This window comes from Solanum dulcamara, chromosome 8, assembly GCF_947179165.1.
Source record: "Solanum dulcamara chromosome 8, daSolDulc1.2, whole genome shotgun sequence".
NCBI lineage: Eukaryota > Viridiplantae > Streptophyta > Magnoliopsida > Solanales > Solanaceae > Solanum > Solanum dulcamara.
This window is the reverse complement of record NC_077244.1, coordinates 59,810,463-59,882,551: the sequence shown is the minus strand read 5'-3', so window position 1 is coordinate 59,882,551 and position 72,089 is coordinate 59,810,463. Positions and strand designations below refer to the sequence as shown.

The window sequence follows — 72,089 nt, the reverse complement described above, 5'->3', positions numbered from 1 at the left end:
TGGTTGGAGTTTCTTCAAAAATCCTAATCGTCGTGTCACATCCAGGCCCTAGTTTGGGTCTTGACACAATTGTACCTCATATGACACTTTTTTTACACCTCCTAATATGCAACTTTATTTGTGCTTCAGATATCATCCATTCTAACTAAGTTTTACATTACATATCACCTCATATGCAATCAGTTGAGTATTTATGGTCATCAAAGTCCATTATTTTATTTTTGCGTCTCAAAATTAAAGCTATGGTTAAAGATAGTAAATTAAATCATAGTAAATGCGAGCAAAGGCACCAAGTTGGGTTCATGCCATAATATGTCATATCTATACTCATTTTGTTGAGTTATTGGCTTTGATACCAGTGTTTGGGCTAAAATAACTGAGAAATACTTTTAACATGGTGTGATATATTCGCTTTGGCTCAAGCCCCCATATTTTTTAATTACACTTTATATGTAACTTTTATTTTTTCAACTACCAATATGAGACTTTGTTTGTACTCTCAATAAGCTCCCTTTCAAACTAAATTCCACATTACCTATCACCTCATGAGCTTACAGGATATTAACATGTTGCCCACATCAATCGAGTATTTATGGTTACCAAGTCTACTGCTTTGTTTTTGTGCATGCATCTTCAAAGCCATGAATTGTTACATCTCGCACTTTTGCGTATTCGGAAAGAAAAAAAATTTGATTTGCAAGGAATGAGGATTGTGATTTATTTTATTTATTTTATTTAATACCGGTGTAATATTCATGGGGAAAAAATTGATGAGGAAATATTCGAAAAGTGTAAGGGTAAAATTGGAATTTCAAAGTGGAAATACTAGAAAAGGTTAAGGGCAATATTGGAATTTTAACTTGGAAATATTAGAAAAGGTTAGGGGTAAAATTGGAATTTCTCATGAAGGCCTTTAAATCATCAACTCTTAGAACTTTCAAGACAATTCAAGAAAGAAGAGAAAAAATACCAAAGAAAAAATAAGAGAGAAAATCGGCCAAGAGGAGTAAATTTTTACTCCTTGAAATTTCATCCCAAAAATTATTTGCTCCTAGTATTCCCACTAATTCAAGGGTCCTTTATAACATGGTGGAGTTATTTTGGAAGATTGGATGTTTGTTTGGTTGATTTAGGACCTTGATTAAGTGAAGAAGTTAGAAGAAAAAAGCAAGAATTAATCCCTTTTTATTATGTTATGAAGGTTTGCTTATGTGTAGTATGTAGTAATGGGTAGAATTTATGGAAATATGAAAGTTTGCATGGTAGTATAGTGCCATGTATACATGTTCTTATATGGGCAAGATTTATTAATTTTTTTTTTCTTGTAGTATTCTAGTAGTAGTTATTGTGGAATTTATATTGGAAAAGGAAAGTTGAATGAATTTAGTTGAAGTTGCTATTGAAAATGGATTGTAGGAAATTATGTCATTCTAGTATGATTTTATAATATTATGGAAATAAAGTGGTTAAAGTGTAGATTGTTGTTATTGATTATGAATTTGAAAGAAGAAAGTGCATTATAATAGCTTTATTGCATATATGAAGATTTTGGGTGAAATATGGAATTAGTAAGTATTATATAGATTAAGTTGGAATGTTCTTGGCCTATGCTTGAATGAGCTTAAATTAATACATGAACATGAAAATATTTATATTTATTTGAAAATGCAAAGTTGGGTTGGAAGTTGTTGCACTATTTGGAAAAAAAATCAATTTATGTTATGGTGCGTTGTAAATTGATTGTTGATGTTATTGGTGTTGTTGTTGGCATGGTTGTTGACATTGTGGCTGAGTTGAAATCTCGGGGATGATGTATATATAGGGGAAATGCTGCCTAAATTTCGGTAGACAAGTATTGGGTAAGATTGAATTCTTACAACCTTATAATTAATATTTGGTAAATATGACTAATTGTAGATTTTGGAGGAATCGGAAATTGAATTTGGACAAGCGTAAAAGGCTAATAAGGTTTGTAAAGATCTTCCTTTTCTTCTTTTGTCATATCCTAAGTGTAGTAAGTTGTAATTTGAGTCTCAGAAAAAATTCTGCTCATGGGAATCCGAGCTTAAATTTCCTATAAATCCATTGAGTGAAATGGAATTAAAAACTCATGTATGTTGGAAAGAATCGTGTAAATATCCTTAGCTTCTACTTATGAGATCGAATCATTCTACAACCTCGATAGATGACTCCGTAAAGCCAAATATTTGAAATTCACGTACGCCACCTTGGCTTGGCCGAAGGTGGGGCCCACTATCTCTGAAACTCGTCTAGTTTGTCCTATTTAGTTTATTCTTGTATAACATAAAGAGATAACTTTTGCCTATGATTTTCCCTACTAAAGAATAATGTTGTAATCGTCCCCTTATGTTCTAATACCCATTTTGGGACTGCAAATATAATTTCAGAAATGCTTGATATATGTGTTGCATTAGTTTTTCACTACTCCGCTCGTGCATACTACTATGACTTCATTCGCAGGAACTCGGACCGGCTTTGTAATCGTGCGCCCTTAATGTATTCGGCAATATGATGTGTTACGGGTCTCGAGACCTTGCCATAGGGTGGGGTACCATTTATGGTGTCATGATGTGATATGGCATATGATATGTTCTGATGATATGACATGTTGTGATGATATGATGTGTTCGGGGTTTGTACGGAGACTTGAAACCTTCTGGAGCATGATGTGTGGTGGTACCAGCGTCGGGGTTGGTGACCACGTTCCTGAGCCTTATGCATGTTTTTTTTTGTTTGCATTTTGTATATATAGTTCAGTACAGATTTTGGATGTCCTGGGTTGGTAAGTGCTCCTTGTACCTTTCCTCTTAGTTACGGTTGGATACTATATACTTCATGCTTTACATACTTAGTACACATGTCGTACTAACCCCCTTTCTTCGGGGGCTGCATTTTATGCCCGCAGGTACAGACGTTCAGGATCCGTCAGCGTAGGCTTCACACCTTCTGCTACTATAGAGTGCTCCTTTGACTCGGAGCCCGCATTTTGGTATATGTCTTTCTGATGTACATACCCTTGTATATTTGACCATTTGGGTACGGCAGGGCCCTTTTCCATCATATGTTTCCATTATGTTTTGGTAGAGGCCTGTAGACATCAGTGTGGGTTATGGGTCGTATATGTTCGTTTGTTAATGACTTCTGTTTTAATACGGTCCCTTCCATTATAATGGCCAAAATAGCCCATATGTTTGTATATATGCCTATATCCGGCGATGCGCATTCTATCGCCCCTTTTGGATTGATATATTATTTTCTACACGCGCGACTATTGAAATTAAGGATCGCCTGCTATTCTGATTGAAACAAATATTAAATTCGAATTATTTTATAATATGACGATTTGGTATGTAAGTTCGTTTGAGTGTCCAAATAGGGCACTAGTCGCGGCCCATGGGGCTGGATCGTGATAAAAGTGGTATCAGAGCAGTTTTTTGTCGGATTGTCTGTAGGCCATGTCTCGTAGAGTTTTGTTTATCGGTGTGTTGTGCACCATATCTATAAATAAGAGGCTGCAGAACATTTAGGGTGTTACCTTTCCTTAAATCTTAGATCGTGCGATAGAGCTGTGCTATTAGGATGACTCTTTTCTGATCGATTGTTGTATTTTTCAGTGATGCCTCTGAAGAAGGCGATGGAGGTCTAAAGGGCAAAGCAGTGGTAGGAGAGACTAGTCGAATGCCGAGAGTTACCCAAGCTCTTGCTTAAAGTATGCCCGATATTATGCCTCAGTCATAGGGTTCTGCTACACCACCATCAGAGAAGCCTGGAGCAACTTCCCCATTAGCTCCAAAGGCTCCAGCGCCCGAGCTTCCAACTCCTCAGCCTGGGGAAGAGGATAGGGTGCTGAAGAAGGCTGTGCAGTTGCTGACGATGATAGTAGCAGGTCAGGCACGCGGACGCAGGCCGAGCGGTGATGATGGTGACAGACGTGACAGTTTAAGGGTCCATGATTTCCTGACATATAATCCCCCAGTGTTTTTTGGGTCTAAGCCTGAGGAGGACCCCCAAGATTTTATTCAGCAGATGCAACGCTCATGGAGACTGGTCAGGGCTTCTGAGACCGAATCTGTTGAGTTAGCTTCACACAGATTACGACATGTTGCAATTAATTGGTACGAGTCTTAGGAGCTGTCTAGGGGTGAAGGTTCTCCCCCAACTGTATGGGATGAGTTTGTAGCTGCCTTCTTCAGCCACTTCTTGCCCCTGGAGCTACGGCGGGCGAGAGTTGATAGATTTTTACAGTTGAGGCAGCGAGGTAGGAGTGTTTAGAGTACAACTTAGAGTTTGATTCTCTGGCCCGATATGCACCTACTATTGTAGCAGATATGGAGGACAGGATGCATAGGTACGTGATAGGGTTGGATCGTTATTTAGTTGACAACTGTATGGCAATGACATCTCAGGTCGGTATGGACATCGCCCGATTATAGGCCTACGCACAGGGAATAGAGGACCGGCACAGGGGGGATCATTCTGGTAGAGATCATGATAGGAGGCTGCCCAAGAGGTCCAGATTAGCAGGGTATTCTGGAGATTTCCTAGGCGGGCAGTTTCAACAATAGTCTAGTAGGTATGTTCCTCCGTTAAGTCGGGGTATGCAGTCTATCGGCAGACAATTTGATGGTACAGGGCCGTCTAGGACCGACTAGAATTCTAGAGCATCGGGTTCGCAGACGAGCAGAGGTTCTAGTCAGTCTAGGACCCCTATGCCTCAGTGTTCTTATTGTGGAAGATCACATCTCGGAAAGTGCTACCGAGCTACAAGAGCCTGCTTTTCTTGTGGCCGTCAAGGCCATATCATGCGAGATTGTCCGGTGGCGAGCGGTTCAGGTGGTGCAGTTCAGCCGATAGGATCAACTATTTGGTTCATCGTCTACCCCTCCAGCTGAATGTCCTGCGGGACGAGGTGTGCCAGCACCAGCAGGCCGCGGTTGAGGCCGTGGTAGAGTTTCTGATTCTAGCGATCTGTCGAACTGCATGTATGCATTGGCTAGCCGCCAGGATTAGAAGGCATCGCCAAATATTATCAAAGGTACACTATTGGTTTTCTCTCGATCTGTATGTGCATTAATTGATCCAGGATCTACTTTATCATATATATCTCCGCTTGTTGCTGGTAAAATTAGAATAATTCCCAAACCTATAGAGCCATTTGATGTAGCTACACCAGTTGGGGATTTTATTATAGCTAGGCAGGTATATAAGGATTGTTCTGTGATTATATGTGATCATTGCACTAAAGCTGACTTGGTGGAATTAAATATGATAGAATTTGATATTATTATGGGTATGGACTGGTTGGCTTCCTGTTATGCTAATGTTGACTGCCGAAAAAAGGTAGTTCGATTTTAGTTTCCAGAGGAACCAGTAGTAGAGTGGATAGGGAGTACAGCATCGCCGAGAGGTAAGTTTATTTCATACCTCAAGGCTAAAAAGATGATTCAAAAAGGTTATATCTATCATCTGATTCGTGTACACGATACTAAAGTCGAGACACCTGCTCTCCCATTAGTTGCAGTAGTCAATGAATTCCTAGATGTATTTCCGAATGAGCTTTCAGGTCTTCCCCCTAAACAAGAGGTATAGTTCAAGATAGATTTGTTGCCGGATACTCAACCTATATCCATCCCTCCGGATACTTCCCCTAATGAAGACCACAATTCAAATGGTTAAATTTTTGCATTCCAATCTTGTGTATCATCTTTTCAAGAGTTGAGGGTGGTAAAGATTTGGTGAATAAATTTGTTGGATTATCACTTGAGCGGATTTTTTATACATCAATATCACCATTCTTCTGGAAATCATTCGTGAAAAATAATTTTGATGAAATGTGTTTTGTTCTATCTCATTTTATGAAGCCTCATTTTAATTGAGTTATGCAAACAGTATTGTCTTCGAACATGACCGTGGGTACATTGAAATCATACATTAGGCCACATGTTTCTTTGATAAACTGTGTCATTGATCTCAACCACACACATTTTGTACTTGCTTCATGAATTACTATTATCTCAGTATGATTTGAAGAAGTAGCAACAATGGACTGCTTTGTAGATCACTATGATATATTAGTTCCTTCGTATGTGAATAAATAACCTGTTTAAGATCAAGCTTTATTTGGGTACGATAAATAACATGCATCTGCATAACCAACAAGGTCTACACAACCTTTGTTAGCATAAAACAGATCCATATCAACAGTCCCATTTAGATATCTCAGAATATGTTTGACACCTTTTCAATGTCTTCGCATCGGGGAAGAACTATTCCATGCTAGCAAATTAATAGGAAATGCAATATCAGGTCTGGTTGTGTTAGTAAGATATATAAGTACACCAATAGCACTGAGATATGGTACTTTAGGACCAAAAAATTCTTCATTCTCTTCTGGAGTCGAAACGAATCTTTATTTACTTCAAGTGATCGAATAACCATAGGATTACTTAAGGGATGTGATTTGTCCATGTAAAATCATTTTGAAATTTTCTCAATGTAGGCAAATTGGTGAATAAAGACACCGTCTTCTAAATATTCAATTTGCTGACCGAGACAAAGTTTTGTCTTTCCAAGATCTTTCATCTCAAATTCTTTCTTTAGCTATTCAATTGCCTTTTTGACCTCTTCAGGGATTCTAATGAGATTAATGTCATTAATATAAATTGTGAGTATAACAAACTCTGATTTTGTTTTCTTAATAAAAATACAAGGACAAATAACATCATTTATATAACCTTCATTTATTAAGTACTCACTAAGGCGTTATACCATATATGCCCTGATTGTTTTAGACCATACAATGATCTTTGTAGTCTGATTGAGAACATCTCCCGAGACTTAGAATTATATGCTTCAGGTAAATTTAATCCTTCCAGGATTTTCATATAAATTTCATTATCAGGTGAACCATAAAGATAAGTTGTAACCACATCCATTAGATGCATTTCAAGATTTTCATATACAACTAAACCAATGAGATATAGAAAAGTTATCGCATCCATAACAGGTGAATTTGTTTCTTCATAGTCGATACCGGGTCTTTGAGAGAATCTTTGTGCCATGAGGCATGCTTTGCATCTTACAATTTCATTTATCTCATTTTATTTTCGAACAAAAACCCATTTATATCCAATTGGTTTTATATCATCAAGGGTTTGGACTGTAGGTCCAAAAACCTCACGTTAAGCAAGTGAGTCTAATTTTGATTGAATTACCTCTTGCCACTTTGTCTAATCACATCTTTGTCGACATTCTTCGACAAATTTAGGCTTCAGATTCTCACTGTCTTGTATAAGATTAATTGCCATATAATATGTAAAAATATTATCCACAATAATATTTGATCGATCTAAATTTATTCCATCACTAGTAGAACTCATTGAAAGTTCTTCATTCACTTGAGTCTCAGATTCATTAATTTCTTCAGAAATATCAGGATGAATCATATCTTGAACGTCTTCATAAAATTCTTTTATAGTGCCATCTTTATCATTTGTCGCGCTTCTTTTTCTTAGATTCTTATCATTTGAACCAATTGGTATACCACGCTTCAGGCGTGTTTGGGATTTAGTAGTTATGACACTAGTAGATAGTTCTTTTGAAATGTCAATCCGGATACACATATTTGCTGCAGAGATATGTGACTTAGTTATCCATTTCAAATCAGTAAATGCATCTGACATTTGATTTGCTATTTTCTGTAAGTGGATGATTTTGTGGACCTCCTGCTCACATATAGGGGCACGTGGATCAAAATGAGATAGCGATGAAACTTTCCTTTCAATTTTGGGTTCCTTTTATTCTCCCCCTAATTCTAGTAAATTCATTTCATCAAATCGACAATCAGCAAATCGAGCAATGAATAAATCTTCGATCAATGGTTCAAGGTAGCAAATCATGGAGGGTGAGTCAAACCCAATATATATGTCTAAACTTCATTGAGTGACCATCTTAGTGCGTTGTGATGGTGCTACAGGCACATAAACCGCACAACTAAAAAATCATAGATGAGCTATATTTGGCTCATGACCAAATACTAATTATGACGGATAGTATTTATTATAATTATTTGGTCTAAGATGAACGAGTGTTGTTGTATGTAAGCTAGCATGACCCCAAACAGTAGTGGGCAATTTCTTTTTCATAAGTAGTGGTCTTTCTATCAATTGTAGGCGCTTAATAAATGACTTTGCGAGGCCATTTTGAGTATGAACATGTCCAACAAGATGTACAATTCTTATCCCAATTAATAAGCAATAATCATTACAAGCTTGGGATGTATGTTCTCCAGAATTATCAAGGCAGATATCCTTAATAGGATAATCTGGAAATTGTGCCCATAATCTTATCATTTGTGTCAATAACTTCGCAAACGCCACGTTGCGAGATAATAAAAGACGCACATGAGACCATCTTGAAGATGCATCTATTCAGACCATAAAATATCTAAACAACCCACTAGGTGGATGAATAGGTCTACATGAGATCATCTTGAAGATGCATCTATTCGGACCATAAAATATCTAAACAACCCACTACGTAGATGAATAGGTCTACATATATCCCTATGTATATGTTCTAAAAAGACAGGGGATTCGATGCCAACCTTCAGTGATGATGGTCTGGAAATTATTTTGCCTTGATAACAAGCAGCACATGAAGATTCACCATTTGTACGAATCTTCGGGTTCTTTAATGGATATCCAATTGAATTTTCAAGAATTCATCTCATCATTATTGATCTAGAATGACTTATTAGGTCATGACATAGCACAAAAGCATTTAAATCAGTAAAGTTCTGATTTACGATCGAATGTGCTTCAATTTTACTAATTTCTGCTTAATATAGGCAAGAAAACAAGGTTGGTAATTTCTCCAAAATATATTTCTGGCATTAAACACTCTTGGTTATACTGACGTATTCAATATTCATTTTATTTACTGTCTCAACATGATATCCATTTTGGCGGATATCTTTGAAACTTAACAAGTCTTTTATAGATTTAGAAGAGAACAACGCATTTTCTCTAACAAGTTTTTCCCCTTAGGCAGAAATATAGTAGTTCTTCCGGAGCTTTCCATCAATTTCGAATTATCAAAAATTATTGTAACATTTGCCTTCCTTTTAAGCAAGTAAGAAAATTATTTCTTATCTTTAAATATGACATGTGTTGTTTCACTATCAATAACACAAAAATCTTCATGATTAATTATTGCTCCAAACAAAATTTGAGGCATATCCATATTTTTTTCAAAAAGAAAATATAAACAAAGTAAATATTATTATTAAACAGGGCTATTATACAAACTTTATTTATTTACAGGATTAGAAAAAACATAAAAATACCAACTAGCATAAATAAATGGAAAAGAAAATTGTCTAGATTATTGCGGGCTCATCAGTGATCATTTTTTCTTCAGGAATTTCAAAGAAATCAGCTACATCTAGATGCATAGGCTCAATATTATCTACAAAGATAAAATTTATTTCTGGATTATTATCATCCTTTTTCAATGATGCTTGATAGAGCCTAATCAGACGCTTTGATGATCGACATATGCGTTAATAGTGCCACATTCCTTCACATCTATGACATACACTTTCTAAAATTTTCTTTTGCATAGTTTTATATTTTTTATCCTTCTTTTTATATTGCTGGTCATTCTTTGGTGCAAGATGACCATCATGATTATAATTTCTTTTACGACCACGATCACAATTGGGGCCACAACCTCTTTTTCATTGGTGATAATTTATCTGATTCACTTCACGAAGTGACATTAAACCAACGGGTCGACTTTCATGATTTTTCGTTAATAGGTTGTTATGTTGTTTAGCAATAAGAATGTGTGAAAATAATTCAAAATATTTTTTAAAATTCATTTTGCGATATTGCTGTTGTAGGAGCATATTCGCGGGAGGGAATGTGGAGTATGTTTTTTCAAGCTTGTCATGTTCAGTGACCTCTTCTCCGCACAAATTTAACTGTGATATAATTCTATATGTGGAAGAATTATATTCAGTTATACTTTTAAAGTGTAATAACCTCAAATTGAACCAATCATGACGTGCCTGTGGAAGAATGACCAACTTCGGGTGGTCATATCTTTCTTTAAAAATTTTCCACAATTTAAGGGGGTCTTTAAATGTGAGGTATTGCATAACTCTTCGTAAAGATGGTGGCGGGGAAATATCATAACTTTGACACGGTTTTGGTTAGATGCCTGGTTATTATCTTTGATGGTGTCTGTTAGACTCATCGAATTCAGGTGGATTTCAGCATCTAGAGCCCATTAATAGTAGCATTTTCCCGATATATCCAAGACAACAAATTCAAATTTAGAAATATTAGACATTTTAGAAAAATAAAATTCTTAGCCTCTTTACTTGTTTTAAAATAGTTTAAGATAATGGAGTCTCGTATTGATAACGTGTTATAAAATAAATTAAATTAGCAAAATAAGAAGGAAGGAAGACAGAAAGAGAAAGAGAGAATTGTTTTCTCTGTTCTAATTACACAATACACAAGGCTATTTATAGCCTAAGATATAATAAGATAAGAGGGAGCTAAAGCAACTTGTCTATTAAGTGGGTCCCATTTTTAAATGGAGCATCCACTTCCCTTTATTTTATAATATTATATATAATTTAGCAAATATTATGAAAGATAGAAGTGGAATTGTGGGTTGTGGGGATGAGAGTTACAAGATTGGGTGAAGATGGTGTGTTTTGGAAAATGAGGAGAACACATTACACACCCATACTTCTATATATGATGTTGTTTTCTCCATGAGATAAAGTTCAATCTTTTTTGCTTTTGATCTTTCAATTTGGTTCTTATCTTTTTTATTTTTATTTATCAAGATATCAACTACACCAAATCTAGAATGATCAGATTTTATAAATAACTACTTTCTCCATTAAGAATATTTTTTCTCGCGTAATTATAATTAGTTTACCCTATTTTAAAAAGTTACTTATGATATAAAGAATTTGACTATTATTTATTCATATGGTTTAGCATCCAATTTTATGCATCTCACTCGTCCTTAATTAAAAATTAATTTCCAACTTTTAAGTTCTATACTAATTATTAGTTAGTTGGATAAATTTTTACAGGTCCCGAGCCCATTTTGATATTTTGAAGGTCTAAGTTGGTTTAGTTGTGACTTTTTGAGTTTCGGATCAAGGAGACCTCTAATTCGAATTCTGATGATTCCATCAGCTCCAGAATGACCAAATTAGGTTATTAGCATTGTTGGCATATTTGGTTTATTTTTAGCATGTTCCGAATTAATTTCGAGGGTCCGTTCGGAGACTTTAAATAATGTAAAAATCAGAAAAATCTGGTGGAAAAGTGCAGATTTTTTTGATTTTTCTCTCAACATTGAACCCTCATTTCTTGATCTTTTCAAGTCCAAATTTGGCGATTCAAAAGGCTATTTTAAAGAGAATTTCACGGGGAGTCCATTTGTGAGCTCAGAATCTTAATTAGAAGCGTTGTTGGGGGTAAGATTTGATGTTTTAGATGCTGCCTCAATCATTTTCGGATTCAGATTTTTATAAACTTTTGAAGATGATTTCTTGGCTATATTTTATCCGAATTCAGTGATTCAAAGCTCTAAATTGTGTAGTTTTATCATAGGAATTCATTGGTGAGCTCAAAAACTTGATTAGGAGTTTTGTGTAAGGTAAATTCGTTAATCTAGCCGTTGCCTTTATTATTTTCAAGATGGAATTTTAATGAATTTGGAGGATTGTTTCTTGGTCATCTTAGCTCCATTTTTAATGATTCTTGGGTCTAAATTGTGAATTTTTCTGCAAAAAACATCATTGTGATATTATCCTTTACCAATTTCTGTAGTTATTATCTTTCAAAATATATTTAAATTAAGATTTTAAAGGTGGGTTATGAGATTTTCTTCCAAGTTAGAAAATTGTATTTTCATAATTTGGAACTCGACTCTTACTCTATTTTAATGAATTTTTCAGCCACAGACTCTACTCAACATGTAGAACATAATTTTCAAATGAAATTTTAGATTTGATCCTTTTCGAAAATAATTAATTTTTGGACTATTTTACCTCCAATTTTGAAATCTATCAATATGGGTGTCATTGGACTCCTTGTGATGTGTATGTTTCATTGTTGATAATGAGTTGTCATTTCAGACGTTGAATTCAAGAGTTTCTTATTCGATGGAGGTATTCGGGTTCAATTTCGACAATTAAGGTAGGTTTGACTATTCTTCCTTGAGACTGAGATGAGGTAATTAGTCATTCATATGTTATAGACTTTAGTATGAGATTGTAGTATGAATTGAGAATGATATATATATATATATATATATATATTGATGACTGTGTGAGGCTTATTTATTAATGTGTTGTCATGTGAGGGCTTATTAGTATTACATAGCCCGTGTGGGGGCCTTATTTGTTATCTTAATTGCTTTGATAGCATGTGATTCATGATTTTCCTGTGAGAGAGGCTTGAGGATATTATTTGACTTGTCATGTCTGCCTGAAGGGTTGAGTTGGGGTGTTTTGAGCATGCTTGTATATTAAAATATTGTTAAGAAAGAGCTGAATATTTAAATTGAAGTATTTCCTTCCATTGCTATTTATTGAGGGTAAATATCATGTATAGGTTAAGTTTTGAAAACTTTGAACCTTGTACTACATGTTGAGTTGAATATTGCTTCTATGCCACATTTGTTTTGATATATTCATCCTCATTCATCATATCATAAAACATGAGAAGTTGAGAAATATGAAAAAAAATTTGAGAAAGAAAATGAAATACCTTTAAACCATTGTATCTTGAATTCCTGACCGAGATAGTTTTACGGTCGGGTAGTGGATATATTGTGATCCCTTGACCACGAGGAGGTAATAAGAATGATGAAATATTGTGATTGAGGTATATGGTCTGAGAGACCCCATAGGTCCTGCTTGGTAGCACAGCTCAGCAGGTGTATACGGCAGGCTGTGCGACAGTCTTGATTCCACCGTACCACTACATCATTATATCATCATATTGCATTGCATTGATATATGTACTGCTTGAATTATCTGGTTAATTATGATTATGAGCTGTGGTTATGAGATTAATTTATTTGCTTCATTTTATATAAATTGGCGGCACTGATGCCGGAGTGAGACTTTTCTGTATGCAGGTAGAAGCATTGCTTACTTTATTTCATAAGTGTGATTAAATCCTTATACTTAGTCGACTAAAACTTACTGAGTACATATGGATTGTACGCACCCCTACTTCTGTGTCTCTTTTTGATGCAAATACTAGTTAGTGTACCTCACGTGACAACTGATATTCTAGCGGATTGTGTATTCTTAGATTAATGGTGAGATCTCGGGTTTTAGATTGCCACTAGTCTATTTGTATTTCTCAGTCGAGATTTATGTTGTATCTACAGACTCAAACCTTGTATTAGATGTTGTTTATACTTATGACACCAAATTTTGGGATAATTTCATTGTTGACCGTTTATTGTGCATAATTGTGGCCTGACTTCCCTTTAAGAGTCTCTTATGGTTTTATTTTTTTGGGCTTAGGCATTGGAATGAGATTTAGGATGTGTGCCATTATGATCTCGAATTTTGGATAGTGACAGTTTCTTATGATCATGAAAGTGTACATGATCGAATAGGTTTGGGTCTTTTAAAATACCAAATCAAATTATTTGTGCGGGATTTTTAAATCTATACATCAAATCAAACTAATTAAACTTGCATATTTCAACCTCAGATTTTTTGGGTTTTTTTGGGTTTTTGGGTTTTTCAGGTTGTTCCAAGATTTTTTAGGAATCACATAGTGTAGAGGGATAATTATCATTTTTTCCTACACTTTTTCAATTTACAGAAATCTCTTTGAAACATGGTAATATGAATACATTAATTCAGTAATTTGGATATATTAATTTAGTAATCCAGATACAATAATTAGGATTTTATGTATCAACAGGTAATATTTAAAACATGATATATTGAACATAGAGATAATTTATGAATCAAAATTAACGTATTCGACAAAAATTTTAAAAATTATCAAGAAAAGGTGTTTACATGACTTGTAACATCTGTCATGGAAAAAATCACAACAAAAGGAGTTGTGCTTTAAAGGTATGTAATTTTACATGTTATTCCGTATTTATGGTTTAAATTTGAGTTGTGTGACTTATTATCTATTTGATGTTGTAGGATTCTAATTCTACTGGATAAAGTAATGAAGCAGGTACTTTAGTGGTACCTCCTAGACCTAAGAGAAGGCCAAAGAAGACACTGCTACTAGTGAAGCACCTGCTACTATTGGAGCACCTCTTAGACCTAGGGGAAGGCCAAGAAAAACAAATTTTAATCCTGATGCAACTCTTAGACCTAGGGGAAGGCCAACAAAAACAATAAATAATGATGTTGATGCTGAGGCACCTTCACGAGATAGTGGAGGGACTATAGGCAAAGATATGACTTTTGAATCTAATGTAGCATTAACTATAAGCAGAGGTTTAACTTTTGAACCTGTTACAGCACCAGGAAGAGGTATAAGAAGAGTTGCTACTACACCTGAAAAAGGAATAGGCATGGAAAGAGCTGTTGAAATTGGAAGGGCTACTGCCTAAACCACTTCTTCACTTAAAAGAGGAAGAGGCATGGGAAGAGCTGCTGGAATTGAAAAGGTTGCTGCTACAACTACTTCCTCAACTATAATAGGAAGAGGCATTGGAAGAGCAGTTGGAATTAAAAGGATTGCTTCTACCTCCACTTTCTCAACTGTAAGAGGAAAATACATTGGAAGGCCTAGGAAAACACCTCTAAGTGGCATAGAAATGCCAATGAGGGCATCTTTATATGAGTGGTTTGAAAATCCAACAAGTTACACTACAAATGCTCCACCAAATTCACCTGTTTCACCTATTCATTCTCAATGCAATGCAGTACCTAGTAAAAGGTCTAGAACAGTTGGAATGAAAGTTTTCATTACTGAAAATGATTTTACAACATATAATGTAAGTCCTAAAAAGTTCTGTTAACTTTGTATTAATTTTTTTAATATTTATGTCTTAAATTTATTCCTACATATTATAGCATGGACTCCCAAGTAAGGCTGTTCAAAATCGTTCGCTACCGATAGCCCAACCGCAAAATTAGCTTATTGGTATTGGGTTATCGGATTAGCAGGTGGGGAATAAATTTAAATTTTATAATTAATGGCTTATCGTTGTAGGGACGAATTACTCAATTTTGTAATTGGATAAACCGTTAATCCGTTAAAAATTTATTATATTTTAATATATTTTATCCCTAAACATATAAAATATGTATAATATTGATAATTTTTATTTGTAAACCTAAAATAAGGGTCAAGCCCATTTAACTAAACAGGCCTAACCAATTTAATTAAATAGGCAGGCCCATTTATACTTTTAAAGTGGAAACTAGAAGGCAGAAGCCCTAAGCCCCTAAACTCTTCTACTGAGTTCTACAAACTTGTCTACTTCCATCTTCTGCCTCTTTAGTTTAGGTTTAGCTACTTGTCCTCAACTCTTCTTCAACTCTTCTACAGAGCTTTAGGCCGCCGAATTTGCAGTAAGGCTTCTTCAACTCTTATACATCTGTAACTGTAAGGCTGCTTTCAAAATTGTAGTGCTTTCTTCTTGTTCTTTGTGTACTCTCGACTACTTATAATGCATGAAATAAGCAACTTTTTCTCAAAGCAATCTTAAAACTCTCATCTGTTAATAGCAAAATGAAGTCAAAGGGTAGAGCTACCATTGATGTTGGAGTTGATGATATCTTTATGTAGTTGTAAAGATTGTTTAATTTTCCCCTATTTCTCCATGATGTGAGATGATTTTACTCATCAAAAATATGAACTTTCTCATCATGGTTTGTAGGTGTTTGGACATGAATGGTTTATATTTGAAAAAAAAATGGTATTTGAAGTTAAGTTGAGAAAACGTCTACAAGTTAAAGTTGTGTTTGAACATGAAAATAGTACATTTGAAGTTTTGTTAGTGAAAACTACTAAAACTATTACTTATCTGAAATGACCTTCAAACATTATTGTATAATTTTGAAACTAAAAACTATGGAGATCACATTAAGTAAGTAAATAATTTTATTTTTCTCGCAGTAAAAAGATTGATGTTATATATTTTGTGTTTGTTAAAGCTTCATCTTTCTCTTCAATTCATTTTGGAAAAACATTTTTCTGTTGTGCTTTAATATCTTGAGCCCTCGACTATCTATGAATACAGAGACGCAAAGTCTTAAACTCTTAATTTTCTAGCATGGCTGAACAAAGTGATAAGGTGATAGGTGAAAGTGAAGCTTCAAATGCAGCAAGTCATGCTGAGATAACTCTGTCAGCTAGTGCTAAAAGAAGTAGAAAAAGGTCTGCTGCTTGGGATTATTGTACAGAAGTTGAAACTTTCGAAGGTACGAAAGCAAAATATAGCCATTGCTATACTTTGTACTATTTTAAGTCAAGAGATGGTACGTCGACTCTTATTGATCATTTGTTGACATGTCCTAAACTTCCTACTCCTCTTGTTGATAAAAAACAATCAACCATAGGCTTTAAATCTATTCTGGGGGGTAGTCAAGATGATGTAGTTGTTGTCTCTTGGAAATTTGACCAAGAAGAGTGTAGGAAGGCTTTATGTCGTATGGTAGTAGTTGATGAACTTCCTTTTAGCTTTGTCAAAAAAGAAGGTTTTAAAGAATTTATAAAAATGGTTCAACCTCATTTTTGGATCCCTTCCTGTAGTACTGTAACTAGGGACTGTTTTAATCTATTTAATGAAGAAAAACAAAAGTTGAGGAGGATTTTATAGAAACAAAACAGAGAATTTGTATTACCACTGATACATGGACTTCTATATAAAGGATTAATTACATGTGTATCACTGCCCATTGGATCGATAGTGATTGGAACATGCACAAGAAAATACTTAATTTTTATCCTATTATTAGCCATAAAGGTGAAGATATGGCAAATGGTATTAGTAGGTGCTTACGTGAGTGGGAGATAAATAAGATCTTTACTGTCACAGTTGATAATGCAAGCTCAAATGATGTGACAGTGAAAGAATTGTCTAAGCAATTAACAAAAATGGGAACTAATTTGATGAACGGTAATCACCTTCACGTGAGGTGTATGGCTCATATCATGAATCTTGTTGTTCAGGATGGTTTAAAAGAATGCTCTTTGTCTATAGAACGTGTTAGACATGCAGTTAGATATGTTAGGCAGTTCCCTGCGAGGTTGAAAAGATTTCAAGAAAGTTTTGACGATGAACAACTCAATTGCAAAAAATCTTTATGCTTAGACGTTCCAACTAGGTGGAATTCCACCCATCTGATGTTGAGTAGGGCTGTTGAATTTGAGAATGCATTTTCAAATTATGCTTCCCGTGAAATTGGTCTGAAACATTATCTTAAAAATTCTTATGTTGAAATTGGAATCATTGCTGGTGATCTTTTGAGTAGTGATTGGGTCCATGTGAAAAGAATTACGAGATTTCTTGAGATATTTTATCTTCTTACTTTGAAAATATCTAGATCACGTTATGTTATATCAAATATTTATTTTCTTGAAATTTGTGTTGTTGCTGTTTATTTGAATCAATTGATGGCAAGCGAAGACACTAGTTTAAGTGATATGGCAAAAAAGATGAAAGAAAAATTTAATAAGTATTAGGGAGATCCAGCAAAAATGAACAAGATAATTTTCATTTCGTGTATTTTAGATCCTCGTTACAAGCTTGAATCAGTTAGCTATGCACTTGTAAAGATGTTTGGGGAAAAAAGGCCATCTATACAAGCAGAAATAAAGAAGTACATGACTTCATTATTTAGCGAGTATGTAAAATCAAACTCAAAAGGTAGCGTGCTTGCTCAATCTTTACCTTGCTCTTCATTGGACACTTCTACTTTCGGGCTTTCTAACAGTCAAGTAAGTACCCAAAGTACAGGACTTTTAGAATCATTCATGAAAGATCTAAAGAACTATAAAACAGCGAATGGAGGTGTGGATGCTAGAACGGAGTTAGATAAATATTTGGGTGAAGAAATTGAGGATGATAGTAAAGAATTTAACATCCTAAACTGGTGGAAAATGAACTCAGCTAGATTTTCTATTCTTGCTGAAATGGCTCGTGATGTATTAGTTGTACCAATTTCAAGTGTAGCATCTCAATCTGCATTTAGTATGGGAGGACGTCTTCTTGATTCATTTAGGAGTTCATTGACTCCTAATTTAGTGCAAGCTCTAGTGTGTCTTCAAAATTGGCTTCAAAGTGAAAAATTACAACAATCTGTTAGCGTTGAGGAAGATCTTGATAATCTCGAACAGCTTGAACAAGGTAATGATACTTTTTATTATATTTATTGTATATTATTGTTGTACATGGTTTATACTTATTACATGACTCATTATGATAATTTTCTTTTCAGATTTAGCCAGCGCTGGAAAATACCCTACACCTACTGTAGTTGACATATAAATATATATGTTCTCGTCGTTTTGGTCGAGTTCAGATTTGCTGCCCAAAACCAGGTAATTTTCTCTTTATTTCAGCATTTTTGTTTGCTTTTAGTTATTGTTTTGTTCATTTGACAAGTGTTTGACATTATCTGTTTCAATATAAATAATTAAACAGATACTTTTGTGAAGTTTTCTTCTTATTTTTAGCGTTCTTTTATTTGCAGTTTTATACGTTGTTCTTTCTAGAATTTTTTTTAGCTCTAGTTGAATGGTATTTAATAGATGATAGATTATGGTGGGACTTTCAGATACTGCTAATCTGCTATGTTTGGGATCCTACTACTTATATCGTTGCTATTCGTCAATAGTTGTGTCTTCTAGGATGAACTCGAGGCTGAATAATTGTCACATTTAGGCAGCTTACATGTACATTTTCGCCAAAATTTACTTTATTTGAGTCTTTGATGTTTATTGCATTTCTGGGCTTATCATTTTGAGCATGCTGCAATTATTTGTTTGAATGATCATGGTAATTTAGATTAGTTTATTTTCAATGTATCTTTCTCTTAAGTTCCATTTGAGCCAGATTTAAACTCTAAATCATTTGGTATAAATGTCCAGATTATTGTCGATCATTTGGTTTCTATTTAAACTACTTCAAAGATTATTGTCCAGATTTAAACTACTTCAAAGATGTTTTCGTTTAGCTGATATATCACATAATTATTAATTCCATTCCTCCATATTTGGTTGCAGTTGAATGAGTTACAGGAGCTGAAGCCTGAAGGTATAATGCAAGCCGGAATAAATATATAGTAAAGTAGATTTAAATATCGAGTTTCTCTATCTCTCTCTCACTCCCTATGTGTGCGCATACATGCTTGTCTCTTTAATATGATTTGTATTCATTTATTGAATGCAGGAGAACTAAAGAAGAATGTGTTTCCACAAGAAAAGAAAGACGAGCAGAAAGCTGTTTGAGTTGATTTTGATCAGTAATGGAGTTACAGTTGCTTTTATATGTTAGTGGTTTTATGACTTAGGTTGTCTTCAATGCATTTCTGATGAAAATTTCCAATAGATAATGATCTTTTGCACCACTTCAGGAGCAAGAGACTGTCAAGTTGTGTAGTGTCAACTGTGAACTCTTCTTTAATCTTGACTGACATGGACTGGTGGCTGATCTGTAGGCCTTTATATTGTGAATATATTGTGAAGGTGTGAATTTTAAGTGGCTGTAGCCTGTAAGCCTATATATTATTGTTAATCTGTTTACAATTTCACATATGACATTGATTATCTGCTTACCTAAATTACATTGTGCATGCCTGTTGTGAAGGAAAATTGAAGTAAGTAGCAGAAATTTTACATGTTATCATACCACCGATACACCGCCCGATAACCGTCTAATAATTGCTAATCAGATACCAATCCAACCGATATCTTATAGGTTGGCTAGCGGATTAGTACTTTTAAAAGCCGATAACCGTTAAGTCAAATCGTTAAGCATAATAATCCGTCCAATCCGCCCGATAAGCACCCCTACTCCCAAGTAGTAGGATAATACATACTAGTTCTGGACAGTCAATAAGGTGTACTGATGTTACTTGGACCTTAGTTTCAAACCAAGAACTGGAGTAAGGTGGAAGGGGAAAAAAGCAATGACAACAAACCAACTTAAAGTGATGAGGGAAGAGATGAGATTGAACAAAAGACAGAAAATGGCTTCTTCAATTTCCAAGGAACAATGGAAGTAGGGAAAAGATCAAAGGTGATGTTTATTTAAACAATCTAATTTAGTTTAATTGTTTTTGTCATACAATCTAATTTAGTTTAACAAGGTTGTATTTTTGGAAGTTGTGATGGTTCCACTTATACATCTATGTTGACTTGATGCACTGATTTTGTATGAACCAACTTATGTTACATTTGTTATTATTAATGGATGTTTACCGTTTGTGCTTACAGTTTGTGTTAACACTTTTGTTAAATTTGCTATTATTAATGGATGTTTACCATTTGTCCTTACAATTTGTGTTAACCGTTTGTGCTAACAATTTGTGTTAACACTTTGTGTTTGCACTTTGTGTTCATCTATTAAATCAAATATTCAGTTAAAACATAGAAACAAGGATTCAACACAAAATCAAGTTCATTGACTTCAAGAATATTACATTCAACACAAAATCAAGTTTATTGAGTTCAACCTTACAAACTAGCTAACATAAACACTCTAGAACTTACATCAACACAAGAAAATGCTTCAACTAGCTATTTTGATCCAAACAACAACATACAAGATCAAGAGACACAATATGAAAATTCTATTGAAGCTACAGTAGTTACTCCCTTTCTTCTTCACTTCAATCAATTTCTCTGTTGCATTTTCCATCACCTCATTCGCACTATATTATTCTTCTAACTAGATAAATACAGATTGATCTTCCATCTCCATAATTTCTCTATCATTGTAATCAATCATTTCTTCCATCTCCTTCATTTTCTTCGCATTTGTAATTAATAGTTCATTCATGTCATTCATTTTCTTCACCAACTTTGGAATGATGAACTTAGATTGTTCATTAACCACACCATCCCTCCAACGAAAAAATTTACTCTTTTCTAATTCATAGTATAGGTAAAATTAGAATCTTCTGCCTGGATTATTATCGGACCAAGAAGTTTTTAAAGGGAGTAACAAACCATGAAAGCATCTCACTTCCTCATTCAATTTTGGATCATCCTTCTCAAAACAAATGTTATTCAAATTCAATTTTACCTCTTCCATGGCTAACCCTAATAAAAAAAATCAAAAATTAGAGAGAAGAAATTAGAAGACCTAATTAAAAATCGAGCAAACAAGACAAACAAAGCAATCAGAAATTAAAGAAAATAATTCGTTAAAGCTTACCTCTTTGAGCTATGGTAATTTGTGTATAAGTGAAGACTAGAGGAAGAAGAAATAGGTAAAAATATTATTACAAAATAGGTAAAAAGAGTTAATGAATATTATTACAAAATAAATTTTAAATTTATTGATACGTGACAGTTAATGATAGGCTCATAAAGTATTTTTTTCATGCTCTACGCATCCGTCGTGCGTGTATATACGCAGTGGTCCAGCTGGGCACATATATACATATAAATTGCAATATTAAATAGTATAGGGGGAGAATAGGACCCGTCCAAAGTTTAGTATTGTAATAGCAATTTTCGTCAAAGTTTTTTCAGACTATTATCCCCCAAAAATAATAATGAAATCACATAAAATAAATATTACAAATTAATATGTCATAATGAAAATGATCAAAATTTAAAAGTATTAAATCATGCTAAAATAAGTCTAATAAGTATTAATTACATTACTAACATTGAAGAAAAACTTTTTTATTTATGACAAGGGAAACCCACAACTGCTACCTTTTTTGGTGCGCACAGGGTAAAACCTCCATTTTTATACAATAGTTCGCAAACCACACAGAAGAGGTAACCCGCACTAGACAAGGCTGGAGCGACGAGCTCAACCCACAAGGCAAACCCCTTGTTTTCGCTGGCAAAGGATTTCGATCTTGAGACCTCCAAGATGAAAAAAAAAACATTAAAGAAAAACTAAAATTAGGTTATATATTTTAATTGTGTAAAGCAATGTAAACTAGAGAACAAATATTCAACATTATTGTCATCTTAGTATTGAATAATTTTTTCTTTGTTAGCATTGGTATTGATTTGATTTTGATTTGAGTTTTATTAAAGTTAGTAATATATATGGACTATAATCTTCATTGGACCACTCAAAATTCTAATTTTCAAACTTAAAATAATATGTTAAAAGATAATAACTATGAAAAAATATAAGAAATATTTATAAATTATATCAAAGTAAATATTTTTATGTACAAAATAAATCTTAAAAATTATATATATAATGTCGGGTTAGTTTGATGTCGGATTGACCTTTTCTAATTTAAACGAAACCAACCCAACTCAAGTATCAAGCTTTTTCTTCTAATATCAAACCAAGTCAAACCAAATGACTAATCATTTTTTTTTTTCGAAACCAAATCAAACCAAATGATTAATCATTTTTTCTTTTCGATTTGAGTCAATTTACGATTTAATTCGATTTTATACCCCAAATCATAATATTATGTCAGAAGCATGCCGGACGTCCTTAATTATTTCAAGAGTGCAACAATATCTCTTTTCACTGTAATCTTTTTTGTTTTACTAATAAATTATAAATTAAACAATTTTTTTAATGTAGTTTCTAAAACTAATTATTTACCTAGAAAAATATTATATAGTCAACAAATTATTTTATTACTATTATATAGATGCGGTCAGAATCAGGCAATTGTCTGTCGACATATGCTTCTGATCGAGGGCATTTTAAATTTTTTATACTTTTTTTATTTTAATTTTTTTATTTTATTTTTCTTTGAATTCATTATATATTTAAAAGTTACGTAAAAAATATTATATATCACAATAATTAATAATTTAAAATTTTTAAAAATATATAAAAAATTTAATTAACTCTCGAAATTCTGATCAAAGTTATATAAATTAGAACAGAGAAAATAACATATATTATTTGAAAATTACTTAAAAATATTATAAATTATCATAATTAAAAACTTAAAATATCGACTGTATCATGTAAATTGAGCAAAAAATAAAATAAAATATTGAGCCATATTAGCAGGGTTCGTGTATCTAGTCCACCTAAGCAAATGAGCCCATGCTTTGCTTTATACGATAAGAATAAATTAATAAAAACTCTTGTCATTTAGTATGAGTATTTCCTTTCTTCTCCTCCTGTTTGAGATTTGATTTGATCTCTAGCAGAAAAAAGAAGAAGAAAATGGTCGTCACAGATGAACATAGCGATGACAGAACAAGTGAATTAATAGCTTTTGATAACACACAAGCTGGTGTTAAAGGACTAGTTGATGCTGGAATTACAAAAGTCCCAAGAATTTTCTACACACCACAAGATGCATATTCAAAGGATCCTGAAAAAAACCAATTCAGTATTCCTGTTATAGACTTGGATGGCATCGGTAAAGATCCAATTCAACGTAGGGAGATCGTCGAAAAAATACGGGATGCATCGGAAGTGTGGGGTTTCTTCCAAGTGGTAAATCATGGAATTCCTCAAAGTGTTTTGGAGGAAATGTTGAATGGTGTTAGGAGATTTTATGAGCAAGATACTAAGGTGAAGAAACGATGGTATACGAGGGATTCATCGAAAAGAGTGGTACATAATAGCAATTTTGATCTGTTTAAGTCTGCATCAGCTAACTGGAGGGATACTACTTATTGCAGTATGGCTCCACAGCCTCCTTCTGCTGATGAATTGCCAGAGGCTTGCAGGTATCTACTCCTTCGTCTGAAAATTACACTATATATAGAGAGAGAGTAGATGTTGAATTTCTTTAATGAAAATCCTGACGAATTTCAACCATATTTTGAAACTTATCTTGTCTAGTAATTAAGCCTTAAAGCTAAGTAGATAAGTATATGTAGCATTTTCAGGGTGTTCAAACAAAGTTCTTGAAGCTTTTTCCAATATATAATTTGTAGTGTTTCTGTTGTAATGCTTTTGCCAGGAAAATTGGAACTTCTCTTGAGGTTTTTTTTTATTTTTTAAGTGGGGGTAGAGGAAGGGGAAATGGGAGAGGAGATTACAATGTGGGCAATCGAATCCTCACCAACAAGGTGAAAGATTCAAGTAGTCAGCCAATTGAGCTGCTAAGATTCCCAACTTCTCTTGAGATATAGCAAGGCATAATAGTCTAAATGTCATTTGTAAAAGTAATCAGTAGCAGAGCCAAAGTTTTCACTAAAGAGAGTAAAAATATAAAGAAGGAAATACACGAAGAAGCCAAGAAAATTCAATAGTGCTACATAATTTCCAGCAAAGGGGGTGTCACTGGACAAAAGTAGCTCCGCCAGTAAACGTAATTGGATGGTGATTAAAATTACTTGTAAAGGAGATTGTCAATTTAGAATTTCGGATATCTAAGTATAGTTTTATGAACTGTTACATTATATGTTTTTTCCTGCAGGGATATTCTGATTGAGTACGCGGAGCAAGTGAAGAAGTTGGGTCGTTCTTTATTTGAATTAGTGTCTGAAGCTCTTGGCCTCAACCCAAGCTATCTGAATGATATCGGTTGTTCAGAGGGGCTTGCTGTTTTGTACCATTATTATCCAGCATGCCCTGAGCCAGAGCTAACTCTTGGAACTGGCAAGCATTCAGACAGTGACTTCCTCACAGTGCTGCTACAAGATCATATAGGAGGCCTTCAGGTTCTTCATAATAATTACTGGGTTCATATTCCTCCTGTGTCTGGTGCACTAGTAGTAAATGTTGGTGAACTTTTACAGGTAATTGTCTCTTATATATGAGTTTGTCATTATTTTTATTAAGGAGGTTCAAAATATGAAGAAGTGAACACACAAACTAACCGAAAGGGGTTCAACATTTACTCTATATATATACATAAAAAATAATTTTAACTGTGTATAAATAGTATAATTTTTCAGAGTTCGGATGAACCGCCTAGACCTAAGCTGGCTCTGTCCCTGAGTTAATGCTCTTGTGGCATAAACTCATATATCAAAGCATGTCATGCTTTTGATTGAGCTGGGGGTTTATCGGAAACAACTTCTCCACCTCCCAAGATAGGGGTAAGGCCTTCGTAAACTCTATCCTCTCCAGATCCCATTTTTGGGATTACATTGGGTTCTGAGGAATGATTCATGAATTGGCATATTTTTAGATTTGAATTTGAAATGTGCTAACTAACTCAGTTTTGTGTAAACTTTCCAGCTCATATCAAATGACAAATTCAAGAGCATTGCACACAGAGTACTGGCAAGCCATGTTGGTCCAAGAGTATCGGTGGCCTGTTTCTTTACCACGGGTCACTCGTTATCATCAAGAGTTTATGGACCAATTAAGGAGTTGTTATCAGAAGATAATCCGGCGAGGTATAGAGAAACTAGTGTGAAGGACTTTTCAGTTCATTATGATGCAACAGGGATAGGAGGGAAATCTGCTTTGTCAGATTTTAGGATATGAAACATTTGTCTGTCTGGAACTATTAGATCCTACAATCAGTTATATATGTAACTGTTGTGCCTGGAATTAAGACATATATAGAAGGGTGTCTACTGTAACTTTGATTTGTATTCTACATATTTTATACATGAGAGTACTTTAATAGAGAAGTGAGTACTTAACTAAAATTCCTTTACATACAGTGCTCATGTACTCAAGGAAAGACACTATACAATTAGCTTTTACTGTTAATTAACTTAGAGATTTCCATCAGTAAAACAGACCTTATGATTATCCTGTTTGATGTTCGGAAAAAGACAATTGGATAATTTTAGAGACCTGTTGTTGGATGGATTTCAATGAAACTCTTGAATTTTGTTACCATTTGGTGAGTGTTGTTAATCTTGGAGCTGGCAATTCTTAGTGGTGGACGTTGAATTTGGCCATACATTCATCCAGTTCGATCCATTTTGGACTAATTTGGGTATGAGTTTTAGACTCCAATCAAATTTTATTGCAAAAATGAGAAAATATAAAGAAGAAAACTAAATTTTTAAGTAGGCGATTATACCCTTTCAATTCAAACATAATGTACTTAAATCATGATAACTAACAAATTATAACTTATCACGAGTTTTCTCTCTCTATATATAAAAAAGGCAAAGCAATTTTTTAAGGAATCTCATCAACTTAAAGTAAAGACTTTAAGACAATATTTTCATTATAAAAATTCACAAATTATATTTACAAACATTAATAAAAGAAATTAATTTGCGAACAAAAATAAAAATTTCTTAATTACAAAGTACAAGAAGAAGTTAATAACTAGCACACTATGACCCTTGCTTCTATTCCTTAAAAGATTAAGAAACGAAGAATAAAACTCAATAGATAAAATGTACTTTAAAAGGGATAAAAGAGGGAAAAATTAAAATCACATTCAATCAAATATTTGGAGATTTTTTTAATAAAAAAGAAGAAGAAGAAATAATTTAGATAAAATAAATTAACAGATGAATTGCAAAGGAGAGAGTGAAAATACAAAACTAAAAACAAAAAGGAAATAAATAGATAAATAAAGAAGAAAAAAAGTAAAGGTAAAGGCAAAAAAGAAAAGAAAACTACTAGACAGATTATCCTTAAGTGGATTCGAACCATGGCATAATTGGGTGTGGCACCCTGTCAGTTAACTAACTGATCAGCAGTTACTATGCCTTTGTGAGTGCCAACTTTTAATTATATATCATACTCACTAAAATTTCTATATATATATATGAAAATTTTAGTCGAGAGCTTTTTGATCCTGTTTCAAGATCGTTTCGCGAAAGAATCGTATGGCGCGAGTGAAAATATAAATGATAAAAGGGATTATTTTTTATTTTTTTGCAAAAAGGATTCAAATGGGAGAAACTATGTAAAGCGTTATTATGAGTAACGTATTTTTAACTGACGTTGTATTCAAAATCCAAAGGCATTCTGACTTTCTTTTTTTGGTGATATAATAATAATAATGTTTATATGATTTTACAGGCCATGGCTTTGGGACTGCAACTTGTTAGTGCATTTTGTATCATGCACAGAGCAAATCAAATTCTTGTGTTCGTATCAAACATTCATAGACTTTGAGGAGAAATTATTTATTTAAAAGGTCCATTATATTACAGCCTCAGGAATTTGTAGATAAGCTAAAGACGAGGAAAGATTTTGCAAATTGTACTCAAGGGTGCTTAAATTATCTGACTCAAGGGCCATGGCTCTCGGATTTGCAACTACCTAGTGGAATAGTAAAGGTAGATGCAACTAACTTGAATACAATTACCATAAGCGAATTCAGGATTTTAAGTTTGTGGTGGATTCCTGGTAAGGGTGCTTGTATGATGGTTTGGTTGAATATTGTATTTGTGCTTGATGGTTAAACTTATCGGTTATCATTTTTTTCATTATACTAATAAACCACTAACCGAACTAAAAAGATATCTATTGATTCGATAGGGATATACTAACAGTTATTGATTAGTTATCGATTATGTCAAATTGAAAGATAAAATTACATACAGGCTTGAAGGGAGTTGAGGTTTGGAAGTTGCGCATATGAAGGAGCGACTGTTGGTATTTCGTAAAAGGAAGCTGAGAAGTTGAAAAAGACTCCAAGCGAATCTACCCCCATCAGGCAGGAAAGAACCTCGACAGGGTTAATTTTATGCATTGAACCAACTACTCTTTTTAGTTATGGGGTTTGAGTAAAAGTTATTGGGTTTCCGAAAACCTTCACATGATACCCTGAATTTACTTCATTCACTCTACCTACAACAACAACAAAATTCAAAGAAAAAAAGAACTTTCAAATACGAGCCATTTTTGATTCGGTAAATTGGATGGATAATCTAGTAAGATTGCAAAAATTTGCATGTTAGTTAGAGCGTAATAACTCCTCTTTACTTCAACAGTGTTGACTACCAAATTGTTGTTACAAATCATTACTTGCCGATCAAAAAGTACTCTCATCGTTCCTTTTTTACTTGTTAAATTTTAATTTGACACACTTATTAAGAAAAGAATGGTTGATATAATGAGTTTATCATTTAATTGATAGAGTTTTAAACATATTTTCTCACTACATTTTTCAAAGACATTAATTCAATTTTAATAAACTGACGGTAATATGAAGAAAAAATTTATCCTTTCTTGATTTGTCAAAATTGACAAGTAAAAATATAAATCATATTAGGAAATATTTGACAAGTAAATAGGGACGTAGGGACTAATTCCTAATTTGTCCAAACTTCTTCATTATCACCGATTTTTCCCAAGTCTTACCTTTGTAATATTGCCACGTGGATAGAAGAACAATAAGTTGGGCAATAATTTTCTAATAACTTGTGTAGTTATTAAATACATTTATTATTATAAAAATATATTACGAAGTTTCGTCATGGGTTAATTTAGCCTAGATGTAGTGACTTGTACTGTTTTATCCAAATTAACCCGTTATGAAAAAGTTTGACCAACTTAAAGTGAAAGATGAGTACAGATTTAAGGATGCACTTCAAACGTAAACAAAAAACAAAATTATTTAAAAACATAAAAATTCGCCCAGCTCTGATCCTTTCAAACTCGACGAAACTCTTTCATGGGAAGGCATTGGGCCGGACACCATTTTTTACCCCCCAACTAGCCCTCGAACATGCTCAAATTAAGTAGGGGTTCACTTTTGGGAGGCAATCAGATTGGCTATCCAACCCCTTTACAAGTTTTAATTTGAGTTGTAAGACCTCGATAGTTGAAAAGTCGAAAAGTGGAATTAAAAAAGGATTTTTTAAGTTGCATCTTTTTGGGGTCCTTCACAAAGTCCTTCACGAGTCTTGAAAAGGACCACGAGTCATGAAAGGCTACCGTGGTGGAGCCCTAGAAATTTGAGAAAAAAAGGAAAGGTCCACGACTGAATTTACGGGGCATGGTGGACTCAATGGATTATGGACCCGTCCGTGAAGTTGATTCCCCAAGACCCCAGACTCAAAGTGCGACTACGATTGGCTCCTACGACCCGTGGAGCTCTACACGGGCCGTGGTGGCCTCCGTGAAAGTCGATCTCTGAAGTCTGACTTTTTTATCCAGGTCACGACCATCACCATGGACCGTGGTGACTTTGACGGTCCTGGTGACCTTCGGTGCAAGTAACCCGTTTAGTTAATTTAAAAGGGTGTTTTGATTTTCCCCCCTATTAATTCATTAATGTATTTGGACGGTGTTTGGGGATTAATCTTATTCTATTAACTGTCCTAAGTCCGCCTAATTCCCTCATTCACTCCCTAACATCCTAAACACAAATCTTCTCTCTAAAATTCTCTCCCAAAGTTCATCTTCTTCCTCAAGCAAGATTTCAAGGGTTTCAAGCTCAACCCTCCAATTCAAGTGCATCTAGGGTTCAAATTATCTAAGGTATGTGAGAATTCATCCATAGATCCTTCTATCCACGGAGTCTCAAGGTTCTTCTTTAATTTCCTTTGTGAATTCTTCTTCTAAGTCCTAATTTTCATGAAATTGCATTGGGTCATCTCAATTATGGTCTATTTCATTATTATTGATCTAATTATGCATAATTCAAGTTACATTGCGTGATTTCAAGTTGATTTTTATGGACTCATGTCATATGTTATTTTCAAGTATGATTTTAAGGATTTATGATCATGATTTAGAAAGGATTTCTATGAATGATTCATGAATGATTATCAAGGCTTATGAGTGACTCATGCAAGGTAATGAATGATGATGAATTATGTTTTCAATGATGTATAAAGATTGTGATGGGTTTTCCTCACATCCTCATGTTAAAGATGGTGAAAGATTTCGACTCATGAATTCATAAGAATTGAAAGGTTTTCTCATTCTTGTATAAATCAATTCGTGTTAATGAGTTATTCTTATGACTATTTTATGATGTTGGGTTGGTATCTATTATTACCATTCCTAATGATGTTATTGACTATGATTTATGAATTCTGTTGGGATAATGTCTAAGCACCGAAAAAACTTTAAGGTGGGGTTCGGTTCAAAAGCTCAAGTAGCGACCCAAGAGAATCTTAGTAGCAAACTTTAGTCCCTAACTATATTGCCCGCATAGGTTTTCCAATATGGCCTAGCTAGCAGATACACATATAACTTAATGCTAAAGAAGGTTCTCACGGAGTCTACCTTGGCAAAGTAGCCTCTCTCTTCTCGATGTGGAGTTATATCAGATTCCATATTATAGCTCGCATGGTCTTATATGTCGGTTAAAGTTCTATCCCATACAAAGGTATATGAAATGATATAAGTTCTTATGATGTTTATGATGCATTGACCACATGATTATGATATGATATTCAAATGTTTTCAAGTTTTACTCATGTTTTAAGATATTGGTCATGCATCACATGTTCATATTGACTATGTTTGATTATTATTATTCATCCATGCTTCTCACATACTTAGTGCATTCCATGTACTAAAGCATATTTTTTGCTTACATTGAATCATAATGTAGGGTCCGACGACCATCACGCACATCCTACTCGTGGCTAGAGATTGAGCTTACTTTCTCATATTGTTGGTGAGTCCTCATGTTTCGAGGTCAAGACATTTATTTTACATTGTTCCTTATGAATTTTCTCTTTTGCATGTTGGGTGAGCTAGGAGCTTGTCTTATGCCCATCTAGACTAGTAGAGACATGGTAGATGTTCATAGAGTCTATGTTGTCGTTCCATTTAAGTTGAGAATTATTTCTCTTTTATCGAGATATTCATGTTGAGACTTTACTTCTGCATCTATGTTTTAGCCTTATAGATTATTTACCTTATGCATGCTCATGTATGATATGCTAAGAGGCTTGATTGGAGTCCTTCAAAATTTTAATAGTCGTGTCACACTTAGTGTCTAGCTTGGATCATGACATGAGCGTACACAGAATAACCTATTCTTTGAACCTAATCATAAATTGTTTGGCCAGAACACCAAACTTGAAAAAGTTCACTAACAATAACCCGCAAGCTTGAGTAATTAGTACAAAATGAGATGCATTGACACTCGTTTATTTTTTATTTTATCTTTTATTTATTTAACACTCTATTATTATTATTATATAACAATATATCAATGATAATGAAATATTTAAACAATATATCTAGTTATGACATAATAAAGGTTATCACACCTTCAAAGAATTATGAAAATTCTTTAAATAGCTACATAATTTAAGCATTTTCTTGTATTTTTTTACTAAACTTTGGCCTTCACGAACTTCTTCTTTTTTCTTATTCCTTATGTGCCAATAAATTTTTTCAAAATATTTTAACTTGTATTTCAAAAAGTTAATTTCTTAGTATTTTCCTTTTTTCCTAATTCTTTAATTCTCTCTTCTCCAAAATAAAATCTTTTTGAGCTGGGTGTTTGTGAAAATCAAGTTTACTTTATTATTTGTATATCCAAAATAAATTGTGCATATGGTAGGAAATAATGAATATAGGATGATAACAATGAAATCAAATAGTGACCATATATTCTAATCCTTTATTTGGGGTGAGTGGTGTCTAAACTGGGAATCCTTTCAAAATGTATTTTTGGATTTCATTTTGTTTTTTATAATGAAATCTGTTCCTAAAACAACAAACACTTCTACGACATGTCACCCTAAAATGGATGTTTTGGGAGTGAACACTACACCTATTGCTGCTGCCGTCCAACCCACATATAACGAGAATTCTGCTGCTAGAGTACCTTCGACTTTCAGTTCCTAGGAATTAAATTCCGTATATATTGGGGTTGATAATTGGACATTTTTAAGTTATGAGAACACAATATTATTTATTGGTTAAACCTGCTTCCGCATCTTCAAATTTCTTATATCTCGTGAATGTTGTGAGCTTTGGGTTATGCTAGTGGTTCTCCCACCAGAGGATTAGAGTGATTGTCAGTCACGACGGGTTGGGATCTTGACACATGTTAATGCTCTAGGTTTGCGTAGGATATGATTTGTATAGTAAAACAACTTTGTTGTTATAATATTCTCATCAATATAAGACTATTGAATTTATATCTCATATGCATGTGATAATGTGTTGGAAACAAAATGTGTCGAACAAGTCGCGAGATTGGCTCTCTCACACGAGCAATCAACTCTTACGTCAGAGAACATAAAGAGATAATTTTCACTGTCATATTATGACTTGTTTTAAAACTAGACAAGAGTATCTCTAAGAAAATGATTTTGAGAATTACTGAAGAGAGAAACTTGGGTTAGACATCAAGAGGTGTCTAGACCAAGGTTTGTACAATGAAGGATAATGAGACATATGTGCCAAGATAAGGTAAGAACATCGTAGCACATGTTTCATACCATGTGTGTTAAGCGACCAATGGGTTAATGAAAGAATAATCCCTGCTTCTTCATTGTGTGAGACCCTGAAAAGTTAAAGTTAAACGTTTCATTAGAATACCATTTGACCTTTCACTATTTTTTGAAATTTCAATCAATGTTTCTACTTTAGCATGTCACTAATAGTTATGAATGATTCATCAATGCAGTACATGTCTACGAAAGCAGTTGATTTGAGACTGATAGATTCGAGTAGAAAGGGAAGATAATTAAATTGAAATAATATGGCTTATGTACACAAGCCGCTGTCACACTGAGTATGTAGATGTCGAGTGTAATTATGTATATAAAGTTAAAACTAAACTCGAGTTCACCTCTTAAAGAGGATGAGGGATCAAATAAGAAACTACTGATGCAGTAAAGTTTGGGGGTATTGTGAGTACTGATATTCTCATATTAATAGTGAATTATTTCCATATGTGATTGAATTTCTATATAGGGCTTATAAGACCTTGAAGGCAAGCCTTGATGCTCACAGGTCGCACGAACTATTTGTCATATGAATTGTGTGTCTAGTTGATGTGATACTGGCTCGAGTCTTGTCCATTATGTGTGAAGTGGGAGATGTAAGATTGTTTTGGGATCATGTGTCGCCCATATGCACCGACCCGATCTGTAAATAAAGGATATATCTGGTTTAAATTAAAGGCAGAATAGTTAAATTAAAATTGTTTGAACCTAACATTTAGGAGGAGGGAACGGTTATTGTTCATTCCTTTTTGAAAAAAGAGAGGGAACAATTTAACAACCGCTCAACCTCTCATACTTAAAAAGGAGAAAGGAATCTTCTGTTAATAGGAATGGATGAGAGAAAAAGTTAATTGAAAAGAAAAAGAAGAAAAACAGAAAGACAAAAATCAGAAAGAGGCTAATTCTCTTGATAGCAACAACAACAATTCGCTGCGAATCTAAAAATACACAATCCATTGTTCTTGCTCCGTATTTTCTAACAACACCAATCTGCAAAAGGTTATAGTAAAATCTAAAGTTAGTCATAGAAAAGTGCAAACAACAACATACCCAATGGGCAAAAAGAGTAGCACAAACTTTAAATATTTGAATAAAACACTTTAAAACTCATTTACTATAGCAATGACAAAAGAAAAAGAAAACATATCACAGCTTGTTTTGTGATTAATGCTCTTCTAGTGTTTTTTATTTGGTCTCTCATATGGTGTCTAGTATCGGTATTAGAGTCCGATTAATCAAGATAAATTAACGAAACTTAGTATATGCATATGGTTGCTGATAAACTTCTCTATGTTGATATTATAAGCTCACTGAACTCAACTTATTAATACAAAGCAGAGGAAATAGCAAATAAACTACAATACTTCAACCTGCTAAGATTTGGCCCTAAAAAATATATACAGGGGAGAAAGTACGTACCTTGAACCTACTAGCATTTTCATCTTCCTCATCCATTTTTTCCTTGTTCTCACTCTTTCCTATCCAAGATTGAGCTTTTTAAAACAATAGAACTCCAATTAATTATATTGCAAGTTACAACATGAGCAAATATCAAAAGATGAACTGGGATTAGGCAAATAAAAAAGATCCATGAAGACGTCAAATATAATGCAGTTAAGATACAAATAACAAATCAAAAGCATGAAATTTGAATTTATTGAGTGATATAAATTAAGTAAAAAATTTAAGACTTACATAATTTAAGGAGCTAATTACTATTTGTCCCTACCCCTTTTTAATATTACATAAATCTCTTAAAAAATAGTCCATCCAGATACATCATGTGGTATCCGGATACATAATTCGGATACATTAATTAACAAATCAGTTGAGCTAAAAAAGAAATTATGTATCCGAATACATCCTATGGTATCCGGATACATTAATTAATAAATCAATTGAGCTAAAAAGAAAAAGAGGGTAGCAATTATCCGGATACATTAATTCGAAAAAATAGTCCATTCGGATACATCTTGTGGTACCCGGATACATTAATTTGGATACATTAATGAACAAGTAATTATGTATCCAGAAAATGAATTTTGACTGTAAAAAGAAGGGGGGTTTGAAATATTTTTAAATGGTAAAGAATATTTGAAGATTTGATAAATAAAGTTGTGTATATAGGTAATTTTTCCGTAAATTAATGTGTGCTTGAGTGTAGGCTGAGCATCGGTCAGTTGCAAAGGAGAGTGGGCACTCGAGTAAATATTTTATTCGTATGGGTATTTTAATAATTAATTAGTTTATCAAATTGGGATACACTTTCTCCGTCTCATTTTAGTTGTCATGATAAGATTTTGCACAATTCTTAAGAAAATATTAATTAGAAGCGTTATTTAACTAATATACCCCTTATTAATTCTGTGATTTTTATCTATGTATGTGCCTCTTAATTCTAGAATAATTAATGCTAAGAGTAAAGTTGGAAAAATATAATTAATTCTCTCTTGATTGTTTAAATTAACAACTATTTTGGGACAACTATTTTTAGTATACACGACAAATAATATAGGACGGAGGGAGTATAGAATTAATTTATTTTTGATGAACACTTTGCGTACTTTCCCTAAAAACATTTGGGCAAAGGCATATGCATGTAAATTGTAATGTATATGACTATATGTAGAACTAGTGCTTAAGATTTCAGTGAAGGCTGATCCAGGTAATGGATGGGGATTTTAATTAGTTAAAGTTAATTATAGAGTGATCAATAAATAAGCGATATGTCATAAATGAAGTTGTTGCTTGAGATTAAAATTTGAGGTGTTAAAAATAAAGGCATAGTAAAGCCAAAAGGTTGGCATTTGGGGGTGAAAAAGCAAATGGAGGATAGATTAATTCAAATAGTTCAAAATATTTTAAGTGATTTTTCGAACAATATTCAGACCAAAAGATATAAAGGAAAGGTCTGTGGTTGTTAAAAGCAATGATGGTTATAATCATAGAAGTCATATTGCATTAGTGGTTCTGCCCTCTGGGCTTTAATCTCATAATACAATATGAAGCCAAGAATGTCTTCTAAATTTTCTGATGATTTTCCAAGCATCGTATAGATAAACAGACATTTAAATTTGGTCTTAGCTAACAAATAAACACTTTAACTTTGAATATGCATATCTAGACATTTCAACTCGTCTTCACTGTGTAAGTTGAACACTCCAACTTACAAAACGATCATATAAATACCTCCAAAATTTATGTCATGACAGGGCGTCCACGAGACACAGTGAAACAAGTTAGAGTGTTTTGTTGACGGTTGAAACCAAATTAAGATATCTAAATATGCATTTTTTAAGTTAAAGTGATTATCTGCTAATGTCGAATTTGAATGGCTTTTTCATAATACCTAATACACTCTAGGTAAGTGCTAAGAAACCTTAATTAGCTTCCACTTTATCACTTTCCCTTTTTCTGTGTCTACAACTATCTATCTATAATCTCTACAAAAGATCCATTTAACTCAATATACTATACCAACGGAATATTTAATTAAGATACTACTAAAGTAAAAAAAAAAAAAACTTAAGAAACTAAATGAAAGGGAGTTATAACACTGTTGTATGCTTGTAACCAAGAGGGCACGACGGATTAAGCTATGAAAATAGTTTTTTTTTCCAAAAATACAAGGTAGGATCATATAAAACAGACCAAATGTGTATAACCCTTCCATCGACCTCGCGCACAGTGGGAATTTAGTGTATCGAGTTGCCCTTCTGTTCGCCACTATGGCTCCCAATGAAGTGGTAGAACTGCATTTCTTGAACCCCTTCCATGCCCAAAAGAGAAAAATGATCTTTTGATGACTCTGGCACTGTTACCTTCACAAGGACTACCATCAGGAACTTGCCTCTGCTGCTGTACAATCTCTTGAACTGTCAAATAAAGTTGTCTGTCAGCAGCTGAATCCATAGAGAATGATCTCCTAATGTGTTGGAATGCAAAATCTTCATCTTTTTTTCTTATGTCAAGGCACTCATCCCCCATGCTTGAAATCAAATTTCTTGAAAAATTTGAACCATTTGTTCTTGAGGAATGCCCTGATAATGTTGGATTGTTTTCTGCTATTTCTATGACAACATAATCTTCATCTCTTCCTGTGAAATTATCATTTGGATAATCTTGAGGAAATTTAATTGATGAGATGTTGGTTCTGCAAAGTGGACAATTTGCATTGTTTTGAAGCCAAACATCAATACAATCAATGTGGAAAATATGAGCACAACTTGGAATTATTCTAAGCTTCTCATTTTCTTGAAAATCATTCAAACAAACAGCACATTCACATGAACTTCTTGTTTTCTCCTCAAAGCTTGCATCTTTTTCTTCCCTTTTCTTGTACTGGAAAACTGGGATTGATCGAATTACAGATTCGTCGAGTCCCCGATTTTCCACTGCAGGGGAGTAAACTGTTGAGGGGTCTAGGACACTCTGCCTTGTAGAGAAAGAAAATCGCCTCAAAATATCAATTCTGTGCCAATTCAAACAACATTTGATTACAAAAATGTAGTGACTAACTAGCAATAAACAAGTAGCCACGATACCGATGATGGCAATGACAATTATTGGGAAGCCAGCATGGGAAGAAGAACCTGGAGGACTTCTCATAGGAGAAACAGATTCCATTTGATGAATTTTGTAAAATAAAAAGGAGGTGAAAAAATGGTTTTAAGTTAAGATCTTGAATGCACATGAATCATGGAAGATGAAGAAAAGTGACAAAGAATTAGTAGGTGAGAAAACAGAGGTTGTAGAAGTTGAAGGATCAGCGGCCTATGACATGGACTGCTTTACCGATTTCTCGACACAAATTCAAATAATTAATCGAACTCCAATACAGATATCGAATATGAGAAAAGGTCAAATTTCAATGACAGAAGCAGTACTGTCAAAGGAGACATCAAATGAGACATTTGATGAACCAACCAACATAGGTAAAGAATTAAGGAAAGTCTGAACATAGAGGACATAGTTGGTGAACTCTGTCTCAGCCTCCAATAAGAGAAAAAGTGGTCTCATATGTAATCTAAAAGATATTGTAATTTAATGATTTCAACAAGTTAGTGACTATTTCTTTTCTTTTTCTCAGATTACTAACTCATCACATAATAAAGATATGAGTTACTAATAATTGATTTCTAGCTGATTTTTTTTTTAATAAAAATTATATATCATTAAGGCCAAATCCATCAAGTTGACACTAATTTTCATTTTTATACACCAAAATTGACCCTTATACCTATATTATTAAACACTTCCAACACTCATTATCAAAATGTACCTATAATATCTATTTCCACCTTCTCATTTTGTTAGGTTCAACTCTTTAGATTCCACTTACCTACACTGAGAAACTTGTTACTTTATTATTTGAATTATCATAAGCTTAATTCCTCTCCGAATATTCGTTGTATTCTATTCATGTAGTTTTTTATTTTTGGTATCTATAATCCTCTGTTGTTTACTATGTTTAAGTGATCGCACATTATTGTTGATGTTACGGTCCCTTGCATATATGCTCTGCACTACTTTCCTATTAGTTATCATATTTTTCTTCACTGTTATTTTTTTAGGGTATTTCGAAAATAACTTTTCTACCTCTAAGAGGTAGAAGTAAGGTTTGCATACACTTTGTCTTTCTCAGACCCACTATGTGAAATTGTTTTTTTCCAATTACCCTCCTTGACGTGACAAAGAGTGTGGTTGCGATGTAAATTAATCATATAAAAACACTTGACACTGTCTTTAATTTAACATAAACTCTTTCAATGGATCGGAGTTGTCCCAATTCAGTCACTAAGTTGTTATTTTTTCAAGTTGTTCAACTGTAATTTTTACATACCCTATAATAAATAAGTATTGATCAGTCTATTGAAGGTGATTACTCTTGTAAAGGGGACAGTTGAAAAGTTAATCCCTCCCAAATCATCAAGGAGAAACCAAAAAAGTTTTCCATTGCACATGCAACCCACAAAATGAAAAGTAACCTACCACCCATACAATTCACATATAATGGCCACCGGCTACCAAATTTGAAATCTTGAAGAAGTAGTCAAAAAAGTAGCACACGCTTAAGTTGATAAAATACAATTGGGACCCAATCCATAACCCTCAGAAACCTTTTGTCAAGAAAAAGCAGATATCAACCATGTTGAAGTCAAATATGTAATAAGAAAAATTGAATCCTAGAAAAGTGAAACTGATAAAAAGGACCGACACATTTTCACAATTATATTGGACTTCAATTTGAATGTAGAGTGTTGACAAATATTTGCCACACCGTCAAAGTTTGAGCTCTGACTGGCACAACAATAATAATTCTACTTGTTTCTTCATAATTATAAACAGTTGGAAATTTATAACAGGACTAACGTTAACTTGATTATTATATGCCGCTTATATATTGAATTTCTTGTTGGATCTGAATCACTTCATGTACTGATTGACAGTGGTAGTGAGCCCCATTGGAGATCTAATAAAACATATTATGGAGAGGCCCATCAAGTCAAAACTTGAGGTCTATAAACATATGGTCATTGAAGACTTAGCCAAATGTTCCACACTTTTGGAACGCTTTCACTTTGATAGTAACTAGTAAGAACGGCTTTATAGACTATGAGTCTTATTTTACTATTATGGTGTTCTTGATTTATACAATATTCTTTGGTCTAGTTATAATTGGTCAAGACATATAAGGAAATAGTCAAAATGCACATAAATTGGCCCAACATCTTTATTATTTTAAAAAGGAACTAAAAAGATTTTGTTTGCAAGGGAATGTACATGTAAGTTAACCACTTGTTGATTCCAACACCTTCTCTTGTCACCATTGCTAAAAGAAAGAAAATGTGATTATGATGTTTTGTTTTGTTTTGTTTATTGGTAATTTGATATGTGATTATGACGTGTGTTTTTTGTGGTGGTGGGGAGTTAAAATTCCCTATATATTGACAAAATATAATGTTATCATTCCATGCTTAGTTTTTGAGTTATTTGAACCTTACTCGAGTAAAAACTAGGCACCATCTGAGAGGCATTTTACTCTAGCTGTGCTAGGCAATAGAGATCAAAAACGATCATAATTGATCGTAGTCCCCAATACTCCACCAGCTGAACATCCACTGAGATTGTTGCCATCACAAAATTCATTTACAACCTGTGTGTATATAAATCTTTACACTATTAATATAATTTAAGCTGATATCAAATCGTGTTTATTTAAGTTACAAGTAATTAATCTACTCATAGTATATATTGTCAATGTGCAACACTTATACATACTCGTTTCTTTATTGAATTGAAATGAAATATTCCACTAATTGGGCATATATTTTTCGCCTTCTTCATTCCTTTTGCTAGTAGTTCCTCCATAATTGCTTGAAAAATCCGTGCACCTCTATAATGTTGATTGGTAGGCTAAAATATAATATCGATTTGTGAATAAATAGGACATATATAACTAAAGTGTACATTTGATAACAGAAGTGGTACTAATTCATGAGATTGATCGATATCGATTGTCAATGACTTATTTTATGGACTGCTCCCCATCCCATCCCATAATGTTTCCTAGATTACATATAAAAAAAATTGATATAACTTTTTTTTGGTCAAGATACACCCCATAAGAGTAGGATGTACACATACATTACCCCTACCTTCATAAGGTAGCTAGAGAGACTGTTTACGATAGATCCTCAGCTCAAAAGGAAACTATCCGACATAGAATTGATAGCATAAAATGCATTCCTCGAATGCGATTATAAACAAAACTTGAAATTTTCAAAGATGAACAATCCAGCATAAAATATTACATCGCATATTTCAATATATAATATTATATTTGAAAATTTTTATATCGTTTTGACAGATTAAATATAAATTCTCTGGACTTTTTTTTTGCTTCATACCAAACACACTCTTTATGTATACTATGTGTGTATTTATATATAAAAAAATGTATAATATCTATACATCGATTAGAAAAAGTAAATAATAAATTTAACAGATTTTTTTATGTAAAAATTTCTTTTATACTACACAACAACCCATAAAAACTTACAACAAAAAAATAATCCTACATTGGTTTTTTCATAAATTTTGTTTAGTATAATCAACACCAATTATATATTTATTATATACTCTGTAAGCTATGCGACTGAGATGGTTTGGGCATGTGAAAAGGAGAGACACAGATGCCCCAGTGCGGAGGTGTGAGAGGTTGGCCATGGATGGTTTCAGGAGAGGTAGGGGTAGGCCAAAGAAATATTGGGGAGAGGTGATTAAACAGGACATGGCGCAATTACAGCTTACCGAGGACATGACCCTAGATAGGAGGGTGTGGAGGACCCACATTAGGGTTGAAGGCTAGTACATAGTCTCGTTATTCCTTCTTATTAGTAGGCGCATTAGCGTATTATAATTTTTTGTGCTCTGACTTCTGTTATTATCTATTACTTCCTGTACTTTGATTACTTTATTTTATCCCTATCGTTCTCGTTATTTACTTTCTCATATATGCCTTATCTAACCTCTTTTATGCTTTTATGCTTTTCTTGAGCCGAGAGTCTTTCGGAAACAGTCGTCCTACTTTGGTAGGAGTTAAGTCTGCGTACACTTTATCCTTTCCAGATCCCACGTTGTGGGATTTCAGTGGGTTATTGTTGTTGTTGTATACTCTGTAAGCTATATATTTTTAGTTTTTATGACTTTTTCATGAAGGTGGAAGCTTTTGAGTAGCCCATTGAAAACAATTATGTATTTTTCATTACCCTTTGTTTGGAATTGAAAAAAATCAAGAAAAAAAAAGGAAAATGAATGAGAAAGTTAAAAGAAAAAAGACTTTCTTTCCCCTATTTCTATCAATAACATTTTTTATCTGAAAATCCTACCGTGTCAACTGTCAAGTGGCATAAAGAGTCGTCTCACTCTCTTTGTAAGTGTGTGAGCTAGAAAATACTCTAGAAAAAAATTCATGTGACATTTTACATTATTTTTATTTGTTAATTTCTATTTCTACTTTTCTTCTTTATCGTAAACTCAATTAAATAAGATAACTCTAAAAAATCTTCTTAGTTATAATTTTAATTTATTTTTAGTAACTATATTTTACTTTACTCTTAAGTAATATACTTACACATATTGGAATCATTTGGACATTAAAAAAAAATCTTTCTTCTTGAAAAAAAGAATTTACAACATTGTTTGGTTATAGAATTGACCGATTTCTTAGTGTAATTTTTCCCCCTTAACTTTATCAAGCGTTATTGCTCAGTTCAGTATGTTAGATTGTATAATTTTGGGCCACTAATATATGTTGGAGTTACAGCTAGTTAATGGGTATCTTAGTAGATACAGATTTGGGTAGTCTCTTTATAGCCCAAAAAAGGGGCCCATACTTTTGGACTTTGCTTATGGTCTTTTGCTTTCTTTGGATCCCTTGCTTAAATTTAAGGGTATTTTACTTAAATTCCATAGTGAAAAGACTCAATTACAATTTATTCTGATTTTTTTGGTAATTATTCGAATTCTCTTTTTTTTTCATATTTCTGATACATACTAATAACGCTGATACATCGCGATTTGATACATAAGTCTTTTTCATGATATATCGCTAGTTGATACAAACCAAATATTTTATTCTTATCGATTTGGGAAGACTAAACTTTAGGAGTGATTAGACTAAACTTTAGAAATTTAAGAAATTTCAGAAAATAAATAATTATATTTTTAGGTGATATGATAATTAACCCCTCAGCCAATAGATTTTGTGTACAAGTTTGGTATATAACTTGAATTTCAATGTTATAATAATCTCATGGTTAGTGATTTAGTATTGTATATGTTATGTTAATGGGTTTCAATAGCACACTAACCAAAAAATCAGAACCCAAATACGTTGGTATGCAATTGTTATCCAATTAGAAATCTGAAGTATAACAATGTGTATTTTGTGTATACGGTTTTACAATTATATGCAATTGGTGTTCAATTAGGATTTCAAATGTATACTTACTAATATATTTTGTATGTAAAATATTTTTATTGAATTAGTATATAAATTGGCATCCAATTAATAATTAATATGGATTAGGACATGCAAATTTCATACTAAATTCATTCAAAACATACACTATGTATAAAATCAGTATCTAACTTGGATGTGAATATTGCAAGATTTGAATGATTGTATAGGTGTATACAATTGGTATCCAGTTAGAATTTTATATGTATATTAATGTGTCTTAAAAAACGCAACATGCATACTAAATCAGTAGGGAATTTGATATATATGTGATTTTATATAAAAACTAAAAGCAAAAATATATATTCTAAACCATAAAAGGGAAGGAATATATGAGCAGATCCTCAATCTAGCACCTGATTTTCTGGGTCTTATCGTAGGATAATTAGTAGTGCTAGGAGCATGCTCTTTAGGTATGCGTGGTCCACCAAATTTGCTAGCAATGATCCGGTTACATCTTTCATCACTGTTCTTGTATGTTCTATACTACTAGAAAATAACACATAAATATATCAAATTTATACAAGTTCCATGCCAGAATCTAGATATATACACATTATAACAATTTCATACCAAATTTAATACAAATTGTAAACAATCTATATATAAACACATTATACCAATTTTATGCCACCTATACACAAAGTTCACTTTGCATCAACTAAAAACACACTATATATTATATACATTAAGAAGGTTGGGTCATATATCATTATTCCGATGAGTATAAATATAGATATTTAGTTTAAACTTGTGTGGTTCACAATATATATCCGAATTCATACCAATTTAATGTCAACTAAAAACATGAAGTTTATACCAAATTCATACCACTTTCATCCAAACTACAAACACAAAGTATATCAAAATAATACCAACTTCATGCTAACATAGATTTTCCCAATCAATACAATGACAACTATACCACCGACAAACACACTCTATATATACATTAAGAAATTTAAATGACATCTCATTATACATTTATTGAATATTCGTACCAAATTCATGCCAATAGTAAACACAGATATATTTAAACAATTGTAAAAAGTCTATACATACACAAAGTATACCAATTGCTTATCAATTTCATGCCAATTTCATATCATTAACATTCAAAATAATTAATATCGAGAAACTATAATTTCAATGAGTATAACTTGTATTAAACAGAAGTAATTTCGTTTTTCAGAATTCACATACAAAAAATAGGGATTCAAAAATTACAATATACATAAAAAAATAATTAAAACATTTCATTCACATGGTATGCATAAAAAATTAAAAGAAATATATTTTTTTAAAATAATTTATTAAAAATACATTCACAACAGGTTTGACCTTTTTTGACTTGGAAATTTTTGAAACCTCTTTCAATGTTGCACTAGATTTTTTTTTGTGACTTTTGAAGACTCTCCCCTAATAACTCTCTTTAATTTTTTATAGCTTTTGATGAACAAAATCATAATCAAATTCTGAATACTTAGACGAAAGAGATACCACTATCTTGACCTTCCTTTTTGCTTGTTCTGGTTAGAAGAAGTTGAGCTTTTCTTCACCATAACTTCTTTTTTCTTCCTTAGGATTTGATCCCTTCTCACTGGAGTGTGACATTCATCTTCGATAAATCTAGGGCTCTTTTATGTAAGAAGAACTTTTTAATTTTTATGCATAATATGAAGAATTTTTTATGCACCGAGAAAGATGGGCTACTAAAATTTGAAGATGAATATGGGTGAGGTGTGTTTTCTTTGAAAGATGATGAAGAACAATGGAGAAAGAGAAAAAGAAAATTTATAGTTATAAGAGAAAAGTGTGAGTTGGGAAACATATGTAAGTTAATAATATCCCGTAATTTAGTAATTGATAATTATAAAAAGAAGACACACCTATTTTCTTCTCTTATAGATAATGATGAGATTTAATAATTAATTAATAAATTAAAATTAAATATTTTATAAATTAATACAAATCTGTTTAAGACCCGTAATTAAAACTTTACTAGTTCAGTGTACGTGTTTTGCACGTATTTATTGCGCTAATTAATAATAAATATTTATCGAAAGAATAAATTATTGTGTATACATTATATTAGTAAGTACAAAGCATAAAAAAATGTAAAGTGAGATTTTTAAGATAGAAAGTATACTTGAAGATGAGCAAGGAACAAAATTAAATGTATATTATTATGTTCATATATAATATAGTTTATTTATTCTCTACGTTATTGTTTAGAGTGTGTTTCGTATATCAAGACCAATATAATTTTGACTATTGATATCCATAAAATTTATGTTGGTACACAAAATTAGCACAATCTAAATAATAAGACAAATAAAAAATGAACTACATTATATATGGGCATAAAATTAGCACAATCTAAATAATAAGATAAAGAAAAAACAAACTACATTATATATGAGCATAATATTATATAAAACTACTTGTAACAAATTAAAATATACATTATGTATGGACATAATAATATAAAAAAATTACTTGTAATTAACAATAACAGAAAGGTTAATTTAGTTTTTTAATATACAAAATTTAGTTATTAATATTAAATATTTTTTTATATGTATATAAATTATTTATCAGTATTAAAATAATATAGATTTTAAATAAATTAAATTCATATGAATAATTGTACTAATAAATTTCCTACTTATCCTCCCAATGAATTTTTTCTGTTGTTGTATAGTTAAATAATAATCTTAGAAAACTTAATTGCGGTAATACAATATGTTATCTATACCACAACAATAATATATATTAAGGAAGAGTCCTATTTCAAAAAAGAATTAAATGTTAAATATATGTTTACCGGAAAAGGGAAACTTCTAAGTATTTTTAGGAGAAAAGAATTAAAATATATCTTCAGTGGACAATGAGAAGTTCTATGTATTTTTAGGGGAAAAGATGCATAAATTTTTTTGACATTATTACCTTCACAAAAGAACGACTTTATATAATTTAATACACAAATTGAATTGATTTTTAATTTTTAAATAATTTGACAAAATAGTAAATAATTTTTAGGATCGAACTCTTATCAAATATTTTAGGATTTTTTTATTTTTAATATTTTCCTCTTACCATATATTGTAGGATTCCTTAATTATTAATTCTCTTTATATCTTTTATCATATATTTTAGGACTCCGTAGTTTTACATATCATAAAGATATTGAAATAATAATTGGAAGAAAATAGGAAAAGACAATTTTATCTAAAGGATGGTCTTTTAATGAAGGCAAAAAATTCAAACAACATTATTAAGTACCTTCGTGCTTTTAATATAGTACTAGTTAAGCATACGTGCTTTGCACGTATGTATAATTTATTATTAATTATTGACTATATATAATTCATACTAATCAAAAGGAATAAAGAAAGACAAAAATAATGATGGTAATGAATGCAAGAATATCATTTGAATCTAAACCAAAATAAAAAGACATCTAGTTTCCTTGTTTGAATAATTAACAAATCGAATTGAGATTTCAAGCTTTAAACACAGTTTATAAAAGAGTTGAACTCTTGCAGTAATTCAATTTTTAAAACTTTTTTAGACACGAAACAAAAAAAAATAAAACTATTAAACTAATTCCTATCAAATTTAGTATCGTACTTAATAATCGATATTTTTCTCCTTTTGCTTCACCACACACTAGAACTTTTTTTTCACATTAATTTTTCATACCAACGTTAATTCTCCATATATTTTTTTTATCATATATTTAGAAAATAGTAAATGATAGTTTTGTCTTTTATAGAATTTTTATAATGAAGAGCAAAAAGTTCAATCAATTTTTTTGAGTATTAAAAGAATCCTAAATGTAGGAGAATTCCAAACTTACCAAACTAAAATTAAATTTCGTATATATATATGTGTGTGTGTATGTATGTATGTATGTATGTACGTATGTATGTATGTATGTATTATATTAAACAAAAAAAAACACCAATTGAAATACTTTAAACTTTCGTACTTCTCTTTTTTGTACTGGAGGGGATCCCAACCCAACCTCCTTATACCCTTACTTGACCAAACTTATCCATATTAAGTTGTACAATGTCATGAACCAACCCACCTGGTTGTGCGGGTATCTAATCTAACACCTAGATAGAAGAACCCTTAACCATTCTAAGAAAACATTACGGAAGTTAAATCAACATTTGAATAATTACACCAAGGTTCTAAAGAAAACTATATCACACTTAGAACATCTCAATTATACAAAAAACCCACAGATACTAGTCTAAACAGGTACAAGAGCTTCTAAAAGTAGTAATAAAACAAAAGACTAATGACTCAGCTTCCACCATAAGGAAGAAAAATTAGAAGCTACTGGAGGATTAATGTAATATCCCCTAAAAACGTTGTATACGATGTTTCAATTTTTGCCTAAACATGATACAACCTCTGTATTTTGGTCATAACTTTTCATAGAAATATCCAAATTGAGTGATTCAAATTTCTTAGTAACCACAAGATCATTACCTACAACTTTTATGAAGACCATATTTTAAGATTCGAAGTTTAAGTAGGTCAAATAAATTAATCTTTGTAAGGTAGGATGCTGTTACGGAAATGAGTGTTTATAGAAGAAAAATCATATCTCACTGTAGGTTTATCCAAATTGGTTGATTCTTGAACGATATGAAACTAGACTTCCATATCTACAATTCTTATGAAGACACCAAATCCTAATAAAGAATTTATCTTATTCAAACGCAGCTTCCAAAAAGAGTATTCTGTCAAAGATAACTCATTTCACCTACCATAGAAAGATCTAGATACATTTGACATCACTCATGACATAAATTGTCCTCCATTTAACATCATCCATGACATCAATATATTCCACTAAATTTTCAGATTTTTATTTATAATTATTTTATTTATTGTTAGGTCATCTTTCCCACCTATAAATACCCACCTTATTTCCTCATTTTATTCATCAAGCTTTCTCAAGCAAATCTTCTCTCTATACACATTCTCAAATATAGTTTTAGTTCTTAGTAGTGAAGAAATACTATTCCGGTGATTCATATATTCCGGGTAGTACACAAAACGTTCCGGCAAGGAGAGAAGCTAGGACTCAAGAGTGTTCATTAAGTCTTCCGGTACCAACTAAAGCTTCGGTTTCCAGGTATGTAAGGCTTCAATGAGAGTATTCCTTCCACTCTCATGCCTAAATTATTTTGAGTATATGATAAATTATATTTATTTTCTTTAAGATTTACTCTAAGTTATGTGAGTATTTATCCATGGGTTCTTCCACCCATGTAGTCCAAAAACTCTTTCAATTAAATCTCTCAATTTCAAGTAATTTTCTTATGGATAATTCTTATTTTTACTTAATAGCATGAATCATGGTTGAACTAATGATTATTGGTCTATTTTGATGCAATATTATTTCATATGTATAAATTGATGGTTTGCAAATAATTTCTCTATTTATCTCTTTAAAGGTTCTTGAAATAAATGGTGGGTTGTTTAAAGCATGATTTTTAATAAATGGATTTTAAAGTATTTATGTATATTTATTTACATACATAATTGCAAGTTGAAGTGATTTGAACCCACCTAGTTTTCCTATGTTTTTAATAAAGTTTGACTTGAAAGCTTTGACTCCAAATAAATATTTATGAAAGCAATATCTATGATCAAAAAGGGAGTCTTATGAAATGAAAGAATGATGAAATGATATGAATGATGGATTCTTTATGCAATAAGGACAATTCTTGCATATTTGAATTATCAAATGTTTTAATGAGCTATTCTACCGAATATGATGTTTGAATTCTCAAGTTATATGCTATGGATATTTTGAAGTATTAAACTATTCCGTGGGATTGACTTAGCACCGAATGAGGCATTGAGGTGGGATTCGGTAAGGGAATCCTAGTAGCAACCCCTTGTCTCATTAACTATGTGCCAACATAGGAGCCCTTGTAAGCTTAGGCTAATGGATCCATAAATAGCCCTTAAAGTTAAAGTTAAAGAAATGAATGAAGTTGACGGAGTTCTACCTGACAAGTAGTCTCCCCGGCCAACGTAGGGAATTATGTTGGATTCCATGTAATAGCTCGCATGGTCTTAAATGTCGGTTATGGTTAGCTTCCCACAAAATGAATGTTTTAAAGGATATCCATATGATTTATTATGCATGTATTACATTATGTTCCATATTACATAAATGTTATAATATTTTCTCAATGTTCATGCATCCTTACATACTTAGTACATTCAAAGTACTAACGCATACTCTTTTGCCTACATGATATCACCATGTAGGGATCGGTGCTCCTCCTCGTTCTCCTCCACGTGGCTAGTTGATATTCCATCGAAGACTACTTTTGGTGAGTTCCCATGTTCCGGGAACAATACTCCTTTGTCTTTCTAGCTTATGATATGTTAAGATATTTTATTATGGCATTTCTTCTATTATGATTGAGGGTGAGCTAGGAACTTGTCTTAGCCCCATTAAATCTAATAGTTAGAGGTATTGTTGGACATATGTAAGTTGAAGATTTATTATTATGATTTCCGCTTGTCTATTTATCATCATTACCTATGAAAGGCTAAAAGAATGCTAAGAGGCTTGTTTGAGATACTTTCGGGTTCCTCATTCGCCATGTCACGTCTAGGCCCTAGGCTTGGGTCGTGACAATTGCCTTCGTCTTCGCCTAAGAGACATAACTTACCCTGCAATCAGACTATGCCAAGTGGCATAGAAAGCGTAGTATCAGTACAAACAATACGTACTGGTACATATCATCGTTCAATCTGATACCTACCGCATAATATATAAACAGAAAAATAAGAGATATCAGAATAATTAAACTTTATCAATTTATCCATCCCAACCAAATATGTACGCTCCTTACTCCCACCTTAAGGTGTTCACCACTCTGAACTTCAGAGTTCCACTACCGTTTTAGTTATAACAACCCCCACCCAACAACCTTAACCACTCAATGATTTCATTCAACCATCACTAGCCCTAGTCCAACTAATTTTCAACACAAGGCATATCTATCTCATAACAACACTTTCTAACTCACCCCGAGTTCTAGGTAGAAACTACCCCTACCACGGTTACTCATGAAAATTACAATGGTAAAACTCTCTGGAAACTAGAACCTCAACTTCTAAATCAATAATATAAAATACGATTATACCATATACATCATATCCAGGCCTAACAGAGCCCATTCTCTTACCCACTAATGAGTTTGTTCAAGATCATAATTCTTATAACTAACACACCTCAATTCAAGAGTTCGACTATCGGTTCTTAATCTGTAGCGCACTTTCCACTAACCTTACATTACATAGAGTTACAGATATCGTCAGGTCCTCTCATGGAACCATCCATACATGCACATACTTGGCCCTCTTAGGAGATCCAATCCAGTCACATTTATGTTGAAATGTGACACCCGATCCAAGAATGTGTCGGAACGTGACATCTGATCCAAATAAGTGTCGGAACGTGACACTCGATCCATATATGTATTGAAATGTGACATTCGATCCAAACATACCAAAATCACATATACATTCATATGTTTACAACAATTTATCACCAGAACAGGTACATCATAAAACAAGCCAGAAATTAATTATTTATATAGAGACTAACCTGTTTCCCTTATCTGTACCCATTTAGGAATATCATATAACTCAATTACACACTTAAGATGATTCCGGGAAATAACCCAACACCCACACTACAAAACCTTTAAGGTTTATCATCAATTTTTACTTAATTTTATATTATTATATGCAATACTACGCCCATTATAAAATAACCATCGGTATGCAACAATATCACCACCAAAAACACTTTCCCAAATCATTATAACACCCTTTTTCCAGGTCACATTCGAATAAGACACTAACACAACGAATTTCTACACGTGACCCCTGACCACAACTTAGTTATTTGATTTCTCATTAAATTCCCTTCTATACCACACAAAAGGTAAAGATTTACTACTCAAAAAAGAGAAGCCTAGCCTACCTGGGCGCCAAACAATGGTGGAGAGATAGTATTGTTGAAACCATTGATTTCCAACATTCTACGGGAAAGAGCGAATTGAATTCCACTAGTTGAAGCCTTCTAAAAGTTGATATTCTCTCCCCTCCTCTTCTCCAGTCAAGAGCATTTTTTTTGGAGGGTTTTGCAGAAACCCTCACCTCCAACTTACACTTGGGAGAAGTGGGGGAAATAAGAAATTTGCGACTTAAGTTCTTTCCCACGATCTCCCACTTTGGCGGCGCCGATGAGGCGGGACCATCCTGCTCTGGCGGGGTGGTGGGACACAGTCAAGCCAAATTTTTTTATGATCTCTTTTTTTAGTCATAACCAATGACGATTTGGATCATTACAATAGATACCAATTTACCCTTCGTTCGTCACCGAACGACATATGAGACGAAGAAACAAACTTGTCGGGCACTCTTGAAATACACATTAATGTTTAAGGCATAAGTAAAAGTCGCGTACTTTGAATCAGGGCGAATAACTATACCTCGAATACACACTTGTTAAGGATTACTTAAAGGAAATGGACTCTCTTTTCAAAATACACTGGCCCGCCTCATCCCTCTCTAGAGGAAATATTCCCACTGAAGCGGGACTCTGCTTCTCTGGCGGGATGAGGATGATCCATAAAGGATGGGAAAAGAATGATTTCTCCCATTCTTCACATTCTCTCACTCAAAATTTTCCCAAAACTCTCTCAAACTCTCCACTCCGATCGTCTGGTTACGGTAAGAAACTTGTCCTTAACTTTAATTTAAGGCTTTATGTACATTCTAATGCTTAATCATGCTAAAAATCCGTATAATCAAACCAGGGTTTTCAACTCTTTTAAAATAAACTGCTTGCATTGCTAGATTAACATAGCATGGACTTTTCTCTTACATCCACAATGTCTCCCTGACGTCTTGGGCGTAAGGTTAACAACAAATTTCACCCAAATCGGACTAGAATGCAGGGGTGGAAGTTTAAATGTTTTTCTTGGCCCAAACCTTAACTACGCTAGTTATTTGGAGTTTTTGAACCAAATTCCTTTATAAATAATATTGCTAGGACACTTAGGAGTACTGATATGCAAAACGTTTGAAGAAATTTATGAATTGGGGGTGAGGAGGCACCATGAATCGCACCTGGTGTTCTTCCCGGATGAATCCCGCTCTGGCGGCCTTCATCCTGCTCTGGCAGGATTTCTTTAGGCAGTATCCTTGCATTAGAGCTCCTTTCCCCTCATTAACTCTAATTTCGCACTTATACTATTGGGTTCTAATTGGAAATTTTTGAAACTTGCAGGTACATCACTATGATTCACAACGACGATACCAACCTCCCCTTTGTCAGATTCCTCTATACCGCTTCTCGGGAAAGGCACCACAACTTATGAAATAATAAATTCGTATCCAAAAAGGGCTTCCGCATGTTAGGGGTGGCAGATAAGATACCTGTTTTTTATGCCCAGCTAAAGGAGTTTGGGTGGGGTCCTTTGACTGAATCCCCTCTCTCAGCACGCATCGGTTGGGTGAGAGAGTTCTATGCTATACTTCCTACAGTTCACTAGGATAACTCTGATCCTTTCATTCGCATCCAAGGAGTGGAAATTCCCCTGAGTCTTGCTTATATTAATGTTGTGCTCAAAGTACCTAAGGCCTACAATGCTGAGTATGAGGCGAAACTGAAGGAGATGAACTTAGAGTGGTTATGGGACACGCTGGTGGTCCCAGAGCTTAAAGCAGGGTCTATTTGCCAGAACAGAGGGCATCACTAGTACCGACTAATCTGACGATGCCAAGAGGTGGCTACACTTGGTGGCCAAGAGGATTTGCCCTTCCAGCAACCGTACAGATGTGACTTTCCGGAGGGCTCTAGTGGTGGCTTGTGTCATTCAAGGGACAGGACTGAATGTTGGGGCCCAGATTGTGTCAGAGTGGAAGATATTCTATTGTGGTAACAAGAAGGCATTATTTTTGTTGGGTCTGATCACTGCCATATGCAAGATAGCCGGGGTACCACTACTGGATGCCGATGAGGTACTCCTCATGGATCTCCATTTCCATCTCTTTCTTATCAAAAGAGCCTTCTCTCAGGGTCAAAAGAAGCGAGGGACCCATGTGGCCTGAAGCAACCAGGCAGTAGCGACAAAGGACGAGGACTAGGATGAGGATGTTGTCCTCCCACTCAGTTACAACCGCCAGTCGACCCTTACTTGGAGGAGGACTTAGCTGCAGTTCGGAGGAGACTAGGAGGCCACTTTTCCTAGACCCCTTCTCTAGTTCCACCAGCTACCACTATGGAGGTAGAGATTTCTTTTTGTCAGCTGTGGTGGGAGAGGATGAAGAGCAAAGAGAGATACCGCTTCATGATGAGGATATGGAAGACTATCAAGACCATTTTCTCCTATGTCTCTCCCTAAAGGGAATTGCCCTGGTTGGAACCCGATGATTTCTGCGGGTTTCCCTTCCTAAACGAGGTCTGGGCAAGATAGTACCCCCAGAGGACCTGGATTCAAATGTCGACTCTCTTCCTCGCCCCCCCGTTAGGATTTGTTATTGGATTGATTTTCCCCATTTGGACAAGGAACAAATAATTTACTGCTTTCTTTACTATTTTCCTCTATTTTTGTAAGCATCGGATGCTTTTTAAATCATTCACATTGCCATATATATTAATACCATAGTTTTTATGGATATTCGTTCTTAGTTAGGCACTACATTACCCTTAGAGTTAGCCATTTGCTCCTAAAACATCATTGCCAAAAATAGGGGACCTCTTTGTTGAGGTCTCTATCTTGCGAGATCCCGCCCTGGAGGGATAATTCTCGCTCTAGCAAGATATTCTCGCTGGTGCGGGATTCGCTGAGACAGTAGCCTTAGAAATATTTCTTGGGCATTTTTCCTGCCCCAAATTCCCCATTAGACTCCCAAAGCTAAACTTAATCCATTTGACTCTTTTTCCCCTAGAATTTTGACATGGACTATCCCAGAGTCGAACCCAGCACCACACATAGGAGACCAACAACATCAAGATAAATAAGGCATCATTTAAAACAACTTGCATCATCAAGTTCTTATTAACTCAAACTAAAGGCTCAACCCATTATATTAGATACACACAATTTAGAACACCTTATTTTAACTTAGTTATAAAATAGGTTAAGGATCTTTCATAATCAGTATTAGGCTAATGCACAACACTAGATCTTTTTCTCACCTGATTTCCAACTAATTTTTGACTGCCTCGAAACTAAAGTTTCTCAACAATCCCCATTTGTTAACTTCCCTTACCAATTAACACAAATGGTAAGTCCATGCACCATTTATAAGTCGCATTCCCTCACATGAGTATATCATTTAACACCCCAGAACTCATCACTTAACAGTCTTGGGTCTTACACAAGTTTAATGCACATAATTCAATTATGACTCTTTTCTGACATCAAGTTCACAAAATTACTATCAAATATATACCACATAATTTCAACAAGCAAGCAAAGGTGTTTCACACTTTAAATTAAGAGTCACTATGCACATAATCAAATATTCAGCTACATAACTCAAGCAAGTTTAAAATCTATCAATTAAGTCCGCTTCATTGATAACCACTAGTTGATTATCTATGTATTCTCACCGCCTTTAAGGCAAGATGCCAAATGGAACCTTCTTGGTTCAAATTTCTCTTGCTTGTGTCCTCTCAGTTGTAACAACGACATCAAATTTACCTTGTTGAGATACCAATTGGAATTCAGAGATACCAATTAGACCCAACCCATACCAAGAGCGACAAATCACACAAAAGGAGAGAAGAAATGAAATGACTTCCTAGAATGCGTCATAACTTTCTGAAGATTAGATGTGAACGTCAACACACCAATCCGCAAGTGTCTATTCCGCATTCGCTCTCGTACTAGGAGATCGATAACCTGACCTCTAATACCAAATTATCATGATCCAACCCACCGGGCCATGTGGGTACCTAATCTAACACCTAAATAAGAGAATCCTTAATCATTCTAAGAAAATATTGCGGAAGTTAAATCAACATTTGAATAATTACACCAAGGTTCTAAAGAAGACTATATCACAATTAGAACATCTCAATTATACAAAAACCCCACGGATACTAGTCTAAACAGGTACAATAGCTTCTAAGAGTAGTAATAAAATAAAAAACTAATGAATCAGCTTCCACCATAAGGAAGAAAAATTAGAAGTTGCTGGAGGATTGCCTTCGTCTTCACATAGGAGACATAACTTACTCTTCAACCAGACTATGCCAAGTGGCATAGAAAGCGTAGTATCAGTACAAATAATATGTACTGGTAGACATCATCGTTCAATCTGATACCTACCGCATAATATATGAACAGAAAAATAATAGATATCAAAATAATTAAACTTTATCAATTTATCCATCCCAACCAAATTAGTACGCTTCTTACTCCCACCTTAAGATGTTCACCACTCTGAACTTCAGAGTTCTACTACCATTTTAGTTATAACTTAAGACCTGTGGGTTATGATCCCACCATACTACTGTTCATTCATATTAACAACCCCCACCTAACAGCCTTAACCACTCAATGATTTCACCCAACCATCACTAGTCCTAGTCCAAGTGTCTTACAATACAAGGCATATTCATCTTACAAACACACTTTCTAACTCACCCTGAGTTCTAGGTAGCCACTACCCCTACCACGGTTACTCGTGGAAATCACAATGGTAAAACTCTCTGGAAGCTAGAACCTCAACTTCTAAATCTATAATATAGAATACGATTACACCATATAGATCATATCCAGGCCTAACAAGGCCCATTCTCTCACCCACTAATGAGTTTGTTCAAGCTCACAATTCTTATAACTAACACACCTCAGTTCAAAAGTTCGTCTATCGGTTCTTAATTCGTGGCGCACTTGCCACTAACCTTACATTACATAGAGTTAAAGACATCGCCAGGTCCTCTCATGGAACCATCCACACATGCACATACTTGGCCCTCTCAAGGGACCCAATCTAGTGACAACCGAACCAAAAATGTATCGGAATATGACATCCGATCCAAATATATGTCGGAATGTGACACTCGATCCATATATGTATTGAAATGTGACACCCGATCCAAATATACCACAATTACATATACATTCATATGTTTACAATAATTTATCACCAAAACAGGTTCATCATAAAACAAGCCAGAAATTAATCATTTATATAGAGACTAACCTATTTTCCTTATCTGTACCCATTTAGGAATATCATAAGTAACTCAATTACACCTTTAGACGATTTCGGAAAACAACCCAACACCCACACTACCGAACCTTTCAGGTTTATCATCAATCTCTACTTAGTTTTATATTACTATACGCAATACTACGCCCATTATAAAATAACCATCGGTATACAATAATATCACCATCAAAAATACTTTCCCAAATCATTATAACACCCTTTTTCCAGGTCACATTCGAATCAGACACTAACATAGCGAATTTCTACACGTGATCCACAACTTAGTTATATGATTTCTCATTAAATTCCCTTCTATACTACAGAGAAGGTATAGATTTACTACTCAAAAAAGAGAAGCCTAGCCTACCTGGGCGTCAAGCAATCGTGGAGAGATAGTGTTGTTGAAAACATTGATTACCAACGTTCTATGGGCAGGATCGGATTGAATTCCACTGGTTGAAGCCTTCCAAAAGCTGAGATTTCCTCCCCTCCTCTTCTCCAGTCAAGAGCAGCCTTTTTGGAGGGTTTTCTAGAAACCCTCGCCTCCAACTTATACTTGGGAGAAGTGGGGGAAATAAAAAATTCGCGATTTAAGTTCTATTCCACGATCTCCCGCTTGGGAGGCCATATTCCCGCTCTGGCGGCGCCGATGAGGCGGGACCATCCCGCTCTGTCGGGGTGGTAAGACCCCGTCAAGCCAAATTCTTACAATTTCTTTTTTAGTCATAACTAACGACGGTTTGGATTGTTACAACCAATTATTTTAGGAATTATATTCTATTTGATATTTAATATTATTAAAATAATAATATAATAATTGAAGAAAAATAGTGAATGGTGAAAAGACGATTTTGTTTAAAATGGAGTTTTTAATGAAGGAAAAAAAGTTCAATAAACATTTTAAGGGTCTTCGTGCTTTTAATATATATAACACAGAGACATGTCTAACACACACATATTTTCTAATATTCTAGATGCGATAGAAGCTATATTGCTCTATACTATTAAAATAAAGGAACTAATGATCAAACTTAAATATATGTCTAAAATTATAATTAAATTTAAAATCTATCATATTTTTAGGAGTTTTTTTCACATAAAATTTCATATATATTTGCAAACATTAATTCTCATTCCAATGTGTTTTAGGAGTCTTTTCATATATTTAAATATATAATATTATAAATATAAATTAAATAATAATTTGAGGAAAAAAAGTGAAAAGATGATTTTTTCTAAAGAAGAGACTTTTAATGAAGAACAAAAGGTTTAAACAACATTATTAAGGTGCGTTGCACGTGTAGTTCAAGATATATATTTGTAAGCCAAGTTAATTTTAACTATGAAATGACAACCTATTTAATTTATAATTATTCTTATTAGTGATTTTACTATAAAAGAAAGAGAGTAAAGTGTGAAAGAAACTGAAAGTTATTAATATTATATTTAACTTGCATCCTTAGTAAGAAGGTTGAATTGTAATTTCATAAAATTTTGTATTCAACTTTAGAAATTAAAACACGATAAAAATAAGAAATATATATCATCATCATTGAATGAAAAAAAATGAGAATGATTTTTGTTTAAGTCTAACTGATTTCATATCTTATATTTATAAGTGATAGAAAGAAGATGAAAAGGTTGAAATGAATGAATAAGTAATGTAGGAAGCTAAAAGGAATCCTACCAGGGTGAGGGCATTCAAGTCTTCTTTTTTTAATGTCCATAATTTAATTTTTTTTACTGTCTATTTTTTAATTAATTACTGGTCATTTAAGTCCCATAATAACTTATTAACCATACATACAACCCACGTCTAATACAAATTAAAGCATAATTAAGTAATAATAATTTTATTTTTACTACTTAATTAATTATATATGTATAATATTTTAATTTAGTATAGAGAAAAGATTCACATAAAAAAAGCTCATTTATCCATCCGTTTGACTCATTTATGTTATTTTCGTTTGAAAAAAAACTCGTTTATTCCATTTCAAATTTCTCAATTTTCTTCCGTTTGATATCACCCATTTGCCTATTATGAGTTCCCAAACCAATCAAATTGCCATAGTTTCCAAATTACAGTTACCATGGAGTCACTTGGTCAACATGAAAATTGTTGATTGTGGGTGATGTGTTGTCTAAACAACTGTGTGACATGATATGTTTATACTTCTGTTATGTTTTCTGTTGCTAACTAAACTTGCATGTCCGGAGTATTCATATAAGATTAATGCTAGGTTTTCTTACTTTCTTTTCTCCTCAATGTTTGGGAGATGTACCTACACTAATGACTAATAATCTTTTAGCCCTGTTTTCCTGCTGAAAGTACAAGTAACAATTTTAAGAAATGAAACTAAATCTGAACTGCACTCTTTCTGCAAGATTCATTTCATGATATTTTAAGAAGAGATGTACACCTAGCAAATCCTATCTGTGAATTTGGAAAAATGGTGATTGGTGATGGTTAGAAATACATGATCTACTTACACTTTCAGTTAGTTGGATGAACTCGTTGAGTCTAAGCTGGTTTGGGTGGGTAATAATGTATGCTCCAGTATTCATTATGTTTGTAGCACCTTAATCCATGACATGTATATTCTCTGGAAATACAATAGAGGGACCAACCACTACTTTGAGAGACACCTGGATTTTAGCCCCTTCAAGTAGTTTATAAAACTGAATGAGCTGGTAAATTTGCTAATCCAGATGGAAGTGGGTTTTCAAAGGACAAAATATAAGAGTATTTTTAGTCCATTTCTCTTTTCATCATCTTCATGTGAACTTATAAACTCGTCATACACGAGTTCAATTCACACCAAGAGGCAAGAGCACTAGAAAAGCCACTGAAATCAACAATTTTCTTAGTAGTTGATTCATCCACTTTATATTAGAATCTAATTTATATTGACTGCAACCTATAATGCTTCCATACTGATAAGTGATAACTCATATCATCTATTTCATAGACAATAGTGCCATTTCTATAAAATAAAACTTTTCTGCTGCGGAGAAGGGTGTGAATATTAGCAAAATATTTACAGATATAGAAAGAGTAACTGATAATTGGATCTGTTTTACTTACATTTAGATCTGTGAGATTCAACTGAAGTGGTGTCTCTTTGATGTTCTTTGGGTAATTGGACCTGTTGGGAATAATTTAGCAAATATTGTCAATCAATTTCTACTGTCACCAACATACCAGTAATGATGTCATCCAGTTAGATCAATCTGCGAGGTTTTATTTCTGACTGAAAGAGCTTTGCTCAAAGATCTTAGACTGCTGTTGGATGTTGTGCACTTGTGCTTCAGGTTATGCATGCATCCGACCACTGTTTCACTCCCCTTATGCATTTTATTTGCTAATTTTGTTGTTCATAGCTTTCTATTTTGAGTCCTCTGCTGCGTCTCATCTTTCTTACGGACCAGTATTTTTGTCTCCCCAACCCCACCCCCCACCCCAACCCTAAAAAAGAGGGGGGATATATTTTTGCTCAACACTTGTGTTTAGCTAATTTTTTATTTGCAATACGTGTCAGGAGATATCCATGGCCAGTATTCAGATCTACTGAGGCTGTTTGAATATGGTGGATTACCTCCAAAATCCAATTACCTATTCTTGGGTGATTATGTTGATCGGGGGAAGCAAAGTCTGGAAAGAATGTCTTCTTCTTGCATATAAAATAAAGTATCCTGAAAACTTTTTTCCTTCTGAGGGGAAACCATGAATGTGCTTCTGTGAATCTTATATATGGATTCTATGATGAATGCAAACGAAGGTTCAATCACAGACTCTTTTAACTGCCTCCCTGTGGCAGCTCTGAGTGAAAAGATTTTGTGTATGCATGGTGGACTCTCTCCTGATCTTCAGCATTTGGATCAGATAAGGAACCTTCAACGACCAGCTGATGTTCCAGAAAGCGGGTTGCTCTGTGATCTTCTCTGGTCAAATCCTAGTAAAGATGTTAAAGGGTGGGGAATGAATGACCGGGGAGTTTCTTACACCTGTGGCCCTGATAAGGTCACAGAGTTTCTCCAGAAGCAAGATCTTGATCTTACTTGTCGTGCCCATCAGGTTTGAACTAGATATTACTTATAATTTGTATTGAACTTCGTTTCTTTAATCTCACTGGCTATGTGCATAACTGCAGGTTGTGGAAGATGGATATGAGTTTTTTGTTGATAGACAAGTGACGATTTTTCAGCCCCTAATTATTGTGGCGAGTTTGACAATGTTGGTGCTATGATGAGTGTGGATGAGACTCTGATGTGTTCTTTTCAGATATTAAAGCCTGCAGAGAAGAAGCCAAAGTTTAGATTTGGGAGCACTACTACGGCTAAAAATGTAACTCCAGCAAAAACAAAGGCAAACCTATATGCAAGAGGCAACTTTCACTTGTCCCGTCCAAGTGGTATGCATGTTTTGTTTAACAATTACTTAAACAACCTACCATTTGTTGCAAGTGCGGAGGTCAAAGGGATAGCATTTTTAGTACTATCCTTTGCCATACCCCTTTTCTCTCAGTTCTTTCTGTAATCCTTCCTTTATGAAGAAATAAAAACAGTGCTCAGAATGTAAGACAAAACTATGAATTTCATAAGACAAAACTGCCCTTCCATAGTCTATCCTTAGGAAGAAATAAAAATAGTGGTTAAAATCTCATTAGACATAACTATCACAATCCATTCGAACTAATTCCAATAATGTTTTAGTTCTTTATTAGGTGAAAATTTGAAGGTGAACTTATAACCTGCTTCTGCCCGTTTTGACTATCTGATACAAGAACCATCAATAAGTCAAAGGTGTTCTGTTATATTCACCAAAATCAAGTTATGATCAGCATTCAAGAGAATGTCAGCAGTTGGATCCAGGAATTGTCTAATTTATTGACATATAAAACCTAATTAATGTCCCTTGAAGTTCCTTCTGCAAGAAACTTCCTTTATCTTTTGTTTCCCTGCTTTCTTATTGTTGGGCATCTTGTTTTTTTGTCGCATTTAGTCAGAGTCTGTAGGTATCAAAGATCATGGTGCAGGCTACTTTCGGAATATTAAGTTTTTTACCTCATTGCATGTCAGTCTGATGGTTAATGTTCTCTTTTAGATGAATCATTGTTGTGCTGCTTTTCTATCTTTCTTTTAACAGTATTTATGGATTTTTCTTCAATATGCATCGATGGTCACTTAAGGTCACTGATGTGGTTGTCCCTCGTAGTGCCACTTAAACACTGATATCTGAATTCCATTACAGTCATTTCTTGGTAAAATTGGATGAGATGAACCAAATCCAGTATCAATGTCAACTACTTCTCTTAGCTCCAATATATGAAGATGGAGGCTCGGGTTTGGAAGAGAAGAAGATACCTTCCCAAGATTTGAATCGGGAAATCTGTAATAATTTTGATTTTCATGTATAATATAAACCCGTACAGTGAAGCAAGATCTATGATTCACCTGCAAATAGATTTTCTAACCCTTTTAGTCCTCTATTCAGAGAGCTTTTCTTGGTGCAGTCTGATACAGGGAACAAATGTTAAAAGTCTTGGATCTCTGTTTTCCTTTGATTCTTATGTTTCTCTTCCAGAGTGTGCAATGGTCTTTATTCATCTTATTATTTCTTTTTCAATTTTAATTATGCACATATCCTATACTTTCATATATGTGAAAACACCTTAACTTTAAACTTCTCATTTCATATACTTTCCACTTCACTGTATTTTTATATTTTTTGAGGTATCAGGTGACTGTATTTATTGTATTCATACGTGCATTTAGGTTATATCGAGAAATAAATGATGTATCGATGAAAAATCTGCGTATACAAACATACAATCAACAAAAGATACAAGAGATTGTATTCATTCGCGCTAATTGCATTTGTATTCATTCGCTTTGGTATTACTTGTATGAATATATTTTTTATAACTTGTACTCATGCACTCATTTAGACTGTATCGACGAGTACAATCTGTATGTAAAAAAACTACAAACAATAAAAAATACAAGGAATTGTATTCATTCTGTTTTGTATCATTTGTATTCATTCGCTCTAGGATTATTTGTATTCATACACACATTTTAGATTGTATTTTGACATTTCGTTCGAAGTAAGATTTGGAAACCTGACAAGGACTATGTTAAGATACGTATATGCTGTTTTTGTTCAAGGAATTGCTCTGTTCATTGTACAGTCCTGGTGGAACCTAACACCAAAAAAAAAGTTCAAACAATATGAGCACAAAGAAATTGTAGTTATATGTTTAGGTAAATCACAATGTAAACCGAAAAGTCGAGAGAGGAGAGGGGCAAGCGAAATACGTAAAGAAAGGAGAGAGGAGAGGGGCGATATAGGGAGAGAGATGATTAAAAAAATGAAGTGCAGTTATAAAATGTAACTTTTTATCGCACATATTTGCAATACCAAGTAAAATTCTCATTTTCATACAGTACAATAGTTCAACAAAGCCCATTACAGGAGAGAAACCTACTATTTTGTCTTTTAGAAATTTTGGTTAGTATGTGTAATGTGTAATGTGTAATGTGAGCATTGTACAATTTGTATATAATCATGGGTATACACATTATTGATTATTCTTGTTATATGTTTGTTATACACTATGGCCAGTTTGGTTTCGAACTTTTGTTGTTATTCTTCTTCTTCTTTTTCAAAACAATATTTGGTAACACATTAGAATGATTTAATGGTTTGTTTTGAAGATGAGTTTTTCAAATGAATTTTTTCCATTCACAAAATTTCTAACTTATTTTCAAATAATACTCAATTCATGTCTAAACACCTATTAAGTCAATATAACAAAAAAAACTTTTAGCAGCAATAAATATGCATATTAACAAAAAGTGATAAAATTTTTATCAGTATTAATTAATTGTCATTAAATCTAACATTGCTATAGGCTTTAGAAACATTTGTAAAAAGTGATAATTACCTTTAAAAAATATATTTAATAATAATTAAGATATTATCATTAATTAATTGGTGCTATAAATTATTTTTGTATAGTAAATATACACCCAAACAAATATTTTTAGCCGACTAGCTAAAAGTGGAATGAAATGAAAAGAAGAAGAGAGTAGTGGTCCAGGCAATTGATGTTATTGCACATGTAAATGTTCAATTTGGCAATAATTATTGTCTTTGCTCAGCCAAAGTTTGTCAATATCTTCTTTTCATGTGTGATTGTACTAGCCTTTGTACCTCATTTTGTCCATCAACCTAATTTATCTTCTTTTATTTTATATTATATTATTATAATGAAAATAAACCAAACATTTGCCTAAACTATTTGCTTACACCAAAAGGCACTCAAAAAAACTTTCTCCAAATGTAAATATCCAATGAAAACAAAATTTCGTGGATGGCACTTGTAAACAATAAATTATCGAGCCGAAAAAAATAAATAATTAAGACCAAAAAATTGGAGTAACAAAGTGTAATATTTGATTTCAAAATATAGTGCGTGTTACAATCTCTATAATAATCCTCTGATTCTTCAAATAATATGGAATATGTTGAACTTGAATTTGATTTAGAGTCAAGGGCTTGAATAGCTTGATCTTGAATCTTCGTCTTCAAATTTGGATTTGAATTATTCGTCACGAACACTTGTATGGTTATGACGAATAATAAATATGAACAAGTAACTTGATCTTGAACTTCTTGATATTTTCCTTCGTTCTTGATCTTGAACCTGAGCTTGAATTTGATTACTTGAGCTTTGTAGCTTTGTAGAAAATTTATGGCCTCTGATCTACGAGCTCTTTTCTTGCTTCTTGTTCTTTAACCCCCCCCCCTCCTCTGAGAATAATGAGGAGCTCTATTTATAGTTATAGGGAGTGGTATGATGGTGTGATTTGATTGGTTGGTTTGAACTGACCAATCAGATTTCTTTGGTGAAGAGTTTTAATTTGATTAGTCAGAACATGTCACATATACACGTGACATTATTCTAGTGGCTCATTTAATTTGACTTAGATTGCCACACAACTTCGACACGTGACATGATTTTAGTGGCTTATTTAATTTGACTTGGATTGCCACATAATTTTGGCACATGACATGATTCTAATGGCTCATTTAATTTGACTTGGATTGCCATATAACTTTGACACGTAGTGTGATTTTAGTGGCTCATTTAATTTGACTTGGATTGCCACATAACTTTGACACGTAGTGTGATTTCAGTGGCTCATTTAATTTGACTTGGATTGCCACATCAATTGAACTATTTTCTTGAATTTAATATAGTCCAAATTAATTTACGGATTTAAATTCAATATAATTTTAATATTTACAAATGCCCCCTACTTCAAGTCTTGTCAAAATATTTTATTTTTTTGAAGATTGGACTTGAAGTATTATTTTAATTGAGATCAATATTAAATTATACATGTAAATCTCGCACGCCATAATCGGATAAAGACCAAAAATTGAAGGATCTTATATAAGCATGATGATCGAAGTTATAATAATAATAATTATTATTATATTCTTTAAGTTTGAAACCATAATCCACTTAGAAGGATAATTAATGTCGGTCAATGACTACAATTAGTAGTCCAATAATTCAAGTCCTTTCAGAAGTATAATTATTTTAAGTGTTTCACATGGAAACAGATACTTCCACAGCAACCTTAAGGATCTCTATAAATAGGGATATGCTCTTCACATTTTGCATAAATTATAGTGTTGCAAGCCACAACAAGAGAGCACAATATAAGGTAATTTCTTCTCCTTCTTTTTTTTGGGCCGATTTTTTTTTGGTTGATTTTTTTTTGGAGAGAATAAATTTGTACCATTCCACTAGACTCCTAATCCAAAAAGTAATTATAGTTAATTTGGGAGAAAGACTTCTTCACCATCACTATTTGTCTATAAATAGATTCTCTCCTTTTTTTTTATCATTGGCATTGACAATTTTGATTGTCATGCCCTGAAAGGGTACCTTAGACGTGACCGACACTCGAAAACTATTTTTGGCCTTCAAGCGAACCACTTGGTCCAATTACACTTTCATTCAGTCACATTCTATCAGCGGAAGACTCAAATCATAAGAATACTATTCATAGTAAGGCCAAAGGCCAACCACATCTCCATTCAACAACTAGTAAAAATAAAACTAGTCACAACGAAATAATTCAGCATCATCCACACTCTAGTCTATGAAGCCTCTATCAACAATATAAGAGGTATCAATGACAGGTTCATGGATACCACAAATCAAAATAAAGGAAAACTAACTCAAAGCTGAAAAGATAACTGCGCTATCCTCTGGAAACAAGGAGGACTCACCAACTAGCTAGAAGTGAATAGATCTTCAACGGTGCACTTGTTGATGATCTTTAGTACCTGTCTCTGCATCATGAAATGATGCAGGCCAAATGGCGTTAGTACGTGGAATATATAAGTATGTAAAATGGCCGAATGAAACAGACATCAAGGTAGAATCAAATCAACTTGGAACCTCAACTTAGAAGAAGAAACAACTCAATCAAGATGTCCCAAGTCTAAATAAGAATATATGATTTATGCAGACCAATCCCATACAATTCAATCCAATCTATTCCAATCTGACTCAGAGTACTATCAAGACCTATATGGGAGTTTCTCTTATCCGACAACTATCACTTATGAGCCAGTGATAGTACAACAAGCCGACGTTGTTGCCACGTCCGTTCATACCTTGCCAGGGTAAGAACGAATCAACAAATTATGAATCCATAACCACTCAAGTTCTATTATATCATGACAGTAATTTAGAAAACATCCGACTTTAACGGTCCAATCCCTTCCTACGTTTGGCGACGTAGTTATTGGATTCGAGTTATTACTTACTCTTACCCAATTCGGTGCTCGATACTCCTTCCAAGACTCAATGCTCATAAAACTATATCCAATCAATTCAATCTAATCATATCGACCAGTCTCATTTAGACCCTTGCCAATTCATCAATTCTATCCCAAATCAAGCCTCTTGACCAATCATATTATCCAATCAACCCCAATCATATTTTTTCAAGAGTAGTTTAGATATGTATTTATGACAACATTTAATTCTATCCAATTATTTCTCCATTCATTTAGCCAATCTTTTGGGGCTAAATCATGACTCACCAAGACTTTAACTCAACAATTTAGGATACTCAAATATTTAAGTTTATAAAAAAAATATGTTTAACAACTCATATCAATCAACTCTTAAACATAACAAAATATGTATAACAACTCATATCAATCAACTCTTAGATATAATAAAATATGTATAACAACTCATATCAATCAACTTTCAGACATAACAAAATATGTATAACAACTCATATCAATCAACTTATATCAAACATGAAGCATTTATCAATTTCTCAACTTATCAATATCAACATAACAAAATCAAGTTAATAGATGTATAAACTCATTAGGACATAAATCTATCAAGAAAATCCAATTCCTATGAACATTCAATATCAAAGAAGATGTAGGGAACATGGTGAATTTAATCCATATTTTTTTAGTAGCCTTACATACCTTAGAGTAGATTTTGAAGAAACCTTGATGTTAGGTCTTCATGGGAAAACTTGAATCCTTGATTATTATTATTTTTTTTGGCAAATCTTGTTGGAGATGATTTGGAAGAGAGGAGGATGAAGATTAGGGTTCTTTGGAGGTGAGAAGACTGAAAAAGTGATCCCAAAATATTCCAAGTTTGTATATATAGGTATTAGGTAATTTTCCCAAAATACCCCTACAAAATCTGGAAATCGGCCAAAGTTTGTTGCAGGTCCTCTCTGTTCGATCAAGCATAACTTTTGACTCCGAACTCGGAAAAATACAATCTTAGTGGATTTGGAAAGAAAACTCAAAGATATTTAATTTGATAGGTCATGGACCACCCAATTCGTTATTTGTTAGGAGATATGGTCATTTGAAGTTGACCATTATACGAACTCATTCGGAAACTTAGCCGAGAGGAATTCTTTGGACTTGGCTTGATTTTTGGGATTCCTTATGACCCTAAATCATATCTAATATACTTTAAATATTTATGAATCAATCATAGATCATATATACAATTTGAATCCTTCGAGTTCAAGCCTATACACATACACAGAACGGTCCAAATCTTAGCGTAGAGATTTTGAGGTGTCACATTGATGCTTATTTTTGCATACACCCTTGAGTTCATAAAGACACGAGGTACATTTTTTTTGTTTGCACCATTTTTTTTTGTGAAGAAAATAAATTTGTACCATTTCATTAGAGTCCTAACCCAAAAAATAATTATAGTTACTTTGGAAAAAGACTTCTTCACCATCACTATTTGTCTATACATAGATTCTCTCCTTTTATTTATTTTTTTATCATTGGCATTGACAATTTCGATGCTCCTTTTTGCATACACCCTTGAGTTCATCAAGACACGAGGTACATTTTTTTGTTTAGACGTTTTTTTTAGCAGAGAGAATAAATTTATACCATTATACTAAGAGTCCTAACCTAAAAAGTAATTATAGTTACTTTGGGAGAAGGACTTCCTCACCATCACTATTTGTCTATAATTAGACTCTCTTCTTTTATTTATTTTTTTATCATTGGCATTGATAATTTTGATGCTCCTTTTTGCATACACTCTTGAGTTCATCAACATACGAGGTGCATATTTTTTTTGGAAGTGAAAATATTACTCCATATGCAATGAACTTTTATTCTATTGGAGTCAAAGGTGCTGCATTGTTTGACCCAATAATTTTACATTATTCTTGCCAACGACTTTACATCATTTGAGTCGAAAGTGCTGCATTGTTCGAGCCAAAGTCTTTACACTGTCTAAGACAAATATTTTATATGATTTATGGCAAAGACTTTACACCATCTGAGGCAAAGACTTTACATCATTTGTGGTAAAGACTTTACATCGTCTGAGTTAAAGGCATCCCATAGTCCAAGCCAAAGACTTTACACCGTTTGAGGCAAAGACTTTACATGATTCATGGCAAAGACTTTACACCGTCTGAGTTAAAGGCATTTCATAGTCCAAGCTAAAGACTTTACACCGTCTAAGGCAAAAAATTTACATGATTTGTGGCAAATACTTTATATCGTCTAAGTCAAAGGCATTCCATAGTCCGAGCTAAAGCCTTTACACCATCTAAAGCAAAGACTTTACATGATTTGTGGCAAAGACTTTACACCGTTTGAGTCAAAGGCATTCCATAGTCCAAGCTAAAGACTTTACACCGTCTAAGGCAAATACTTTACATGATTGATGGCAAAGACTTTACACCGTTTGAGTCAAAGACATTCCATAGTCCGAAATAAAGACTTTACACCATCTAAGACAAAGACTTTACATGATTCGTGGCAAAGAATTTACACCGTTTTAGTCAAAGGAATTCCATAGTCCAAGCTAAAGACTTTACACCGTCTAAGGCAAAGACTTTACATGATTTATGGTAAAGACTTTACACCATCTGAGTCAAAGGCATTCCATAGTCCGAGCTAAAGACTTTACACCGTCTAAGACAAATACTTTACATGATTGATGGCAAAGACTTTACACCGTTTGAGTCAAAGACATTCCATAGTCCGAACTAAAGACTTTACACCATCTAAGACAAAGACTTTACATGATTCGTGGCAAAGACTTTACACCGTTTTAGTCAAAGGAATTCCATAGTCCAAGCTAAAGACTTTACACTGTCTAAGGCAAAGACTTTACATGATTTGTGGCAAAGACTTTACACCATCTGAGTCAAAGGCATTCCATAGTCCGAGCTAAAGACTTTACACCATCTAAGATAAATACTTTACATGATTTGTGGCAAAGACTTTACACCATCTGAGTCAAAGGCATTCCATAGTCCAAGATAAAGACTTTACACCATCTAAGGCAAAGATTTTACATCATTTGTGGCAAAGACTTTACACCGTCTGAGTCAAAGATATTTCATAGTCCGAGCTAAAGACTTTACATCATCTAAGGCAAAGACTTTACATGATTTATGGCAAAGACTTTACACTGTCTGAGTCAAAGGCGTTCCATAGTCCTAGCTAAAGACTTTACATGATTTGTGGCAAAGACTTTACACCATCTAGATTAGGCATAGATTTTTCTCAAAGAATATAATCGTTCATTATTGAGATTCATGACCATGATTATTGAATTACTAATTTAAGAGCTAATAAAATACTCTTTTTTTCTTTTTTTTTACAGATTGAATCATAATTTACTTTAGAGATTTGACTTCCTCTTCTTCAGAGTTGTGATACCTTGTGTATTTCGATAGTACAAGAGATATATCATTATATGAGAGCACCAAAGCCAGGAGAGACTTAATTTATCAGAAACCAAACTTCTTAATCTAAAACATATCTAAAATTATAGCTTAAGTTCCTGAGGATCGTTCTAAACAAACTTCAAAAATGAACTTCACATGCAGGAAAGTTGACAGATTCATATTCGCATGATCTTATTAAAAACACTTATATCTCAGTGCAGAGAAGTCGAAAAGAAGGTTCATAAAACTAAATTGTGTACAATAATCAAAGCTAATAGCTTTATGGATTTGTACAAATATTTCTTTGAAGTCAATTCAAATTCTGTCTTGATTGGCCTTCTCTAATTTACACGCTATATATGACAATCTACAAGAATATTGCGATGCTCAAATAATAGTGTGTCCTATTTCTTTTGAACTTATGAGACTAAACTTGGGATGTAACTCTAAGCACTACAGACCTCGGTGAAGAGGGTCAAGAGACACTATGTGTTTTTTGGATACTCATGCGACTGAACTCAGAATATAATTTCAAGCGTCTACGTACCTCAGTGAAGAGGATCAAGTCATAACGTAGTTCTGAAAGAGTATTTTTTTTTTGTGTCCTAACTTTTGCCTAGGCCGCCTCTTTCGAGATTTTTAACCTAGCAGATATTGTTTTAAGCCATACACAGTTTATACTCTTGCGAGCCAGGAGTAACATGCAGTTTATACTCGTACCTTAAGGAGTGTGTTTCTTTTCTTCAAGGATAGTATCTTTTTATGAACGTTTCGCTAATAGGGTCAATGCGCAATCCTTCTGAGTCAACCAGTTTGTAAGCGCTACTTGAGTATACTTCTTATACCACATATGGTCCATTCCATTTAGCGGAGAACTTGCTTCCAGACCGACGAGAAGTAATAATGGTCCTTCTTACAACAAGAACTTGATCACCCATTTGGAAGCATCTAAGACGAACCTTCTTGTTAAAAGATCGAGCTAGACGAGCTTGATAACATCCAGACTTTGTTGGGCCTCTAGTAATTTTTTATCAAGAGCCTCCAATTCTTCAAGGCATAACTGAGTATTTTCTTCATCAGTGAGCCCTTCTTGAATGGCAAGGTGCAATAACGGGATTTGATGTTCAAGTGGAAGAACTGCTTCAACTCCGTAAATAAGAGAATAGGGAGTCGCTTGTGTTGGCGTGCGATACGTAGTCCTATATGCCCAAAGAGCCTCTTCCATTCTTTCATGTCAATCTCTCTTAGACTTGGAAATAACTTTCTTCAATAAGTTGCCGAGTATCTTGTTAAATGCTTTAGCGAGACCATTAGCAGTCGCATAATACATAGAGGAATTACGTTGCTTGAAGCCAAAAAGATCACATATCTTCATCATTAACTTGTTATCAAATGGCTTGCCATTATCTGTCAATATGTGTCAAGAAATACCAAAAATGGTAGATAATATTAACTCGAATGAAATTAGCGACATTCTATTTCTTCATTTCTCTAAGAGAAACAGCTTCTGCCCATTTTGAAAAGTAGTCAGTTGCAGCCATGATGTACAAATATCCACCCAAGAACTTAGGCAACGGTCTAACAACATCCAAACCCCAAGCTTCAAATAGCCATAAGGCAATCGTTGGGTGCAATACATTTGGGGGTTGATGTATAAGATTCGCATGGAATTGGCAAGCTTTACATCTTCGGACGTAATCCAGACAATCTTTCACCATGGTTTGCCAGTAATATTCCATCCTTTTTATGTGAAAATAAAGTTTTGGCCCAGATTGATGCGCTCCACATACTCCATAATATGCTTATTACATAGCTTGAGTAGATTCATCTGCCCCCAAACATCGTAAGAGAACTCCATCGAACGACCACCTGTAAAGTGTATTTTTATAATAAAGAAAATGAGGGGCTCGTCGTTGGATCTCTTTCCTTCTTCAAAGGTTTTCTGGCAATATTCCATAACACAAATAATCTATTATTGGTTGTCGCCAATTGTCAATTTCAGCCTCCGAAGTGGCGATAACTTGTTGAAATTCTTCTTCATGCTCATCTGGAGGCGAAGTTGTCCATCTTTGGCAAACCACAACTTGCATTTCATCAGACGATACTAATGCAGAAGTCAAAGTTGCCAATGCATCAGCCTTTTTATTTTCCTTTCTTGGGACATGTTGAATAGTGACCTCTCCAAGCCATCCTATCATCTTTTGAGCATAATTGCAGTATAGGATTAACTCAGGCTTCTTTACTTCATAATTACCCAAGATTTGATTGATCGCCATCTTGGAATCCCCAAAAACTTATAGTTGCAATTGTTTCATATCAATGGTTATTTCAAGCCCAAGTAAGAATGCTTGATATTCAGCAATATTATTGGAGCAGTGTTGTGTTAGAGTGAAGGAGTACGACAAAACTTCTCCATGGGAAGTGATAAATACCACTCCAGCACCGACTCCTTCACGATGTGCAGCAACATCAAAATACATCTTCCAAGATGGTTGAATTTCCACTAGCATTGCGTCTTCATTACGTAATTCATCAGATAACTCCCAATCATTCAGAATTGGATGATTGGCCAAGAAATCTTCTAGCACTTGTCCTTTTACTGCCTTCTGAGATATATACACAATTTCAGATTATTGAAATTTGAGGTACCACCTTTCTAGTCAATCACTTAAGACAGGCTTGGACATGACAAACTTGATAGAATTCGCTTTAGTGACAAGTTTGATAGAATTCGCTTTAGTGACAAGTTGCACAATATGAGCTTAGAAGTAATGCTTCATCTTCTAAATCGAGAATACGAGTGACAAACATAACATCTCAATAGGTGAATACTTGATCTCATATTGTGTCATCATCCTACTCAAGTAATATAGGACATTTTATTTCCCTTCATTGTTTTCTTGTGCGAGAAGTGCTCCTACTAGCCTTTTTTGTCCTGCAATATATAAAATCAATAGTTTTCCAGGTATAGAAGCTATAAGTACTGGAGGCTTCATCAGATA

At 33.6% G+C, this 72,089-nt stretch overlaps 3 protein-coding genes and 1 pseudogene across 3 annotated transcripts; 3 read left to right on the top strand and 1 right to left on the bottom strand.

Annotated features, from left to right (window-relative positions):
* The first annotated feature begins 16,332 nt into the window (after nt 1–16,332).
* On the top strand, nt 16,333–19,511 carry LOC129900010 (zinc finger BED domain-containing protein RICESLEEPER 2-like). Its single transcript, XM_055975000.1, has 6 exons — nt 16,333–16,480; nt 17,098–17,517; nt 17,794–18,408; nt 18,500–18,534; nt 19,287–19,317; nt 19,453–19,511. Exons 1-6 carry the CDS (start codon nt 16,333–16,335, stop codon nt 19,509–19,511), a joined length of 1,308 nt encoding a protein of 435 aa, XP_055830975.1.
* A 3,820-nt stretch (nt 19,512–23,331) lies between these two features.
* On the top strand, nt 23,332–25,799 carry LOC129901474 (1-aminocyclopropane-1-carboxylate oxidase homolog 1-like). Its single transcript, XM_055976667.1, has 3 exons — nt 23,332–23,906; nt 24,602–24,923; nt 25,369–25,799. Exons 1-3 carry the CDS (start codon nt 23,395–23,397, stop codon nt 25,618–25,620), a joined length of 1,086 nt encoding a protein of 361 aa, XP_055832642.1. The 5' UTR covers nt 23,332–23,394; the 3' UTR covers nt 25,621–25,799.
* A 10,215-nt stretch (nt 25,800–36,014) lies between these two features.
* LOC129900306 (RING-H2 finger protein ATL16-like) lies at nt 36,015–37,463 on the bottom strand. Its single transcript, XM_055975256.1, has one exon. The coding sequence runs from the start codon at nt 37,104–37,106 to the stop codon at nt 36,207–36,209; it is 900 nt and encodes a 299-aa protein (XP_055831231.1). The 5' UTR covers nt 37,107–37,463; the 3' UTR covers nt 36,015–36,206.
* On the top strand, nt 37,186–61,449 carry LOC129900009 (serine/threonine-protein phosphatase PP1 isozyme 2-like; annotated as a pseudogene).
* The last annotated feature ends 10,640 nt before the right edge of the window (nt 61,450–72,089 follow it).

Excerpts from the sequence above, each read along its gene's own strand:
- LOC129900306 (XM_055975256.1), bottom strand. The coding sequence starts at position 37,106 with ATGGAATCTGTTTCTCCTATGAGAAGTCCTCCAGGTTCTTCTTCCCAT.
- LOC129901474 (XM_055976667.1), top strand. The coding sequence starts at position 23,395 with ATGGTCGTCACAGATGAACATAGCGATGACAGAACAAGTGAATTAATA. Across the intron at positions 23,907-24,601 it reads GAATTGCCAGAGGCTTGCAG|GGATATTCTGATTGAGTACG; the intron begins GTATCTACTCCT and ends TTTTTCCTGCAG. Across the intron at positions 24,924-25,368 it reads ATGTTGGTGAACTTTTACAG|CTCATATCAAATGACAAATT; the intron begins GTAATTGTCTCT and ends TAAACTTTCCAG.
- LOC129900010 (XM_055975000.1), top strand. The coding sequence starts at position 16,333 with ATGGCTGAACAAAGTGATAAGGTGATAGGTGAAAGTGAAGCTTCAAAT. Across the intron at positions 18,535-19,286 it reads GAAAATACCCTACACCTACT|TTGAATGAGTTACAGGAGCT; the intron begins GTAGTTGACATA and ends ATTTGGTTGCAG. Across the intron at positions 19,318-19,452 it reads ACAGGAGCTGAAGCCTGAAG|GAGAACTAAAGAAGAATGTG; the intron begins GTATAATGCAAG and ends TATTGAATGCAG.